This window comes from Nomascus leucogenys, chromosome 10 (genome assembly GCF_006542625.1).
Source record: "Nomascus leucogenys isolate Asia chromosome 10, Asia_NLE_v1, whole genome shotgun sequence".
In the NCBI taxonomy this organism is placed as follows: domain Eukaryota; kingdom Metazoa; phylum Chordata; class Mammalia; order Primates; family Hylobatidae; genus Nomascus; species Nomascus leucogenys.
This window is the reverse complement of record NC_044390.1, coordinates 3668697-3738488: the sequence shown is the minus strand read 5'-3', so window position 1 is coordinate 3738488 and position 69792 is coordinate 3668697. Positions and strand designations below refer to the sequence as shown.

General features: G+C 48.9%; 2 protein-coding genes across 10 annotated transcripts; one reads left to right on the top strand and one right to left on the bottom strand.

Moving 5' to 3' along the window:
* The first annotated feature begins 10184 nt into the window (after positions 1-10184).
* On the top strand, positions 10185-16132 carry NCR1 (natural cytotoxicity triggering receptor 1). Of its 5 annotated transcripts, none has more exons than XM_030821809.1 (7): positions 10185-10258; positions 10336-10371; positions 10560-10844; positions 12131-12409; positions 12904-12951; positions 15238-15285; positions 15743-16132. In XM_030821809.1, exons 1-7 carry the CDS (start codon positions 10225-10227, stop codon positions 16099-16101), a joined length of 1089 nt encoding a protein of 362 aa, XP_030677669.1. In that variant the 5' UTR covers positions 10185-10224; the 3' UTR covers positions 16102-16132. The 5 variants fall into 5 exon arrangements, with proteins under 5 accessions (XP_030677669.1, XP_003281673.3, XP_030677671.1 ...); XM_003281625.4 differs by having other exon boundaries at positions 15235-15285; XM_030821811.1 differs by lacking the exon at positions 10560-10844 and having other exon boundaries at positions 15235-15285.
* Positions 16133-25289: 9157 nt separating this feature from the next.
* On the bottom strand, positions 25290-69140 carry NLRP7 (NLR family pyrin domain containing 7). 5 transcript variants are annotated; one of them, XM_030819630.1, is made up of 13 exons: positions 68938-69140; positions 48555-48761; positions 48381-48417; positions 42474-42789; positions 40265-40339; positions 38228-39806; positions 37380-37577; positions 35829-35999; positions 34050-34220; positions 33102-33272; positions 30184-30351; positions 26706-26876; positions 25362-25725 (listed from the first exon to the last, which is right to left on the bottom strand). In XM_030819630.1, exons 2-13 carry the CDS (start codon positions 48560-48562, stop codon positions 25593-25595), a joined length of 3198 nt encoding a protein of 1065 aa, XP_030675490.1. In that variant the 5' UTR covers positions 48563-48761; positions 68938-69140; the 3' UTR covers positions 25362-25592. The 5 variants fall into 5 exon arrangements, with proteins under 5 accessions (XP_030675492.1, XP_030675490.1, XP_030675493.1 ...); XM_030819632.1 differs by lacking the exons at positions 48555-48761; positions 68938-69140 and having other exon boundaries at positions 25290-25725; positions 37380-37493; positions 48381-48410; XM_030819631.1 differs by lacking the exons at positions 48381-48417; positions 48555-48761; positions 68938-69140 and adding an exon at positions 48262-48284 and having other exon boundaries at positions 25506-25725.
* Positions 69141-69792: the final 652 nt, after the last annotated feature.

Sequence of the window (69792 nt, the reverse complement as noted above, 5' to 3'; positions counted from 1 at the left end):
TAGGAGTGTGACTAGACAGAAGATAGTAGCGATGACAAGTTTTTTGGGGCACAGTCTAAGTTGGTCTGGTGTCTGGAATGAGACTGGGGCCTAATAAAAGGAGCGTCTATACAGGAGCTTAAATGGGCTGTACCCTGTAGCATACTGAGGACAGGTCTGACTTCTGAGAAGGGAAAGTGGTAAAAGTATTGTCCAGTCTTTTTTAAGTTGGTGGCTGAGCTTGGTGAGGTGTGTTTTTAAAAGACCATTAGTCCGTTCTACCTTTCCTGAAGACTGAGGACTGTAAGGGATATAAAGGTTTCACTGAATACCAAGAGCCTGAAAAAATGCTTGGCTGACTTGACTAATAAAAAGGCTGGTCTGTTATCACACTGTATAGAGAGGTGGGAAGGCTAAACTGAGGAATTTTGTCTGACAGAAGGGAAGAAATGACCGCGGTGACCTTCTCAGACCCTGTGGGAAAGGCCTCTACCCATCCAGTGAAAGTGTCTACTCAGACTAAGAGGTATTTTAGTTTCCTGACTCGGGGCATGTTGAGTAAAGTCAATTTGCCAGTCCTGGGTGGGGGCAAATCCCCGAGCTTGATGTGTAGGGAAGGGAGGGGGCCTGAACAATCCCTGAGGGGTAGTAGAATAGCAGATGGAACACTGAGAAGTGATCTCCTTGAGGATAGATTTCCATGAAGGAAAGGAAATGAGAGGTTTTAAGAGACGGGCTAGCGGCTCGTAACCTACATGGAAGAGGTTATGAAATGACGACAGAATAGAATGGGCCTGTGAGGCTGGAAGGAGATATTTTCCTTGGTCTAAGAACCATTTGCCTTGTGTGGGAAGAGATTGATAGGTGGCAGTTTCAGCGGGGGAGTAGGTGGGAGTGACCGACGTGAAGGAGAAAAACTGGCCGTGAGGGACAGAAGTTGGAATGCTAGCTGCTTGTCTAGCCACCTTATCAGCTTAAGCGTTGCCCTGAGCGACGGGATCTGACGCCTTTTGATGCCCCTTGCAGTGAATGACTCCAGCTTCCTTTGGAAGTAAAGCAGCCTTGAGCAGAGTTTTTATTAAAGAGGCGTTAACGATGGAGGACCCTTGTGTAGTGAGGAAACCTCTTTCAGCCCATATGACCGCATGGTGGTGCAGAATATGAAAGGCATATTTAGAGTCAGTATAAATATTGACGCGTAGTCCTTTTGCAAGAGTGAGGGCCTGAGTTAAGGCAACTAGTTCAGCTTGCTGAGAGGTAGGGGAGGGGGGCAGAGCGGTAGCCTCAATGATAGATGTGGAAGATACTATAGCATAGCCTGCCTTTGCTGGTGAGTGGCGATTAGGCCTGGTGGAACTGCCATCAATAAACTAAATGTGATTAGGGTGAGAAACAGGGAAGAAGGAAATATGGGGAAATGGGGTGAATGTCAGGTGGATCAGAGAGATGCCGTCATGAGGGTCAGGTGTGGTATCTGGAATAATGTGGGAGGCCGGATTGAAGTCCGGGCCTGGAACAATGGTAATTGTGGAGACTCAACAAAGAGTGAGTACAGCTGAAGGAGCCCGGGAGCAGAAAGTACCTGCGTCAGGTATGAGGAAGAAAATAGATTTTGGAAGTTATGAGAACTGTAGAGAGTGAGTTGAGCATAGTTTGTGATTTTTAGGGCCTCTAAAAGTATTAAAGCAGTGGCAGCCACTGCACACAGACATGAGGGCGAGGCTAAAACAGTAAGGTCAAGTTGTTTGCACAGAAAGGCTACAGGGTGTGGTCCTGGCTCTAGAATTCTGACCGCGCTAACCATGCCTAGGAAGGAAAGGAGTTGTTGTTTTGTAGAAGGTGCTGGGGTTTGAGAGATCAGTCAGACACGATCGGCAGGGAGAGCATGTATGTTTTTGTGAGAATTATGCTGAGATAGGTAACAGATGAGGAAGAAATTTGGGCTTGACTGAAGTAATGGGGGCTGTCTGTGAAGCTTTGCGGCAGTACAGCCCAGGTAATTTGCTGAGCTTGATGGGTGTCAGGGTCAGTCCAAGTGAAAGCAAAGAGAGGCTCAGATTAAGCGTGCAAAGGAATAGTAAAGAAAGCATGTTTGAGATCCAGAACAGAATAATGGGTTGTGGAGGGAGGTATTGAGGATAGGAGAGTACATGGGTTGGGCACCATGGGGTGGATAGGCAAAACAATTTGGTGTTAAGGTGCAGATCCTGAACTAACCTGTAAGCCTTGTCTGGTTTTTAGGACAGGTAAAATGGGGGAATTGTAAGGGGAGTTGATAGGCTTTAAAAGGCCATGCTGTAGCAGGCGACTGATAACAGGCTTTAATCCTTTTAAAGCATGCCACGGGATGGGATATTGGCATTGAGCGGGGTAAGGGTGATCAGGGTTTAATGAGATGGTAAGGGGTGCATGATCGGTCACCAAGGAGGGAGTAGAGGTATCCTATACTTGTGGGTTAAGATGGGGGGATACAAGAGGAGGCCACAAAGGAGGCTTTGGATTGGGGAGAAGGGCGGCAATGAGATGTGGCTGTAGTCCAGGAACAGTCAGGGAAGCAGATAATTTAATTAAAGTGTCTCTGCCTAATAAGGGAACTGGGCAGGTGGGGATACTAAAAAGGAGTGCTTAAAAGAGTATTGTCTAAGTTGGCACCAGAGTTGGGGAGTTTTAAGAGGTTTAGAAGCCTGGCTGTCAATACCCACAACAGTTATGGAGGCAAGGGAAACAGGCCCTTGAAAAGAAGGTAATGCGGAGTGGGTGGCCTCCATATTGATTAAGAAGGGGACAGACTTACTTTCCACTGTGAGAGTTACCTAGAGTGTCTGTGATGGTCTTGTAGGCTTAAGGGGCGATCGGGCAGTGTCAGTCTTCAGCTGCTAAGCCGAGAAGATCTGGGAAGGAGTCAGTCAGAGAGCCTTGGGCCAGAGTTCTAGCTGCTCTGGGAGTGGCTGCCAGGTGAGTTGAACAGTCCGATTTTCAGTGGGGTCCCGCACAGATGGGACGTGGCTTAGGAGGAATCCTGGGCTGTGGGCATTCCTTGGCCCAGTGGCCAGATTTCCAGCACTTGTAGCAAGCTCCTGGGGGAAGAGGTTCTGGAGGAACCCCTGGCAGCTGCAGTTCAGCCATTTGGAGTTCTTGTGTGCTGGAGATGTGGCTGGGGTTTGTCTCACAGTGGAGGCGAGGAATTGCAACTCAGAAATATGTTGCTACTTGGCTGCCTCTATTCTATTATTGTACACCTTGAAGGCGAGGTTAATTAAGTCCTGTTGTGGGGTTTGAGGGCCAGAATTTAATTTTTGGAGCTTTATTTAATGTTAGGAGTGGATTGGGTAATGAAATGTACATTGAGAATAGACGGCCTTTTGACCTTTCAGGGTCTAGGGCTGTAAAGCATCTCAGGGTTGCTGCCAAATAAGCCATGAACTGGGCTGTGTTTTTATATTTGATGAAAAAGAGCCTAAACACTACCTGATTTGGGAGAGGTCAGATAAAGAAAAAGGAGCATTAACCTTGACTATGCCTTTAGCTCCAGCCACCTCTTTAAGAGGAAATTGCTGGGCAGGTGGGGGAGGGATAGTCATGGAACGAAACTATAAGCTAGACCGGTGTGAGGAGGGGAGGTGATAAAAGGATTATAGGGTGGAGGAGCAGAGGCTGAGGAAGAATTGGGACCTAGCTCGGCCTGGCAAGGAGGGGAGAGGTCAGATGGGTCTGTAGAAAAGGAAGATTAGAAAGACTCAGTGATGCTTGGGGTTGGGACAGAGGGGACAGGCAGGAGGGAAAGAAAGAAGATTTGGGATGAGTTGCACTGGGCACAGAGACTAGGGAGGGACTGATGTGTAAAAGAATGCCTGGACGTTGGGCACCTCAGACCATTTGCCTATTTTATGACAAGAATTATTTATATCTTGTAGGATGGAAAAATCGAAAGTGCCGTTTTCTGGCTATTTGGAACTACTGTCAAGTTTGTATTGGGGTTAAGCAGCATTGCAGCATAAAATAAGGCATTTAGGTTTTACGTCAGGTGTGAGTTGAAGAGGTTTTCAGTTCTTAAGAACACAGGCTAAGGGAGAAGAAGGAGGAATGGAAGCTGGAAGGTTGCCCATAGTGAAGGAGGAAAGCCCAGAGAAAAGAGAGAGTAGAGACACAGAGGGAAGGGGTTAAGGGGTTCTTACCCTCCAGAAAAGTGGGAAAGGGGTCAGGGCGCAGAAATAAGGGATTGGGGCGCAGAGATAAGAGGTTGGGGCATGGAAATAAGGGATCGGGGTGCAGAGATAAGAGGTCAGGGTGCAGAAATAAGGGATTAGGGTACAGAGGTAAGAGGTCAGAGCGTGGAAATAAGGGATCAGGGAGTTCTTGCCCCCTAGAAAAGTGGTACTTGCCACTGAGGGTGAAGGACCAAAGCAGGTGTCCCCGCGTGGTCAGACACCTCTGAAACGTGGGTGAGTAATCAGGCAGGCGTCCCTGCATGACTAAACACCAAGGGAAGACTGTCTTCCCGAGTCCATGACCAGCGCCGGAGTTTTGGGTCCACGGATAAAACGCGTCTCCTGTCTCTACCAGAAAAAGAAAGGAACTGAAATTAAGAGAAAGGAGAGATTGAAGGATGGCTCCAAGATTCAAAGGAGAAAGTGGTTGAGGGACAGTGAGAGAGGTTGGAGAAGAGAGTAAGAAGAGGCCACTTAGCCAATTTAAACTTGGTGAGATGTTCCTTGGGCTGGTGGGTCTGAGGACCCGAGGTCATAGGTGGATCTTTTTCACGGAGCAAAGAGCAGGAGGACAGGGGATTGATGTCCCAAGGGAGGTCCCCCGATCTGAGTCACGGCACCAAATTTCATGCGTGTCCATGTGAAGAGACCACCAAACAGGCTTTCTGTGAGCAACAAGGCTGTTTATTTCACCTGGGCGCAGGCGGGCTGAGTCCAAAAAGAGAGTCAGCAAAGGGAGATAGGTGTGGGGCCGTTTTATAGGATTTGGGTAGGTAAAGGAAAATTACAGTAAAAGGGGGGTTGTTCTCTGGCAGGCAGAGTGGGGGTCACAAGGTGCTCAGTAGGGAAGCTTTTGAGCCAGGATGAGCCAGGAGAAGGAATTTCACAAGACAACGTCATCAGTTAAGGCAGGAACAGGCCATTTTCACTTCTTTTGTGGTGGAATGTCATCAGTTAAGGCAGGAACTGGCCATCTGGATGTGTACGTGCAGGTCACAGGGGATATGATGGCTTAGATTGGGCTCAGAGGCCTGACAGTCTGGAACTCCCGACCTGGTGATCTGCCCACCTCGGCCTCCCAAAGTGCTGGGATTACAGGCATGACCCACTGCACCTGGCCTTAAAAAACTTTTTAAATATTAAAATTTATGTTATGTATATTTTGCCACAATTTTTGAAAAGTACCTTGTGGTCTTTAGAGACAGAAGATGAGTGGTTGCCTGGGGCTGGGAGAGTAAGGGGATCGTGGTGATGGGCAGCTGATCGGCATGGGGTTCTGAAGGGCAGTGATGACAACATTCTAAAATTAGACTGTGTTGACGGTTGCACCAACTCTGTGAATACCACAAAATTTAAGCCATTGAATTATGCACTTTTAGTGGGTAATTGTATGGCATGTAAATTAGATCTCAATAAAGTTATATTTTTAAATACCAAAAAAAGGCCGGGTGCAGTGGCTCACGCCTGTAATCCCAGCACTTTGGGAGGCCGAGACAGGCAGATCACGAGGTCAGGAGATGGAGACCATCCTGGCTAACATGGTGAAACCCCGTCTCTATCTTAAAAAAAAAAAAAAAAAAAAGATTACCCGGACGTGGTGGTGTGCACCTGTAGTCCCAGCTACTCGGGAGGCTGAGGCAGGAGAATGGCATGAATCTGGGAGGCAGAGCTTGCAGTGAGCTGAGATTGCGCCACTGCACTCCAGCATGGGTGACAGAGCGAGACTGCTTCTCAGAAAAAAAGGATTAGTAATATCCTCTGTGTCACTTACCAAAGTGGTTGAATCATGACTTGAAATTCATCATATCAAACATGGCTTAGAGTCTGTAGAGGGGACAGTCCCAGGAATGCCGGTGTGGGCTTAAGGCTGAATTAAATAGATCCAGATAGCTCACACCTGTAATCCCAATACCTTGGGAGGCCGAGGCAGGTGGATCACTTGAGCTCCTGGAGTGAAGAAAGGATGCTAGTGGAAGAACTGGTGAAATCAGAATAAAGTCTACAGTTTTATTTTTTAAAAGAGGCTGGGTGTGGTGGCTTATGCCTGTAATCTCAGCAATTTGGGAGGCTGAGGCGGGCGGATCAGTTGAGGTCAGGAGTTCAAAACCAGCCTGGCCAACTTGACAAAATCCCATCTCTACTAGAAATACAAAAATTAGCTGGGCGTTGTTGTGGGTGCCTCTAATCCCAGCTACTCAGGAAGCTGAGGCAGGAGAATCGCTTAAACCCAGGAGGCGGAGGCTGTAGTGAGCTGAGATCACACCATTGCACTCCAACCCGGGCGGCAGAGCAAGACTCCATCTCCAAAAAAGAGAGACATGACAATTAAATAAATTGTGTAATCTTGGATTAAATCCTAAACCAAATATATGTCACTGGTAAAACAAGTGGTGAAATTTGAATAAAGTGGATAGATCAGACAATAGTGTCATATCAGTGCTATTTCTTGACCTTGAACATCAATAACATAACAGAATGTCCTTGGTTTTGGGAAGTATAACCTGAAGTGATTAGAGGTTTAGGGCATCATATGCAAATTAGACATACTTTTTTGGGGGAGGGAGAGAGGCTGAATGATGAAGCAAATCTGGCAACATGCTAACTTTGGGGAAATCTGGATGAAGAAATTACAGAATTTTTTTTTTTTTTAGAGACAGGGTAATACTCTGTCACCCAGGCTAGAGTGCAGTGGCACGATCATGGCTCACTGCAGCTTCTACCTCCCTGGGCTCAGATGACCCTCTCACCTCAGCCTCCCAAGTAGCTGGGACTACAGGCACACAGCACCACACCTAGCTAATTTTTGTATATTTTTCTTCCCCAGGCTGGTCTCAAGCAATCCACCCACCTTGGCCTCCCAAAGTGCTAGGATTACAAGTGTGAGCCACTGCGCCTGGCCAGAAATTCTTTAAACTATTTTTGCCAGTTTTTTTGTAAGTCTGGAATTATGTCAAAATTAAAAGCTCAAAATAATAAAAGATAATATATTTATTTGGTGAAGGTAATTATGTTACGGCTGAGAGGGGGGCTGAGGTGTGAGGACCCAGCCTACATAAGTCTCTTCCATAGAAGGGCATCCAAGCGTTCCATAGGGGGAAGGATAAAGAAAACACCCAGTTATGACAGTTGTGTAAGGGGAAACGCCAGCACCCAGTGTTGAATCTTCAGTAAATAAGAAGGAGGTCGGCTGGGTGCGGTGGCTCAAGCCTGTAATCCCAGCACTTTGGGAGGCTAAGATGGGCCAATCACTTGAGGTGAGGAGTTCGAGACTAGCCTGGCCAACATGGTGAAACCCTGTCTCTACTAAAAAACAAAAATTAGTCAAGTGTGGTGGCACTCGGGAGGCTAGAACAGGAGAATTGCTTGAACCCAAGAGGTGGAGGTTGCAGTGAGCTGAGATTGCACCACTGTACCCCAGCTTGAGGGACAGAGCGAGATTCCATCTTAAAGAGGAAAAAAAAGGAATTAGCACATTTGTTTGCCTCAAGAAGATACAACTAGTCTTGACAGTAGTCATATGTATCCACCAGGATACATTCCAAGGCCCCAGTAGATGCTGAAAACTATGCATACTACCATACCCTCTATATATATATATAATGCATGATTTTTTTTCTTCTTCACAGTGTCACAGATAGAACATTTGTTCTTACCGTAGATCTTAACAACTTCTGCATAGAATTTTTTTTATTAAGTGGAGAGTTAGTTACTTAAGAAATGTTTCTTGGCTGGGCGTGGTGGCTCACACCTGTAATCCCAGCACTTTGGGAGGGTCAGGCAGGAAGAGTCACTTGAGGTGAGGAGTTCAAGACCAGCCTGGCCAACGTGGTAAAACCCGGTCTCTACTAAAAGTACGAAAATGAGCTGGGCATGGTGTTGGGTGTCTGTAGTGCCAGCTACTCAGGTGGCTGAGGCAGGAGAATTGCTTGAACCCACGAGGCAGAGGTTGCAGTGAGCCGAGATCACACCACTGCACCACAGCCTGGGCAACAGAGCAAGACTCTGTCTCAAAAAAAAAGAAATGTTTCTTTTCGTATTAAGTTCTTTAAATGAAAGATTTTCTTTTCACTTTTATTTTATTGAAACATTATAACACCGTATTTGAAGAAGATAGTGTTATCATTCCATTCTGATGAAACCAGTTGACTTATCCAAGCATATGCATGCTGTACACAGAGGAGCCAACGTTAAAACCCCTATTTTTATCTTTTTAGATTCAGCAGATACATGCGCAGGTTTTTTATATGAGTATATTGCATGATGCTGAGGCTTGCATTAATGATCCAGCCACCAAATAGGTAGATTTTCAAGCCTTGCTCCCCTCCTTACCCAATGGTTAGCGCTCTCACTTATAAGTGAGAACATGTGGTATTTGGTTTTCTTTTTTCTTTTTTTTTTTTTTTTGAGACCGAGTTTCACTCTTGTTGCCCAGGCTGGAGTATAATGGCGCCATCTCGGCTCACTGCAACCTCCACCTCCCAGGTTCAAGCAATTCTCCTGCCTCAGCCTCCCAAGTAGTTGGGACTACAGGCATGCACCACCACGCCCGGGTAATTTTGTATTTTTAGTAGAGACAGGGTTTCGGCATGTTGGTCAGGCTGGTCTCGAACTCCCGACCTCAGGTGATCCGCCTGCCTCAGCCTCCCAAAGTGCTGGGATGACAGGCATGAGCCACCGCGTCTGGCCAGTATTTGGTTTTCTGTTTCTGTGTTAACTCGCTTAGGATAATGGCCTCTAGCTGCATCCATGTTGCTGCAAAGGACATGATCTTGTGATTTTTCAAGGCTGTATAGCATTCCATGGTGTATACATACCACACTGTCCTTATCCAATCCACCTCTGATGGGACCTGGGTGGATTCCATGTCTTTGCTATCGTGGATCCTGCCGCAATGAACATACAAGTGCGTGTGTCTTTTTGGTAGAATGACTTACTTTCCTTTGGATATATACCCAGTAATGGGATTGCTGGACTGAATGGTAACTCTGTTTGTAGTTCTCTGAAATATCTCCAAACAGCTTTCTACAGTGGCTGAACTAATTTACACTCCCACCAACAGTGTATAAGTGTCCCCTTTGCTCCACAATCTCGCCAGCATCTGTTAATTTCTGACTTTTCAGTAATAGCCATTCTGACTGGTGTGAGATGGTATTGTTGCGGGATAGTTTAGGAATCAGAGAGACCGAGGGGTTGAGGAGGATTTATTATTATTATTATTTAGGTGCACCGGCCCAGTCAGATTAACATCCAAAAAGACTGAGGCCCGAACAAAGAGTCCAGTTACCTTTTAAGCATTTTGTCGGGCGGAGGGAGATCTGTGCAAGTGGAAGCATATTACAGAAGCGAGAAACAAAGATAGTTATTCAGTTGACACATGCATTACATTATTTCTTACTTTTCAAGGAAAAACATGTTTTACGACTTGAGGTTATCCTGTCTAGTGATCTTGCAGCTGCACAGCAAGAGAAACAGGGTCTTCGCAATGCCTGGGAAAGGGAGAGATAAGGCTCACTAGCCACAGACAGACAAACAGGCAGTTCATTTTTAAAGGACTCCACCTCTTTCTCTTCCTCAGGGGGAATTGGGTTTTCTTACATACAACTGAGTTTTTGTTCACACATTCTTTAATTTCTTTTAATTCCTGTTCCAGTATCTCACTGTGAAACTCCCTATGTTTTTATACGATTCTCAGGGGGTTTCCTCTGGGCATGATTGGGCACGACTTCCCACAGTCAGCTCCAGGCACGACCTCCACATTGCAGAATTGAGAAGTTGACCCAGAAATGCATTTCGGGCTGAGCAGACAATTGTCAGAGGAGCTGGCTAGGCCACAGCTGTGTCAGAGGGCCTGTGGCCTTTCTGTAAGCTCATGGTCAGAGGCGGAGGGGAGTTGTGAACGTTCTGATGAAAAAAGTCAACATGAAAGCGCTTTGGTGATGGGCGCTGGTGTTCATCCAACCACTTCCTGTGCATCTCCCCGTCCGTCCAGCTGGGCTCAGTCCCCACTGCTCAGCACTAGGCCGGCAGAATCTGAGCAATGTCTTCCGCACTCCCTGCCCTGCTCTGCGTCGGTGAGTTCTTGCATGGAAGGGGAATGGGATCAGGGTGTGCCTGGGAGGCAACAGGTCTCATTATTCCCGTCTTCCAGGGCTGTGTCTGAGCCAGAGAATCAGCGCCCAGCAGCGTGAGTCCTTCCTTCAAAGCCCAGGGTCACTCTTCCGGGTTCAGGCCAAGCTCCCTCCACCCAAGCACGGCTGGGGAGAGGGGGCAGGGTGCTGGCTTCCCAGGAGGGCTTGGGGCCAGCAGCTGGGTGGAGCCTAGGATTCCGGGGAGGGGGCTCAGCTGGAACTCCAGCCTCTGATTCCCTTCCAGAGACTCTCCCAAAACCGTTCATCTGGGCCGAGCCCCATTTCATGGTTCCAAAGGAAAAGCAAGTGACTATCTGCTGCCAGGGAAATTATGGGGCTGTTGAATACCAGCTGCATTTTGAAGGAAGCCTTTTTGCCGTGGAGAGACCAAAACCCCCTGAACGGATTAACAAAGTCAAATTCTACATCCTGGCCATGAACTCCCGCACGGCAGGGCAATACAGCTGCATCTATCGGGTTGGGGAGCTCTGGTCAGAGCCCAGCAACTGGCTGGATCTGGTGGTAACAGGTAACTGTCCGGTTCTCTAACTGGAGAGTGATCTCCGTCTGCATCCGGGATGGAGCATCATCTATGAACTCTTCCAAGCCCCATTCAGACCCTGCTTGTCTCGGTAGGAGGCTGGGAGGAGGGGTGATCCCCATCACAATCCTTGCCTACAAGGGGTTGTCTGCAGACAGTGCCTCTACGTCCTAGGAGCAGATGTGTCCTCGGTCAGTTTCTCCAAGACATAGATTCTGAGATAGATATTTGGGTGCAGGGGTATAACTGAGGAATGTCCTCAAAAACAACACCTGTGGGCCAGGCGCAGTGGCTTACACTTTGCTTCCCTCACCCATCACAGGTGGTGGGGTTTTTTTTATCTGTTTTGAGATGGAGTTTCGTTCTTGTCACCCAGGCTGGAGTGCAGTGGTGCAATCTCCAGTCACTCAACCTCCACCTCCTGGGTTCAAGCGATTCTCCAGCCTCAGCTTCCCAAGTAGCTGGGATTACAGGCACCCACCACCATGCCAGTTTTTGTATTTTTAGTAGAGATGGGGTTTCACCATGTTGGCCAGGGTGGTCTCGAACTCCTGACCTCAGATGATCCGCCCGCCTCACCCTCCCAAAGTGCTGGGATTACAGGTGTGAGCCATCGCGCCCAGCCAGGTGGTGTTTTTCTAAAAAAAAAAATTTAGCTTTTTTTTTTTTTTTTTTTTTGAGACAGTCTCACTGCAGTGCAGTGGTGCAATCTCACCTCACTGCAACCTCTGCCTCCCGGGTTCAAGCAATTCTCCTGCCTCAGCCTCCCAAGTAGTTGGGATTACAGGCATGCACCACCACACCTGGCTAATTTTTGCATTTTTAGTAGAGACAGGGTTTCACCATGTTGGCCAGGCTGGTCTCAGACTCCTGACCCAGGAGGTCGAGGCTTCAGTGAGCCAAGATGGTGCCACAGTGCTCCAGCCTGGGGAACGCAGCAAGACCCTGTATCATTTTTAAAAAATGGTTTAGATGGTAAATCTTCTATTGTGTGTATTTGACCAAATAATAATTAAAAAAAAAAAAAAAAAAGAAAGCTGGCTGCCAGACATGGTGGTAGGCCCCTGTAGTCCCAGCTACTTGGGAGGCTGAGGCAGGAGAAACGCTTGAACCCAGGAGGCGGAGGTTTCAGTGAGCCGAGATTGCGTCACTGCACTCCAGCCTGGGCGACAGAGCGAGACTCCATCTCTAAAAAAAGAAAGAAAAGAAAAAAAGCAAATAGCTGGCTGCCCATCACTGAGTTTCTGGTGTGGTGGTCCCACCTTCTCTCATAGAAATGTATGACACACCCACCCTCTCGGTTCATCCTGGACCCGAAGTGATCTCGGGAGAGAAGGTGACCTTCTACTGCCGTCTAGACACTGCAACAAGCATGTTCTTACTGCTCAAGGAGGAAAGATCCACCCACGTACAGCGCGGATACGGGAAGGTCCAGGCGGAGTTCCCCCTGGGCCCTGTGACCACAGCCCACAGAGGGACATACCGATGTTTTGGCTCCTATAACAAGCATGCCTGGTCTTTCCCCAGTGAGCCAGTGAAGCTCCTGGTCACAGGTGAGGAAATGCTCAATTCCCCACACCCCCCACCGCCATGTCCTACCTGGAGCCCTAAGGGATCCCCAGAGAGTGATGGGGAGGGTGTCCAAGGGACGTCCACTTCCTGGGGATCCAGTTGGTCATGTGAGGAAGAACACCAGAAGCAGGAAGGAGGAGGGAGAAGAGAAAGGAATGGTAAGGCAGGTGGATCATGAGGTCAGGAGTTCGAGACCAGCCTGGCCAAGACAGTGAAACCCCATCTCTACTAAAAATACAAAAATTAGCCAGACGCAGTGGTGGACACCTATAGTCCCAGCTACTCAGGAGGCTGAGGCAGGAGAATCGCTTGAACCTGGCAGGTGGAGGTTGCAGTAAGCCGAGATCGTGCCACTGCACTCCAGCCTGGGTGACAGAGAAAGACTCCATCTCAAAAAAAAAAAAAAAAAAAAAAAGAATGGCAAGACTAGAGGAAACCCAAAACCCTTACTTTTTTTCTTTATCTCCTTTTCCAGGTGACATTGAGAACACCAGCCTTGCACCTGAAGACCCCACCTTTCCTGGTGAGTAACTGCTCCTTCTAAGCTCAGAGGAGAGATCAGAGCCTCCCAATGATACTAAAAACGTGGCATTCATTCAAAATATTCGTCGAGGCTGGGCGCGGTGGCTCAGGCTTGTAATCCCAGCACTTTGGGAGGCTGAGATGGTGGATCACTTGAGGTCAGGAGTTGAAGACCAGCCTGGCCAACATAGTGAAATCCCATCTCTACTAAAAATACAAAATTTAGGCTGGGCAGCTGGGCACAGTGGCTCACGCTTGTAATCCCAGCACTTTGGGAGGCCGAGGCGGGCGGATCACGAGGTCAGGAGATCGAGACCACGGTGAAACCCCGTCTTTACTAAAAATACAAAAAATTAGCCGGGCGTGGTGGCGGGTGCCTGTAGTCCCAGCTACTCGGAGGCTGAGGCAGGAGAATGGCGTGAACCCGGGAGGCGGAGCTTGCAGTGAGCCGAGATTGCACCACTGCACTCCAGCCTGGGCGACAGAGCGAGACTCTGTCTCGAAAAAAAAAAAAAAAAATTAGGCTGGGCATCATGGCTCACGCCTGTAATCCCAACACTTTGGGAGGCCAAGGTGGTCGGATCACAAGGTCAGCAACTGGAGACCAGCCTGACCAACATGGTGAAACCCCATCTCTACTAAAAATACAAAAATTAGCCGGGCCTGGTGGTGCTCGCCTGTAATCCCAGCTACTCAGGAGGCTGAGGCAGGAGAATTGTTAAACCAGGGAAGCAGAGGTTGCAGTGAGCCGAGATCGCACCATTGCACTCCAGCCTGGGTGACAGAGCGAGACTCCATCTCAAAAAAAAACAAAAAAAAACAAAAAAAAAAAACAAGATTAGCCGGGCGTGGTGGTGTGCACCTGTAATCCCAGCTACTCAGGAGGCTGAGGCAGGAGAATCACTTGAACCTGGGATGCAGAGGTTGCAGTGAGCTGAGATCGCACCACTGCACTCCAGCCTGGGTGACACAGCGAGACTCCATCTCCCAGAAAAACAAAAACAAAACCATATATATATGTTCATCAAGTGCATAGTATACACAATGAACTACACTATAACAGTCAGCCAGGCAAATATCTTGACTGTACGGCACTTAAGATTCTAGCAGGAGGAGACAGACCATGGGTCAATGTCAGGATAGCACATAGGAGGGAATGATGCTATGGAAGGAAAAGACAAAGTAGGACAGACTTACAGTGATTGAAATGGCAGGTAGCAATATTAAATAGGTTTGTCCAGATGGGCCTCACAGAAGAGAAGAAGGCATCTGAGCAAATGCATTCAGACTTGAGTTAGTCACGTGGCTGTCAGAAGAAAGGAGGCTCTGGAGAGATGAAATGGCCTCTGCCCGTGCCCTGGGGCAGGAAGATAACTAGGGTAATAAAATAATAACTATGAGGCCAGGAGGGTTGAAAATGATGTTTGGAAGATGACGGTGGGGATGGGATGGGGCGGGGGCTGCACGGTTAGGACATTGAAAAAAAAATAGTGAGACTTTGAATTTGACTATGTGTGAGGAGAAGGACCTAATGATGACTGAATGAGGAAAATGAGGCTTAAATAGAAGACGGGCTGGGCCGGGTGGCTCCCACATGTAATCCCAGCACTTCGGAAGGCAGGGGCAGGTGGATCACTTGAGATCAGGAGTTCGAGACCAGCCTGGCCAACACAGTGAAACCCCGTCTCTACTAAAAATACAAACATTAGCTGGGCATGGTGGTGCACGCCCATAATTACAGCTACTCGGGGCTGAAGCAAGAGGATTGCTTGAACTCGGGAGGCGGAGGTTGCAGTGAGCTGAGATCACACCACTGCACTCCAACCTCGGAGGCCTGTAATCCCAGCCCTTTGGGAGGCCGAAGCGGGCAGGTCATCTGAGGTCAAGAGTTCAAGATCAGCCTGGCCAACATGGCAAAACCCCGTCTCTATTAAAAATATGAAAAAAATTAGCTGGGTGTGTGGTGTGTGCCTGTAGTCCCAGCTACTCCGGAGGCTGAAACACAGCGAGACTCTATCTCAAAAAAAAAAAAAAAAAAAAAAAAAAAATAGAAGACATGACTGGTGCAAAGACACAAGCTCATGAGTGCTAGACTGGAATTCATCCTCAGCTTTGTCCATCTGTGGACCCTTCCACTTTACCTGCTGGATGAAGCTCCTGGGACCTGCAGGATGGGGTGGGACCTTGCAAAGCTGCAGAATGTCATGGGGTAGACCCAAGAGAAGGAGTGCTGGGGTGGAGGAGGTCAAAACCGTCCTCTTTTCTTCACTTCCCTTATTATCAGCAGACCCCTGGGACACCTACCTTGTAACCACAGAGACGGGACTCCAGGAAGGTAAGTAGACAGCTGAGACCGTAGGCCCTGAAGGAAGGAGCTGGGCATAGAGTAGACCTAGGAAGGAGATTGAGATGGAGGGAACAAGAGGGTGTCCTTGGCCAGGCACAGTGGCTCACACCTGTAATCTCAGCCCTCCAGGAGGCCGAGGCGGGCAGATCATCTGAGGTCGGGAGTTCGAGACCGGCCTGGCCAACATGGCGAAACCCCATCTCTACTAAAAATACAAAAAAATTAGCCGGGCATGGTGGCGTGTGCCTGTATGCTGAGGCAGGAGAATAGCTTGAACCCAGAAGCGGAGGTTGCAGTGAGCCGAGATTGTGCCATTGCACTCCAGCCTGGGCGACAAGACTGAGGCTCTGTCTCAAAAAAAAAAAAAAAAAAAAAAAAAAAAAAAAAAAAAAAAGAGGGTGTCCTTACATCCCTGTCAGCGATCACCCTGTTCTCCTGCCCACAGACCATGCCCTCTGGGATCACACTGCCCAGAATCTCCTTCGGATGGGCCTGGCCTTCCTGGTCCTGGTGGCTCTAGTGTGGTTCCTGGTTGAAGACTGGCTCGGCAGGAAGAGGACTAGAGAGCGAGCCAGCAGAGCTTCCACTTGGGAAGGCAGGAGAAGGCCAAATACAAAGACTCTGAAGAATGACCATGAGACACAGTGGCCATGGGTGGAACTGAAAGCTGGTGTTGAGCCTGGGCGGCGTGAGCGCTGTGTTGGACCCATGGAGGAGGGAGTCACTGCAGGGAACAAGGGACACTGGCATGCCATTTGTCAGAGCTTCCCAGACAATGCAGAGGGTGGGAGAACTACATGCTAAATTTCTTGTTTTTTTTTTTTTTTTTTTTGAGACAGAGTTTTGCTCTTGTTGCCCAGGCTGGAGTGCAATGGCGCGATCTTGGCTCACTGCAACCTCTACCTCTCCATCCCTGGGGTTCAAGCGATTCTCCTGACTCAGCCCCCCGAGTAGCTGGGATAACAGGCATGCGCCACCACCTCGGCTAATTTTGTATTTTTAGCAGAGACGGGGTTTCTCCCTGTTGGCTGTTCTCGAACTCCTGACCTCAAGTGATCTCCCCGCCTCGGCCTCCCAAAGGGCTGGGATTACAGGCATGAGCTGCCACGTGCAGCCACTGAATTTCTTCTGTAGACACATCCTACAGTCTCTTCTAGGCTCTAACTATTTTTGTGCCACTTACGGCAAACCATACTTTTAAGCACTCTGTTCTTTTCTGAAAAGCTCTCTCCTTCTTTAACAGGATGGCCACAGAAATATTTTTTTCCTACTTTGGTCTTTTTTTCTTTCCTTTCTCTGCAGGGAAGCCATTCAAAATAGTTAATAACCAATATAGAATAGGTCTATACCAAATGGTTCAGGAGGAATTGTGGCAACAACCAGTCATAGAGAAGCACCGTGAATCCTGCCGGGCACGGTGGCTCACACCTGTAATCCCAACACTTTGGGAGGCTAAGGCAGGCAGATCACCTGAGGTCAGGAGTTCGAGACCAGCCTTGCCAACACAATGAAACCCCATCTCTACTAAAAATACAATAATTCAGCCAGGCACGGTGGCTCATGCCTGTAATCCCAGAACTTTGGGAGGCCAAGGCGGGAGGATCACCTGAGGTCAGGAGTTCAAGACCAGCCTGGCCAACACAATGAAACCCCATCTCTACTAAAAATACAAAAATTAGCCAGGTATGGTGGCGTGTGCTTGTGTCCCAGCTACTAGGAGGCTGAGGCAGGAGAATAGCTTGAACCCAGGAGGCAGAGCTGCAGGGAGCCAAGATCGCACCACTGCACTCCAACCTGGGTGACAGAGCAAGACTCTGTCTCAAAAAAAAGAAAATAAAAAAAAAGTGAGTCCTGGCTGCATCCCAACCATACCCCAATTCTTCCTAACCACAGAATTCCATCTTCTCTTCCTTTTTTTTTTTTCTGTTTGTTTTGTTGGGACAGAATTTCACTTTTTTTTTTTTAACATAAGTTTTAGGGTACATGTGCACAACGTACAGGTTAGTTACATAAGTATATATGTGCCATGTTGGTGTGCTGCACCCACTAACTCCTCATTTAACATTAGGTGTATCTTCTAATGCTATCCCTCCCCCCGAGTTTCACTTTTGTCACTCAGGGTGGAATGCAGTGGTGCAGTCTTGGCTCACTGCCACCTCCACCTCCAGGGTTCTAGTGATTCTCCTGCCTCAGCCTCCTGAATAGCTGGGATTACAGGCATGCACCACCACGCCCGGCTAATTTTTGTATTTTTAGTAGAAATGGGGTTTCACAATGTTGGCCAGACTGGTCTTGAACTCCTGACCTCAGGTGATCCACCAGCCTCGGCCTCCCAAAGTGCTGGGATTACAGGTGTGAGTCACCGTGCCCGGCCACCATCTTCTCCTCTTTATCCGCACCTTGCCTTGTTCTTCAGGGCTCTGCAGAGGTATCATTTCCTCCAAGAGAGCTTCCACAGCTCCGACTTCACGAAGACAGCACGTTTTTTTTTTCTGAGACAGAGTCTCACTCTGTAGCCCAAGCTGGAGTGCAGTGGCGCAATCTCAGCTCACTGCAACCTTCGCCTCTGGGGCTCCAGCGACTCTCCTTCCTCAGCCTCCCAAGTAGCTGGGACTAGAGGCACGCGCCACCACACCCGGTTAATTTTTTTTGCATTTTTAGTAGAGATGGGGTTTCATCATGTTGCCCTGGGTGGTCTCAAACTCCTGAGCTCAGGTGATCCCCCCGCCTTGGCCTCCTAACGTGCTGGGATTACAGGCATGAGCCACCAGGCCTGGCCAAGACAACACTTTTCTCATCCCAGAGCACCTGTTAATTCCCTGTAACAGCACTTGAACCCTGATTCGGCACATCCATTTTCCTGCCTCTACTGTGAACTCGTGTGAATTGATCTATGTCAGATCTAGTGGCTGCGTTCACAGCTCCCGCAACTATAACAGGGTTCTCGGGAAATACATATCAAATGAGTGAATGTATATACGGGGCTGTGGCACAGCCTGCAACTTATGGGTCTTGAAATGCTGTCTGGACACCACCATCGCTTTCCTCCCTGAGAACTTCTACTTATCAACCCATTTATGTACTCATCGCATGGGTCCTCACGCCCTCCCATTATTCTGGTGCCTCATGCCAGTCAAATTTATTCTCTAACTGATTTTTCTGTTAAATATCAGCCTGGCCAACACAGTAAAACCCCATCTCTACTAAAAAATACAAAATATTAGCCAGGCGCAGTGGCTCGCACCCGTAATCTCAGCTACTTGGGAGGCTGAGGCAGGAGAATCACTTGAACCCGGGAGGCAGGGGGGGTGGTGAGCCGAGATTGCGCCACTGCACTCCAGCCTGGTAACAGAGCGAGACTCCGTCTCAAAATAAATAAACTGCTGACTTGCGTATTTTTTCTTTACCCTAACTCATTCCTTACATGTAGGCACCTGTAATCCCAGCTACTCAGAAGGCTGACGCAGGAGAATCGCTTGAAGCTGGGAGGCGGAGGTTGCGGTGAGCCGAGATCGTGCCACTGCACTCCAGCCTGGGCGACAGAGCGAGACCCCATCTCGAAAACAAAACAAAAAAAAAACCACATAGGCTCAATCTTTTCAGTATCTGCTTTACTGGTTCAGCAAAAGCCAGGAAACATGACTTTGTGGTAATCCGAATGCTATTCAACTGTATTTTATTTACTTTATTGTAAATACTGGTGAACAGTGAATAAATGGTTGTATATTCCTAATAAGAAAAAAAGACCCAAAGTACAGCGAGCTGATGCTGATCTTACTTCGCAGAGGTCCCCCTGCTCTCCCCTCTCTGAGAGCGTAATCCTCTGCTTAATAAACTTTTGCCACTTTGCTATATGTGTGTATCGCGCCCAATTCTTTATTCGAAACACCAAGGGCCTGGAACTTCACAGCTTCAGCTGGTAACAGGGGGACCAGGGGTGAGGACATTTAAAACCTGCTTGTGTTAACCATAATTGCCATCCCGTGTATCAGATCCCCAGAACTAACTCATCTTATAACTGAATACTTGTGCTTTTTTTTTTTTTTTTTTTTTTTTTGAGACCAAGTCTCGCTCTATCACCCAGGCTGGAGTGCAGTGGTGCGATCTTGACTCACTGCAACCTCTGCCTCCCAGGTTCAAGCAATTCTCCTGCCTCAGCCTCCCGAGTAGCTGGGACTACAAGTGCGTGCCACCACTCCCGACTAATTTTTGTATTTTTAGTAGAGACGGGGTTTCTCCATGTTGGTCTCAAACTCCCAATCTCAGGTGATCCACCCGCCTTGGCCTCCCAAAGTGCTGGGATTACAGACGCGAGCCACCACACCTAGCTACTTGTGCCTTTTGACCAACATCTTCCTCTCCCACCACCCCCAGCCCCTGGTAACCTCCACCTACTCTCACTTCTAGGAGAGCAACTGTTTTTTGTTGTTTTTTTTTTTTAATTTCGCTCTGCACACCCAGGCTGGAGTGCAGTGCTGCAATCTCAGATCACTACAACCTCCGCTTCCCGGGTTCAAGTGATTCTCCTGCCTCAGCCTCCAGAGTAGCTGGGATTACTGAGCCACCACGCCCAGCCAGAAGACCCACGCTCCCTAAGACATAACCCACACTGGCGGCCTTTCTTCTGACTTCTCACCTGTGCTCCCCGCCCGCTGGAAACTGGCTTCTCTCCCCACGCTTCCTCTGAAGCTGTCTGTGTGACCAACGCTAATGAGCTTCCTGGAACACAGTGACCCTGCTCAGCCCTTCTCATTATTGCTCCTCCACAGTTGTATTTGACACATTGACCACTTCCTCCTCGAAGGACTCACTTCACTGGCTTTCTCGGACACTTCTTGCTACTCGTTTTCTGATGGTTACAGTACCACCAGGTTTGCAGGTGCCTCCACCACCAGAGCCAATCCCAGCTACTCGGGAGGCTGAGGCAGGAGAATCGCTCAAACCCAGGTGGCGGAGGTTGCAGTGAGCCAAGATCGCGCCACTGCACTCCAGCCTGAGTGACAGAGACTCCTTCTCAAAAAAAAAAAAAAAAAATTAGTCTTGCTCTGTCGCCCAGGACGGAATGCAGTGGCGCCATCTTGGCTCACTGCAACCTCCGCCACCTGGGTTCTAGCGATTCTCCTGCCTCAGTCTCCCAAGGAGCTGGGACTACAGGCATGTGCCACCACGCCTGGCTAATTTTTGTATTTTTAGTGCAGACGGGGGGGTTTTACCATGTTGGCCAGGTTGGTCTTGAACTCCTGACCTCACGTGATCCGCCTGCCTTGGCCTCCCAAAGTGCTGGGATTACAGGCCCCCGCATCGAGCCTAGGCTCCCGCACTTCTCTAGCCTAGCGGTTCTCTGCTGGGCGATTTTGCTCTCCACTCCAGAGGGCATTTGGCAATGTCCACGGTAATTTTTAACTGTCATGACTTGGGAAGGGGCTCTACCGGCATCTAGTAGGTAGGGTCCAGGAATGCTGCTCAGCTTCCTACAATGCCCAGGGCAGCCCCAGATGGCAGCAGCCCCAAGGCTGAGAAACACTGGCTCATCCAGAAAGCAACCACCTTACACACTTCAGTGTAGGGACAAAGGCAGGGTTATGAGTCCACGGAAACTCTCCAGTCTCAGCCTACGTAAGACGTGGCTATTTTTCTTTTTTATTGTATTTATTCATTTATTTTTTTTGAGACAGAGTCTCGCTTGTTGCCCAGGCTGGACTGCGGTGGCGTGATCTCGGCTCACTGCAAGCTCCGCCTCCCGGATTCACGCCATTCTCCTGCCTCAGCCTCCCCAGTAGCTGGGACTATAGGCGCCCGCCACCACGCCCGGCTAATTTTTTGTAGTTTTAGTAGAGACGGGGTTTCACCGTATTAGCCAGGATGGTCTCAATCTCCTGACCTCGTGATCCTCCTGCCTCGGCCTCCCAAAGTGCTGGGATTACAGGCATGAGCCACCGCGCCCGGCCTTATTCATTTATTTTTTGAGACAGAGTCTGAGCCATTTATTTTATTTATTTAGAGACCAAGTCTCGCTCTGTTACCCAGGCTGGAGTGCAGTGTCGTGGCCTCAGCTCACTGTAACAACCTCCGCCTCCCCGGTTCAAGCGATTCTCCTGCCTTGGCCTCCCAAAGTGCTGGGATTACAGACACCCACTACCATGCCCAGCTAATTTTTTGTGTTTTTAGTAAGTAAAGACAGGGTTTCCCCATCTTGGTCAGGCTGGTCTCAAACTCCTGGCCTCAAGTGAGCCACCCGCCTCGGTCTCCCAAAGTGATGGGATTACAGGCATGCGCGACCACACTGGCCTAATGTGTAGTTTTTTATCTGTGGCCTCCCTTCCGCCCTCCCCCTTCTGAGCCTTTGAAGCCCATTACATCACTCTGCCTTTGTGTACCAACAGCTTAGCTCCCACTGAGAACATACAGAGCCAGGCACGGTGGCGGTGGCTCACGCCTGTAATCCCAGCACTTTGGGGGTGCTGAGGCAGGTGCATCACCTGAGGCCAGGAGTTCAAGACCAGTCTGGCCAACATGGTGAAACCCCATCTCTAATGAAAATAGAAAAATACATAGCTGGGCGTGGTGGCAGGAGGCTGAGGTTGGTGAATCGCTTGAACCCAGGAGGCAGAGGTTGCGGTGAGCCAAGATCACACCACTGCACTCCAGCCTGGGCAACAAGAGCGAAACTGTCTTAAAAAAAAAAAAAAGTGAGAACATATGGATTCTACTCCTGTTAGAATAATGGCCTCCAGCTGCATCCAAGTTGCTGGAAATGACATTATTTCATTCCTTCTAATGGCTGAATAGGATTCCATGGTATATAGACACCACGTTTTCCTTATCCACTCATTAGTCAATGGGCACTTCGGTTGGTTCCACATCTTTGCAATTGTGAATGACTGAGCCAGCCATTCTTAACTGGGGGTGATTTTGTCCCCATGGGGGCATCTGGCCGCATCCCGAGAGGTTTTTTTGGTTGTCAGGAGTTGCAGTGGGGGCAGGCTCAGGCTCATCCAAGTCCAGGGGTGCTGCTATACATCATGTGATACAAGGACAGTCCTTGCTACGGACTGAATTGGTCCCACCAAACTTCACGTACAAGCCCTAGCCCCAGATGTCACTATATTTGGCCACAGCGCTTTTCAGAGGTAATTAAGGCTGGCCAGGCGCGGTAATCACAGCACTTTAGGAGTTCTGTGTTTATTATCGTAAGTGGGTAAGAGCCCAGTGTGGCAGCTCACGCGTGTAATCCCAGCACTTTGGGAGGCTAAGGCAAGGGGATAACTGGAGACCAGCAGTTCAAGACCAGCCGGGTCAATACAGCGAGACTCCATCTCTATAAAATATTTTGGAATGAGCCAAGCATGTTTGGCATGCACCTGTAATCCCAGCTCAGGGGGCTCAGCTGGGAGGCCTCCTTGAGTTTAAGGCTGCAGGGAGCTAAGATCGCACCATCGCACTCCAACCCGGCTGTGAGCAACAGAGCACCACCACCATCTTGGCTGGGCGTAGTGGCTCAACCAAGGCGGGTGGGTCACCTGAGGTCAGAAGTTTGAGACTAGCCTGGCCAACATGGTGAAATCACGCCACTGCACTCCAGCCTAGGCAACCGAGTGAGACTCTGTCCACCCCACCAAAAAAAAAAAAAAAAAACTACCTTCTTAAACAAAATCAAAATTTTTAAGTAGATAAAATATTTAGGGGAAAAAAACTTCAATTAAATATGCAGCAGAGTCCGACCTAGACGTTTTCACTCCCAGCCTCTACCTACTATCTTTGTGTCTTTATTTTTAGCAAATTCTACACAGGAACTTCATGCCCATGCAGAACCCTACATGTTGACTCAGCCCCACCTCTCATCACCTGACCACTTCCTTTATTCACGCTGTCTCCACCACCCTTCCCATTGATGTGAGCTGTATCCCACTCAACACTGTTACCCACAGCCTGCGTTACCACCAGCTGACTGTAGCCCTAAACAGCACGGCGACCTCGAGCATTGGAGAAGACTTATCTTGACAAGGGCTCACGAAAGACAGCAACGCTCAACAGCAAGATAAATGAGGGCCTTCATGGGATCATTCAGTGCCAAAGCCACTCAACCTTCAGGTTTGCGTTAGTAAGAAGAACTTTGTCAGGCCAGGCGCAGTGGCTCATGCCTGTCATCCCAGCACTTTGGGAGGCCAAGGCGGGCAGATCACCTGAGGTCAGGAGTTCAAGACCAGCCTGGCTAACATGGTGAAACCTCGTCTCTACTAAAAATACAAAAACTAGCCAGGCATGGTGACACACACCTCTAGTCCCAGCTACTCGAGAGGCTGGGACAGAAGACTCACTTGAAGCCAGGAGGTGGAGGTTGCAGTGAGCCAAGATCGCACCACTGCACTCCAGACTGGGCGACAGAGGCAAGACTCAATCTCAAAAAAAAAAAAAAAAAAAAAAAGGAAAACTTTGTCATACAAGCTTTCAACCTACAGCATTAGCCATATGCCCATGTTTTTGTGCCTGGGACCATGACAACTTTCCCCATATCAATGCTCGTATTTTTTTTTTGAGACAGAGTTTTGCTCTTATTGCCCAGGCGGGAGTGCAGTGACGCGATCTCGGCTCACCGCAACCTCCGCCTCCCAGGTTCAAGCGATTCTCCTGCCTCAGCCTCCCAAGTAGCTGGAACTACGGGCATGCACCACCACGCCCGGCTAATTTTGGCTAATTTTGTATTTTTAGTAGAGATGGGGTTTCCCCATGTTGAAGCTGGTCTCGACCTCCCGACCTCAGGTGATCCGCCCGCCTCAGCCTCCCAAAGTGCCGGGATTACAGGCGTGAGCCACCGCGCCCGGCCACTCTTATTCTTAAAATAGTTTCATCACCTACTGCAAGTTTGGAGAGCAAAGTGAGGAGGGGTCAGTCCCTTTTGGCAGCACCTGGAAGCCAGTGTTAACATCATGGTGACTTTTCATTCTTAAGGAAAATTGCGGAGTGACTTCTATGCGTTTTCTATGAATGACCAAATACAGGGTGTGGAAAAGCTGTGTTTGCCATGGCAATGGGAAGCAGAGAGAACCGGGGAGGGGAGAGACAGACATACACAGAGACTCCCAGAGACAGCCACAGACTCACACAGAAACAGAGATAGACAGGCTGGGCGCGGTGGCTCACGCCTGTAATCCCACCACTTTGGGAGGCCAAGGCGGGTGGATCACCTGAGGTCAGGAGTTCAAGACCAGCCTGGCCAACGTTGTGAAACCCTGTCTCTAGTAAGAATACAAAAAAATTAGCCAGGCATGGTGGCATACGACTGTAATTCCGGCTACTCGGAAGGCTGAGGCAGGAGAATCTCTTGAACCTGGTAGGCGGAGGTTGCAGTGAGCCAAGATCATGCTATTGCACTCCAGCATGGGCGACATGGGCGACAAGAGTGAAACTCCATCTCAAAAAAAAAAAAAAAAAAAAAAAGAACAGAGAGAGACAGAGATACGGAGAAAACACCCAGAGACAGAGAGACACACAGAGAAACAGACACAGCGATAGAGACACAGAGAAACAAAGAGAGACAGAGACAGAGAGACACACACACACAGGGAGAGTAGCAGCCAGCCCGTGGGAGCCAGGCAGAGCCGGCGTGAGGCAGGGCCATCTTCTGAATTAAAGGCAATAGTGACTGTAAGCGTGTGCTTTGCAAGTAACAGGATAGATTAGAACAGGGCTGGCTGCCCATGGCCCACGAGCTGTTTCTGGGAAGCCTCCGCAGGCCCCAGCCAGACCCTGTGCTGCTTCCATGTCCAAAGGCACAGCTGAGAGCTGATGAGAGACCACGGGGCCCACAGTGCCACGCATATTAACTATCTGGCCCGTTTGTCAATGCATGGCTTAGGATATGAGCAAATAAGTCACAAAGACATACTGATCACATAGATACACCAGGCAGCTAGTAAACTAGACCAAGTGGTGCCCGAGTTAGGGAAGAAAATACAAGAATCAACGGAATCATCCCTGAACTTCTTAGCAATACTTCCTCCTAGACTAAGCACAGAGTACCATATTTATTGCAGGTTTCTCTTGAGCATGTCAATAAACGCAGCTGCAACGAGTGCTCTAACTTTATTATCCCTGTGAAAAAGTACATAGCGTGATGTGAAGGGGGTGCGTGACTGGTGCAGAATCTCCCAAAAACAGTGAGAAAACCAGTGTCAAATCCTATATCTTGACACAGACTCTAGTGTTAACATGTGACCCTCTGACCTGCATTCATAAGACACCTTAGAGACCCGATTCCCGCTTCCTGTGTAATTCACAGAGCGATCCCAGGCTGCTCAGCAAAAAAAGTCACAGCACGGAGGTGCCGTTGGCCCAGAAGCATTGCAATCAATAGTCAGCTTCGGATTCTTTTCTTTCACTTCCTCCAACAGCTTCTTGATTTCCAGATTAGTTTCATAGGTCTTCAACCTGGAGGGATCAGAGAACACAAATGTTCCCAGAGCGCCTATAGTTTCATTGTCCCAAGAAATTCATTCTCAACTAACCAGGATGCCTGAATATCTGTTTTCAAACACTCAAAGCAGGAAACGTTTTTGGGATTTTCTGGGGGGACAGGGTCTTGCTCTGTTGCCCAGGCTGGGGTACAGTGGTGCCATTTTGGCTCTCTGCAACCTCCAGCTCCTGAGTTCAAGCAATTCTCATGCCTCAGGCTCCTGAGTAACTGTGATTACAGGTGTGCACCACCACGCTCGGCTAAGTTTTGTATTTACAGTACAGATGGGGTTTCAACACGTTAGCCAGGCTGGTCTCGAACTTCTGGCCTCAAGTGATCCGTCCACCTCGGCCTCCCAAAGCCATGGGATTACAGACGTGAGCCACAGCACCCGGCCAGAAACGTTTTCTAAAAAGAAATTTAGATCCACACAAGGGGGATCCTTATAAGTCTAAGAAAAAAAAGATTATGGCCAGGCCCGGTGTCTCACACCTGTAGTCCCAGAACTTTGGGAGGCCAAGTCAGGCAGATTGCTTGAGCTCAGCAGTTCAACATGTCCAGCTAAAAATACAAAAATTAGCCGGGCGTGGTGGCAGGCATCTGTAATCCCAGCTACTTGGGAGGCCAAGGTGGGAGAATCGCTTGAACCCAGGAGGTGGAGGTTGCATTGAGCCAAGATCGCACCACTGCACTCCAGACTGGGCTGCAAGAACAAAACTCCCCATCTCAAAAAAAAAAAAAGAAAAAGAAAAAAATACAAAAATTAGCTGGACATGTTGGCATGCCTCTAGGCCCAGCTACTCAGGAGGCTGAGGCAGGAGAATTGCTTGAACCTGGGAGGCGGAGGTTGCAGTGAGCCAAGATCTCGCCATTGCACTCCAGCCTGGGTGACAGAGCCAAGACTCCATTTCAAAACAAAAAACAAAAACAAAAAACAAACAAAAAAACACCATACCTGAGTGTCTTCAAGGATCCAGTTCTTTGTCTTAGAACCCCAAAGAGCTTAATTATGCCACTCTTCCACAAATGATTCTGGCCCAGGTCCAGAGTTTCAAGCTTCTGATTGCTGATGAGAGCAGATCCAAGATGCTGACAATAGAAAGGCATGAGGGAGCAGCTCCACAGGCTGTTGAGGAAGAACATGGAAACCCACACATTCACTGAGCAGGTAGTGGCTCACGCCTGTCATCCCAACACTTTGGGAGGCCAAGGCGGGTGGATCACTTGAGGCCAGGGGTTCGAGACCAGCCTTGCCAACATGGTCAAACCCCATCTCTAATAAAAATACAAAGATTAGGCAGGGCGTGGGGACAGGCACCTGTAGCCCCAGCACCTTGGGAGGCAGAGGAGGGTGGATCACCTGAGGTCAGGAGTTCGAGACCAGCCAGGCCAACATGGCGAAACCCCATCTCTACAAAAAATTAGCCATGCATGGTGGTGTGTGCCTTTAATGCCAGCTACTTGGGAGGCTGAGGCACAAGAATCGCTTGAGCCTGGGAGGCGGAGGTTACGGTGAGCCAAGATCACGCCACTGCACTCCAGCCTAGGCAATAGAATGAGACTCCATCTCACAAATATATAAAATAAATGAAAATACAAAAATTAGCCAGGTATAGTGGCGCCACCTGTAATTCCAACTACTCAAGAGGCAGGAGAATCGCTTGAACCCAGGAGGCAGAGGTTGTAGTGAGCCAACGTATCATCACTGCATTCCAGCTTGGGTGAAAGAGTGAGACTTGGTCTCAACAAAAAAAAAAAAAAACAAGCAGCATATTTACTGGGGCTTCAGCAGTGAGGAAATGCAGAGGGGAGTGAGCAGAGCAAATCCTTGTCCTTAGAGTTTTTAGTGACAGCAGACACCTCGATATGTTCTATTGAAGACAATGGATGATGGTATTAAAATAAACAGGGTAGAGGTAAGTCAACCAGAGAGGCATTGGCTAGACTTATGCTGGTCATTTAAGTCCTCTTTTGGAAAGTGATATGAGGAAACAAACTGAAGGATGGTAGATCATGAACCAGCATGCAAATAGGGGAAAGGAATCTTGTCAATAAAATACTGAGCTAGTGAAAAAGTAGAATGATTTTGGCTCATAACTTATAAGAGGATCCCATAAGGATCTGTAGACCACTGTAAAAGCCTTCGATTTTTTTTTTTTTTAAGACAGAGGTTAGCTCTTGTTGCCAAGGCTGGAGTGCAATGGCACCATCTCGGCTCACTGCAACCTCTGCCTCCCAGGTTCAAGTGATTCTCCTGCCCCAGCCTCCTGAGAATCTAGGATTACAGGCATAGCTGGGATGATTACAGGCACAAGACACCAGGTAATCCACCCCTTTATTTGCACTGAGCTTTTGAGTGTTTGGAAATAAAGGTGTCACAGTCTGGCTTGAAGCTTGAAATGTTCGTCAGGGTGATGGGTTAAGAAACTTCAGGAGGCCAGGAACGGTGGCTCATGCCTACACGATTACAATCCCAGCATTTTGGGAGGCTGAGGCAGGTGGATCGCTTGAGGTCAGGAGTTTGAGACCAGTCTGGCCAACATGGTGAAACCTGGTCTCTACTAAAAATACAAAAATTAGCTGGGTATGGTGGTGCATGCCTGTAATGCCAACTGCTTGGCTGAATCAGGAGAATCGCTTGAACCTTGGAGGCTGAGGTTGCAGTGAGCCAAGCAAGATGGCATCACTGCACTCCAGCCTGGGTAACAGAGCGAGACTCTGTCTGAAAAAACAAAAAAAGTACCCTGTGTTCTAGTGGTTTTTTTCTTGTCTCTACAGCAAAGCTAAGTAGTAATGATATTATGCAGATTCTCTTCACATTAGGATTGCAGATTCTAGTTGGAAAATAGGTTGCATCCAAGAGATGCAATTGACAAAGTTGGGGGAGAGAAGTGATGAAGAGCTCGCCATTCCATTTGTGGAGACTTTGCATTTCCTGGGGGTGGTATCCCACCTGTGGTTCCCTGGGTTTATGAGCTGGGGCAGGCTCACTGCTTCCTGATTCCTGGATCCCAGCAGAAGCAGCATGTTGCTGAAGCCCAGGTCCCTGGGGGCCATTCTCATCTATATTTCACTTCTCCAGGCCCTCTACCTTACTTTGGAAGTGCCCACCCACCTATATTCAGTTTCTGGAGGGGTTTGCTCTTGAAACTGCATTCAGCTGGGCGTGGTGGCTCATGCCTATAATCCCAGCACTTTGGGAGGCTGAAGCAGGCGGATCACCTGAAGTCAGGAGTTCGAGACCAGCCTGACCAACATGGGGAAACCCCGTCTCTACTAAAAATACAGAATTAGCCGGGCATGGTGGCACATGCCTGTAATCCCAGCTACTAGGGAGGCTGAGGCAGGAGAATCGCTTGAACCTGGGAGGTGGAGGTTGCGGTGAGCCGAGATCGTGCCATTGCACTCCAGCCTGGGCAACAAAAGTGAAACTCCTTCTCAAAAAAAAAAAAAAAAACTGCATTCAAAGTGATACAGTTTGAGATATTGAAAACATAGAAATTGGCCGGGCATGGCGGCCCATGCCTGTAATCCCAGCACTTGTGGGAGGCAGAGGGGGGCGGATCACGAGGTCAGGAGATCGAGACCACGGTGAAACCCCGTCTCTTTTAAAAATACAAAAAAATTAGCCGGGCGTGGTGGCGGGCGCCTGTAGTCCCAGCTACTCGGAGAGGCTGAGGTAGGAGAATGGCGTGAACCCGGGAGGCGGAGCTACTGCACTCCAGCCTGGGTGACAGAGCGAGACTCCATCTCAAAAAAAAAGATATTGAAAACATAGAAATTGGCCAGGCGTGGTGGCTCACGCCTGTAATCCCAGCACTTTGGGAGGCCGAGGCCGGCGGATCACCTGAGGTCAGGAGTTCGAGACCAGCCTGACCAACATGGTGAAACCCTGTCTCTACCTAAAACACAAAAAATTAGCCAGGCATGGTGGCGGGTGCCTGTAATCCCAGCTACTCAGGAGGCTGAGGCAGGAGAACCATTTGCAACTGGGAGATGGAGGTTGCAGTGAGGCAAGATCACACCACTGCACTCCAGCCTGGGCAACTAGAGCGAGGCTCAAAAAAAAACAAGAAAACATAGAAATTAAGGATTTCCAGATTTCCAAACACTTTAAAAATGAGGCCAGGCATGATGGCTCATGCCTGTAATCCTAGCACGTTGGGAGGCCGAGGTGGGAGGATTCTTTGAGCACCAGAGTTCAAAACCAGCCCGGGAAAGATGACAAGACCCCATCTCTACAGAAAACAGTTAGCTGGCCATGGTAACACATGCCTGTAGACCCAGCTGCTCAGGAGGCTGAGGTGGGAGGGCCGAACAAGCCCGGAAGACTGAAGCCACAGTGAGCCGTGATCACCCCACTGCACTCCAGCTTGGGGGACAGAGCAAGACCCTGTCTCAAAGAAAGAAAGGAAGAAAAGAAAATCGTCTACCGTAGGTGTTTTAGGTTACAGTTTGGATTCTCTAACGCCTGACAGAGAATCCACAATCCACGAGCTATCTGGTTGAGACTCAAGTCCAGGTGTGTGAGGCCGCAGGCTTCTTGGAGTGCCTCTGAGAGATATCTACAGCCAAGCTTGGTTATGCTGCATTGCTGTAACCTGCGGGATAATCAAAGGAAGAGAAGCCTGTTATCCCTCTGGCTAACGCCCTGTGAAGCAGTTATTTCCAACACTATATACCTTCCACCTATATACCGGAATGCAGTGCTGCAATCTTGGCTCACTGCAACCTCTGCCTCCCAGGTTCAAGCGATTCTTCTGCCTCAGCCTCCCAAGTAGCTGGGATTATAGGTGACTGCCACCTATATAACCAGGCTTGGTGGCGCGCACCTGTAGTACCAGCTACTCAGAAGGCTGAGGCAGGACAATCGCTTGAATCCAGGAGGCAGAGGCTGCAGTAAGCTGAGATCACGCCACTGCACTCCAGCCGGGGCGACAGAGTGAGACTCCGTCTCAAGAAAAAAACAACAACAAAAAAAAGTATTTATAAAAAACATAGGTGGCAGGCAGCAATTGACCCATGAACTGGAGCTATATACTTCCAGGTGGACCTGTACATAAAAGCATGCAAATGGGCCGGGCACAGTGGCTCACGCCTATAATCACAGCAGTGGGAGGCCAAGACGGGCAGATCACTTGAGGTCAGGAGTTCGAGACCAGCCTGGCCAACATGGTGAAACCCCATCTCTACTAAAAAATACAAAAATCGGGCCGGGCGCACTGGCTCAAGCCTGTAATCTCAGCACTTACGCAGACCAAGGTGGGTGAATCACGAGATCAGGAGTTCAAGACCAGCCTGGCCAAAGTGGTGAGACCCCATCTTTACTAAATACAAAAATTAGCTGGGCACAATGGCTCACACCTGTAATCTCAGCACTTTGGGAGGCTGAGGCAGATGGATCACCTGAGGTCGGGAGTTCGAGACCAGCCTAAGCAACATGGAGAAACCCCGTCTCTACTAAAAATACAAAATTAGCCGGGTGTGGTGGCCCATGCCTGTAATCCTAGCTACTCAGGAGGCTGAGGTAGGAGAATTAATTACTTGAACCCAGGAAGCAGAGGCTGCAGTGAGCCAAGATCACACCACTGCACTCCAGCCTGGTGACAGAGAGACTCAGTTAGAAAAAAAAAAAAAAATCATCCAAATGGCCTTCTGATTACATCCATTTCCAGCTCTGCCTGGGACAATATCTTAGGCTCTGGGTTTAGACCGACCCAGGACAGGATCTGAGACCTGGATCAGTTATTTTCTGCACGGTTAGATTATGGAAATTTCACTTCCCTTGTCATTTTATTTCACGTTTAGGTTTTGTCTTTAATTGACACATTCTACGTATATAGGGGTATAGTGTGATGTTTTGGTGCAGGTACACATCATATAACAATCAGGCAGGTGACTGTTTAACAATAGTTATTCTAAGCCAGGCACAGTGGCTCATGCCTGGAACCCCAGCACTTTGGGAGGCCGAGGCAGACAGAACACCTGAGGCCAGGAGTTCAAGACCAGCCTGGCCAACATGGTGAAACCCCATCTCTACTAAAAGTACAAAAATTAGCCAGGCATGGTGGAGGGCACCTGTAATCCCAGCTACTTGGGAGGCTGAGGCAGGAGAATCGCTTGAACCTGGGAGGCAGAGGTTGCGGTGAGCCGAGATTACACCACTGCACTCCAGTCTGGGCGACAGAGTGAGACTTCATCCAAAAAAAGAAAAAAGAATCTCATAAATGAACACTAGCTAGAATTTCTGAACAGGAATAGGTCTTCAACCCTATGCAATCTCTTGAATATTGTTCTAACCATAATTTTAATGTGAACAGGCAACTCATGCTGGGCTTCTTTCCTTATAACAAGATTCAGCCAACCACAGTCCATGGGTCAATTCCAACCTGCCACCTATGTTTTTTATAAATAAGGATTTTTGTTGAGTTTTTTTTTTTTTTTCTTGAGACAGAGTCTCACTCTGTCACCCAGGCTGGAGTGCAGTGGCGCCATCTCAGCTCACTGCAGCCTCTGCCTCCCGGATTCAAGCGATTCTCCTACCTCAGCCTTCTGAGTAGCTGGTACTATAGGCACGCACCACCAAGCCTGGTTAATTTTTGTATTTTTTAGTAGCAACGGGTTTTCACCATGTTGGCCAGGCTGGTCTCGAACCTTAGGTGATCTGCCCACCATTCACTACCTGTTCCCCAATAACCTATGGAAATAAAATTTTTCAAAAGGTGTCACTGGCCCAACCATATAACTCAACCTACCTCGAATAGCAGGCGGTACCATGTCATAGGAATTTGAAAGAACACACACAAAGCATCAGATCCAAGAACCAACTGCTTATCTCAAATCTTCCTTCATGGCAGGAAGAAGCTCTGCTGACATGCAAATATTAACATGTTTCTACCTGTATCTGCCTGGTTTTTTTTGTTTGTTTTTTTGAGAAGAAGTCTTGCTCTGTTGCCCAGGCTGGAGTGCAGTGGTGCGATCTCGGCTCACTGCAACTTCCGCCTTCCAGGTTCACGCCATTCTCCTGTCTCAGCCTCCCAAGTAGCTGGGACTACAGGCATCCGCCACCACACCTGGCTAATTTTTGGTATTTTTAGTACAGACAGGGTTTCACCATGTTAACCAGGATGGTCTCCATCTCCTGACCTCATGATCCACCTGCCTCAGCCTCCCAAAGTGCTGGGATTACAGGCATAAGCCACTGCGCCTGGCCTCTGCCTGTTCTTTAATTCTTACCAGGTTTTTAAAAGTTACATTTGAAATGAATTAACAAGTACTTTCATCTCTCTCCTGCTTGAATTCACGTGCACACACATACACACACACACACACACCCCCAACAGGGACTTACACCAAAGTCTGCAGTTTACAGTCAGGGTAACTCAAGCCCTCACACAGAAACTTCACCCCTGTATCCCCAATGGGGTTCTTGGCCAAGCACAGGTGTGTCAGCTTCTGGCTGACAACCAAGACAGCAGCAAGGTCCTTACAACTGGCTTCTGTAAGACGACAGTTTTCCAACCTGCAAAAATATGAAACAAATGGTAAAAGTATGAGAACATTTCCACAACTCCAACCTGCTTGGCGATGTCCACGTGCTAGGGTCCTCAGCTTCAACCCTTCCTGTTCATCCCCTGCCCTCTGTCCTGTGCGAGTCATCACGGCCACAAAAGAGCAGGAAGGCGAGAAGGCCAAGATGCAGCAGTCCACCTGGAGCCATCACAGGACACAGGTGTTCTTTCGTTTGTTTTTTTTTTTTTTTTTTTTTTTTTGAGACGGAGTCTTGCTCTGTCGCCCAGGCTGGAGTGCAGTGGTGCAATCTCGGCTCACTGCAAGCTCCGCCGCCCAGGTTCACGCCATTCTCCTGCCTCAGCCTCCTGAGTAGCTGGGACTACAGGCGCCCACCACGCCTGGATAATTTTTCGTATTTTTTAGTAGAGACGGGGTTTCACCATGTTAGCCAGGATGGTCTCAATCTCTTGACCTCGTGATCTGCCCGCCTTGGCCTCCCAACGTGCTGGGATTACAGGCGTGAGCCACCGCGCCCAGCCTGTTTTTGGTATTTTTAATAGAGACAGGGTTTCACCATGTTGGCCAGGTTGGTCTCGAACTCCTGAACTCAGATGATCTGCCCACCTCTCTGCTGAGATTACAGGCAGGAGCCACCGCGCCCAGCCTGAAGCAGATGTTTATTTCAGCGAGAGGCGCCACGAGGGTGACGCAGTAAGTCAGGTGTTACCCTTTCTCTTCTATGGCCCCAGAACTAAACCAGAACTGCCCGTGGGAAGAGGAAACTTACGACAACATCTGCAGGAAGTGTTCTGGGTGTGTCATGGTCTTGTACAGCAACTGGGCACCCTCGTCCAGGAGCACATTGGCTGAGAGATGCAGGTGCTTCAGGGACTCATTGGCTTTGAGGACATAGAAGAATTCAGCCCACTGCTCTGGGGTGGCACAGTGACCTCCCAACCTGTGAAAAGAGTGGGAAAAGTCATTCTTCTGGGAGGACAGAGTACACCCTATCAGCTTTTTTTTTTTTTTTTTTTTTTTTGAGACAGAGTTTCACTCTGTTGCCCAGTCTGGAGTGCAAAGGTGTGATCTCACCTCACTGCAGCCTCCGCCTCCCGGGTTCAAGCCATTCTTCTGCCTCAGCCTCCCAAGTAGCTGGGATGACAGGCATACGCCAATTTTTGTATTTTTAGCAGAGACAGGATTTCACCATGTTGGCCACACTGGTCTTGAACTCCTGACCTCAGATGATCCACCCACCTCGGCCTCCCAAAGTGCTGGGATTACAGGCGTGAGCCACCATGCCTGGCCCAGATCAGCTTCTTCTGCTTCACTTCCCAAGACATTATGTCTTTGGTTTATCTCATTCTACTCATGTCTCCAACCCTGGCCTGAATTATTGGAAAGATCTAATGTTGCCTCTGCTTCTTCAAGTATCCCCATAGCCATTAGAGTAACATCCAGCCCCATCTCCAAGAGATTGTAATACAATTCTGTGCAATGTTTCACCAAAACGGCCTGTGTGGATGATTTTGTAGGGGGAAATAAATTTTTTTTTTGAGACAGGATCTCGCTCTGTTGCCCAGGCTGGAGTGCAGTGGCATGATCACAGGTCACCACAACCTGTCTCCTGGGCTCAGATGATCCTCCCACCTCAGCCTCCAGTGTAGCTGGAACTAGAAAGGGCAAATTGATGCTTAATACTCAAAATAAAAATTTTATCCTGGCCAGGTACAGTGGTTCATGCCTGTAATCCTAGCACTTTGGGAGGCCGAGGCAGGTGGTTCACTTGAGATCAGGAGTTCGAGACCAGCCTGGCCAACATGGTGAAACCCCGTCTCTATTAAAAATACAAACATTTGGCAGGCGTGGTGGTGCGTGCCTGTAACCCGAGCTACTTGGGAGGCTGAGGCAGGAGAACTGCTTGAACCCAGGAGGCAGAGGTTGCAGTGAATGAGATCGCACCACTGCACTCCAGCCTGGACAAGAGGAAAACTGTCTCAAAGAAAAAAAAAAAAAAATATTCTCATGAGTGCAGAGAAGGTTGCATGCTCCTTCTGAGTACCGAACTCCTGATGATCTGAGATTGATGATCCATTCACCTCAGGCTCCCAAAGTGCTGGGATCATAGCACTGCATAGGATCAAGCACCAACGATTAGCTCCTGTGCCTGATCTGAGATTGAACAGTTTCATCCCAAAACTACCCGCAAACCCCTGTCTGTGGAAAAACTGTCTTGCACAAAACCGGGCCCCGGTGCAGAAAAGGCTGGGGGCCACTGCTCTCAATCCCAACAGTTAGGCAAGGTGCAGTCAGGAATAGCACGTCCCTAAAGCTGGAACCCAGCACAGAATTCGGGGTGTTTCTTTGCATTGATAGCTGGTTATGCAACACAGAAGTCAAGCTGGCGGGGGAAAGAGGAGAGGCTGACTCCAGACACAGGCCTGTTTGAGGAATACACTCCCTGTCTGGGATGGTATCTGGAGTGTTTATCCTTTTTCCTAGATCCCCCTGCAACACGGTGCAGTGGACTCCGGGTACTAGGGAGAGCCGTGACCGTGAGACCCACCTCAGGTACTGCAGTTTGCATTTATGATTTCTGAGCAGATCACACAGCATCAGCATCATCGTGCGTTCCCACTCGATGTGCCCTTCCAGAGTCAGGTGCGTGAGGGTCTTCTTCCCAATGAAAGCAAGACAGAAGTCCCGGTACGCAGTGTCAGGGGTGACGTTTTTAATCCTAGGGAAAAGCAGAAGAGACTCACATTGTGTAGCGGCATGTATAAACAAAAAGCTGTTTCACATTTAGAAATTATTAGAAGTTCTTGGCCGGGTGCAGCGGCTCATGGCTGTAACCCCAGCACTTTGGGAGGCTGAGGCAGGAGGATAACCTGAGGTCAGGAGTCTGAGACCAACCTGGGCAACATTGTGAAACCCCATCTCTACAAAAAATACAAAAATTAGCTGGGGCCGAGGCAGGTGGATCGCCTGAGGTCAGGAGCTCGAGACCAGCCTGGCCAACATGGCGAAGCCCTGTCTCTACTAAAAATACAAAAATTAGCTGCACATGGAGGTGCACGCTTGCAGTCCCAGGTATTCGGGAGCCTGAGGTAGGAGAATCACTTGAATCCAGGAGGCAGAGTTTGCAGTGGAGATCAAGACCATCCTGGCTAACACGGTGAAACCCCATCTCTACTAAAAATACAGAAAAAATTAGCCGGGTGTGGTGGCAGGGGCCCGGCTCCATCTCAAAAAAAAAAAAAAAAAAAAAAAAAAGATAAAAAAATTCAAGAAGCAGAGGATCAGGAAAAACAACTAATGGGTACTAGGCCTAATACTTGGGTGACAAAATAATCTGTACAACAAACTCCTATGCCACACATTTACCTGTGTAACTAACCTATACTTGTATCTACTTTTTGGTTTGTTTTGGTAACAAAACAAACCAAAAAAAAAAAAAAAAAAAAGATAGCTGGGGCCAGGCATGGTGGCTCATGCCTGTAATCCCAACACTTTTGAAGACCGAGGCAGGCGCATCACCTTAGGTCAGGAGTTCAAGACCAGCCTGGCCAAGATGGAGAAAATTCTGCCTCTACTAAAAATACAAGATTAAGCCATTGCACTCCAGCGCCTAGGTGACAGAGTGAAACTCTGTCTCAAAAAAAAAAAAAAAAAGGGCCAGATGCGGTGGCTCACGCCTATAATCCCAGCACTTTGGGAGGCCGAGGCAGGCGAATCACCTGAGGTCAGGAGCTCGAGATCACCCTGGGTAACACGGTGAAAACCCATCTCTACTAAAAATACAAAATTAGACGGGCGTGGTGGCACATGCCTGTAATCCCGGCTACTCGGGAGGCTGAGGCAGGAGAATTGCTTGAACCTGGGAGGCAGAGGATGCAGTGAGCTGAGATCGCGCCATTGCGCTCCAGCCTGGGCAACAAGAGTAAATCTCCATCTCACCCCCGCAAAAAAAAAAAAAAAAAAAAAAAAAAAAAAAAGACAGCTGGAAAATCCCCAAATACATGGAGATGAAACAGCACATTTCCAAATTTAAAAAACAAAAGTACAGGAAGCTTAGTCACGGTTCAGGGTCTTCCTTGAAAGATGGGCTTCTGCTTACTCCACTTTCTGCAGATGACAGGTGCTACGGGTTACGTGGTCACAAAGAATCCGCACAGAAGAGTCGCTCAGGAAGCTTTGTTTCACTTCCAGAAACTTCAGGTTGCTATTTGAGCTGAAGAGAGAGCAGAAATCCGTCCAGAGGCGAAGAGAGCGAAGATCCTGCCGCGCCCAGTTCGGAATGGTCAGGTAAGTGCACCTGCAAGAGAACACATGTTCATCTCTTATGACTAGTACCTGCATGGCGAGATGGGTGTCTGCAAACCACACTTCAATGGCAAAAACCACAATTACTTTTGCACCAACCTAAAACAGTGTCTATAGTAAACAATATTGCATCACATACTTTGCTACGAGTATAGATCTTAAGTTTTACAAAAAAATAAAATAATAGATAAGGCTGAGTGAGGTGGCTCATGCCTGTAATCCCAACACTTTGCTAGGCCAAAGTGGGAAGATCACTTGAGCCCAGGAGTTTAAGACCAGCCTGGGAAAGAAACTGAGACCCCCCATCTCCACAGAAAATAAAATAATTAACCGGGCAACATGGTGCACGCCTGTAGTCCCAGCTACTCGGGAGGCTGAGGCAGGAGAATCGCTTGAACCCGGGAGGCGGAGCTTGCAGTGAGCCAAGATCGCGCCACTGCACTCCAGCCTGGGCGACAGAGCGAGACTCCGTCTCAAAAAAAAAAAAAAAAGCCCCAATTCCTAATTGCCAAGTCGTGTCTCCGCGTTGAACGTGAAGCTGGAAGGAAGTCCAGCCAGAGGGAAATTCTGACCGTTAGCGACAGGGCACAGGAGACGCTGGCCTCTTCCTAGTGGAGCGTGGAATGGGAAAGCAGTTCTTACCTCTCAAATTCAATATCCGGTTCAAAACCCACGTAATTCTCCAGGAACACCCCCTTTGCTACCTGCAGTGAGAGTTTCTGCAAGTCTTGACAATGCTTCAGGCTGAAGGAACACTGCATCATTTCAGAAATATTTGTCAAGTGAACAGAAATTTCCTTGAACGGGGCCACTACGACCTTCGCCAGCTCCTCCTCCTGAGACTCATACAGGCAGCACAAGACCTCCTTCAGGTCGGTCATGGATATGGACTTATTTGCATGAAGATGTGCTTTGCATCGCAGCAACTCCTGTTTGATGTCTGGTGACATCTGGCAGCCAAAAGTGGCCTCCAGCTCCTTGGCTCTCTTCTCATTAGCGAGGCCGAATAAGAAGTATCCTACTTGAATCAGGTCGGGGTTCTTGAGTCTTTCTTCTCCGGAAAGCAGCTTCTGCACGTCCCCAATGTCCCAGGCGTGGCCGTCCCTGTCCTCTTCCTCCTCCTTCTCCAGGGCGTAGAACAGCGCAGCGAAAAACTGCTGGAAGCTGAGGTGGATGAAGGAGTAGCAGCCTTTGGAGTCTCTGTCCTGGCGGAGGATGTGTCCGTCCAGGAACGGGCGGAGGTCGGACTCCTGCACCCCGAGCCTTTCCAGGTCCTCTCGGTGGAGCACAGACATCTGCGCCCACAGCCCCTGCGCGGCCAGGAGGCTCAGCTTCCGCAGCGCGCCCCGCAGCTGTCCGCCCTGCGGGAACTGGCTGCAGAGGAAGCGCAGGAACAGCCCCGTGCGGGTGAGGCAAGTGGGGGCCGGGTCCTCCCCCTTCTCCATCTGCAGCTTCAGAGTCGTGCACACGATCCAGCACACCGCCGGGGCCGAGCCCAGCTGGAACAGGGCCGCGTTGCTCCTCATCAGCTCAAAGGCACGCATGGCTTGGTCCTCGTCTCCAAAGTGTCTCAGGAAATAGGCCCTCCTGTCCTCCTCCAGGAAGCCCTCCACCCTTATGTAGATTGGCTGCTGCGCCAGGAGCTGTAGATCCCTCAGTACCCTGGGCCGCGTGGTGACCAGCAGGGCGGCCTTGGGTAACATCTTCCTCTTCAGCAAACTCCCCAGGAGGACCGGCACCGGCTTCTTCTTCTCCCAGTCCCCGCAGATGTCCTGGATCAGCGCCCCAGGTGGAACTTTCAGCTCATCAAGGCCATCGACCACGAACAGGATTCTCTGTGCTTGGGCTAGGATGCTTGGAATGTCATCCTGCAATTCAGGCCAGTCTTTGGAGATCAGCTCTGCAAAACTGCAGGGGCCCATGCGGCTGAGCTCCTTGCAGCTGAGGTAGAACGCGTATCTGACCGTCGGGCTGAGGTTGCAGTCTGTCCAGTCCAGCATACACTTTTTGGCCAGCGTGGTTTTCCCCACGCCCGCAGGGCCATGCAGCACCACTGTGTAAGGTGTTACCTTCCTGGGTGTTCCGGGATTCAAGAATGGAATGAACCGTTGGTTTCTCAGAGTGACTTCGTCATGGAAATTGTCAATGTCTCCTCGCCAAAAGGTGTTCTTCCAAACCAAAGATTGTTTCTCCATTGAATTTCTCCGTCCTTCCTTTTCACCTGCAGGTTGACAGCCCATAGGACAGTTGAGGCTGATGATGATGCTCTTCTGAAAATTACCTTGTCAAGTACCAGAAATGAGGGCCAGGCACGGTGGCTCATGCTTGTAATCCCAGCACTTTGGGAGGCCGAGGTGGGTGGATCACTTAAGGTCAGAAGTTCAAGACCAGCCTGGCCAAGATAGTGAAATCCCATCTCTACTAAAAATACAAACATTAGCTGGGGGTAGCGGCGGGCGCCTGTAATCCCAGCTACTCAGGAGGCTGAGTCACAGAATTGCTTGAACCCAGGAGGCGGAGGTTGCAATGAGCAGAGACGGAGCCACTGCACTCCAGCCTGGGCTACAGAGCAAGATCCCGTCTCAAAAAAAAAAAAGTACCAGAAATGAAGAAAACCAGGAAGAAGTGATGCACCTTCTCAAACACCCAACTCATGACCACAGGACCGTATTTACCCACCTGGCTTTGCTAACTCCGAGTCTTCTTCTGCATCTCCCAGCTGAGGATTATCTATTTCTTGCACCTGTCCGTCCTCTGTAAAATACTTAGACGTAAGCCTGACACAGTAATTTACACTTCGTAAATCAGACATTATTGTACATAAAGCGTCAGCCAGGCATGGTGGCTCACGCCTGTAATCACAGCACTTTGGAAGGCTGAGGTGGGTGGATCACAAGGTCAGGAGATCAAGACCAGCCTGGCCAACATGGCAAAACCCCATCTCTACTAAAAATACAAAAAAAAAAATTAGCCAGGTGTGGTGGCACACACCTGTAATCCAGCTACTCGGGAGGCTGAGATAGGAAAGTCGCTTGAACCCAGAGGCGGAGGTTGCAGTGAGCCCAGATCTCACCACTGCACTCCAGCCTGGGCGACAGAGCGAGACTCCATCTCAAAAGAAAAAAAAAAAGTGTCAAATATATACATATATATTTACAGATGCGGTCTCGATATGTTCCCCAGACTGGATTCGAACTCCTGGATTCAAGCAATCCTCCCACCTCAAGACTCCTGACTGGCTGGGACTACTAATATTTGAGCCAAGTACTGCCTTTTTTTTTTTGGTCCTCTTGGCCCCACACTTGTAACCTCATTTAGTCTTTACTCCTGAAGCCCTGTCTCTAAATACGTAGTCATATGGCGGGCGGGGAGGCGGTTAGAGCTTCAGTATAAGTTCTCTGGACACAATTCAGTACCTGGTTTAGGGACTGTCTGCTTTTTTTCTCTCTCATAACTAGCATGTTATTTCCTGACAAATGGAAACTCGAATCTTTCCCGCATTTAAAAATAGAACAGCTTGGTTCTTCAAAAACACAGAATTACTATATGACCTAGCAATGTTTCTCCCACAAAACAGAGTCAATAGGTATTCTTCCAGACCAAAGATCATTTCTCTATCATATTTCCGGAGGAGGCAGAGGTTGCAGTGAGATTGCGCCACTGCACTCCAGCCTGGGCGACAAAGCGAAACGCCATCTCAAAAAACATAAAATAGGCCAGGCGTGGCTCACGCCTGTAATCCCAGCACTTTGGGAGGCCGAGGAAGGCGGATCATGAGGTCAGGAGATCGAGATCATCCTGGCTAACGCAGTGAAACCCTGTCTCTACTAAAGATACAAAAAATTAGCCGGGCGTGGTGGCAGGCGCCTATAGTCCCAGCTACTCGGGAGGCTGAGGCAGGAGAATGGTGTGAACCCGGGAGGCAGAGCTTGCAGTGAGCCGAGATCACGCCAGTGTACTCCAGCCTGGGCCATAGAGTGAGACTCCATCTCAAAAAAAAAAAAAAAAAAAAACCCATAAAATAATAAAATAAAATTATTCCAAAACAAAGTTTTTAAAAGAATGCTGCCAGACATGGTGGCTCACAGTCTCTTGGGAGACTGAGGCAAGAGGATTGCTTGAGCCCAGGAGTTCGAAACCAGACTGGTCAACATAGCAAGACCCCATCTCTACAAAAGAGAACAAAAAAATGAACTTGGAAGGCTGAGGTGGGAGGATAGCATGAGCCCAGGTGTTGGAGGCTACAGTGAACCACGATCGCACCACTGCACTCCAGCCTGGGCAACAGACTGAAATCCTGTCTCAAAGGGAAAAAAAAAAAAAAAAGCCGAGCCAAGCACAGGACATGTACCTGTATCTCCAGCTACTCAACAGGCGGAGGCAGGAGGATTGCTTAAGGTGAGGCGTTTGAGGCTGTGGTGTATTGTGATTATGCCAGTGAAGAGCCTGGGCAATGTAGCAAGACCACATCTCTTAAAATATGCTGAAAATGCAAAACAGGTAATAGGAAAATTAAGATCACGAGTATATGTACGAATCTATCATTTTTTAATTTTTTTGAGATGGAGTCTCACTCCCATCGCCCAGGCTGGAGTGCAATGGCACGATCTCGGCTCACTGCAACCTCCGCCTCCCAAGTTCAAGGGATTCTCCTGCCTCCACCTCCCGAATCACAGGGATTACACACACCCACCACCCCACCACGCCCAGCTAATTTTTGTATTTTTAGTAGAGACGGAGTTTTACCATGTTGGTCAGGCCGGTCTCAAACTCCTAACCTCAGGTGATCCATCCACCCAGATTGCTAGGATTACAGGCGTGAGCCACCGCACCCAGCCAGGGCTCATTCTTTGTTACAAATGACCAGGACACCCCAGGTTCTACTTACCCAGCATCTCAGCCTTTGCCATCTTACACAATTCCGTGAGATTCATCTCTTCCAAGATGTTCACAGTTGCATTCCTTATCCAATTTTCTGAGGAGGTGTTGACCAGAATTTCTGCCAGTTTCTTGCCATCAGCTTCTTCCACCTCAGACCATGGGGTCTTCTGTAGCACGTCTTCCAGGGGGAGAGCCCATAAAAGGGATTTGAAACTCTTTAATTCATCCTCATTCAGCTGCTCCAGAAGGGTCTCCAGAGTCCACTGTAGCTGGGTTGCCATCATAGTGCTCCAAGTATGAGACCTCAGGTTAAGGCTGAAGAACTGCGGGGGAAAAAAGAAAACACAGTTCACCAGTTACCATCATTAAATGAAACCACAGTTGCCTATGTGCCAAGAACAAGACTGTCCCTGCAGCACCACGAGTGGTAAAATATTATGTAGACTGAATTAAGAGACGGAAAATCTGACCCAGCACAGTGGCTCATGCCTGTAATCTCAGCACTTTGGGAGGCTGAGGCAGGCGGATCACAAGGTCAGGAGATGGAGACCGTCCTGGCTAACACAGTGAAACCCCCGCCTCTACTAAAAAAAATACAAAAAATTAGCCAGGCGTAGTGGCAGGCACCTGTAGTCCCAGCTACTCAGGTGGCTGAGGCAGGAGAATGGTGTGAACACGGGAGGCGGAGCTTGCAGTGAGCAGAGATCGCGCCATTGCACTCCAGCCTGGGCAACAGAGCCAGACTCCATCTCAAAAAAAAAAAAAAAAAAAAAAAAAGAATGAACAAAGAAAAAAAAAGAATACAAAGAATGAAGGGTCAGTGGTATGCTAGGGCCAGCCCGTGCTGGCTAATGGGGGCTTCCTACATGTACCTATACCAACATCCATGGGCTGTGATTTCACACTGATAGTACAAAATCACAATCATACCACAGAAATCAGCAAACACGGCAGGGCGTGGTGGCTCACGCCTGTAATCCCAGCACTTTGGGAGGCCGAGGCGGGTGGATCACCTGAGGTCCGGAGCTCGAGACCAGCCTGACCAACACAGCGAAACCCTGTCTCTACTAAAAATACAAAAATTAACCAGGCGTGGTGGCAGGTGCCTATAATCCCAGCTACTCAGGAGGCCAAGACAGGAGAATCACACTTGAACCTGGGAGGTGGAGGTTGCATGATCTGAGATCACGCCATTGCACTCGAGCCTGGGCAACAAGAACAAAACTCTGTCTCAAACACACAAAAAAAGAAATCAGCAAACACTACAAACCAAGACTTCCTCGCCACCAACCCCAAGAGCCACTTGTTTAACATTTCAGCCCACCACTGAATGACACATCGAAAACAAATAGCAGGAGGACAGATATAAATATAACTGTACTGGCCGGGTACGGTGGCTCAGGCCTGGAATCTCAGCACTTTGGGAGGCCAAGGCAGGCAGATCACCTGACGTCAGGAGTTTGAGACCAGCCTGGCCCACATGGTGAAACCCCATCTCTACTAAAAATACAGAAGCTAGCCAGACGTATTGGCAGGAACCTGTAATCCCAGGGACTTGGGAGGCTGAGGCAGGAGAATCACTTGAACCTGGGAGGCGGAGGTTGCAGTGAGCCGAGATGGTGCCATTGTACTACAGCCTGGGCAACAAGAGCGAAACTCCTTCTCAAAAAAAAATAATAATAATAATAATAATCTTAGCCAGGCCTGGTGGAGCATACCTGTAGTCCCAGATACTTGGGAGGCTGACACAGGAGGATTGTTTGAGCTTGCGATTTGGAGATTGCAGTGAGCCAGCCACTGCACTCCAGCCTGGGTGACAGAGTGAGGCACTGTCTCAAAAGTAAGTAACTAATGGCTGGGCGCAGTGGCTCACACCTGTAATCCCAACACTTTGGGAGGCTGAGGCAGCAGGATCGCTTGAGTCTGGGGAGTTGGAGACCAGCCTGAGTAGCAAGGCGAAAACCTATCTCTACTCTAGCTACCTGGGGGGCTGAGGCAGGAGGATTTCTTGAGCCCGGAAAGTTGAGGCTGCGGTGAGGCAAGATTGCGCTACTGCATTCTAGCCTGGGTGACAAAGTGAGACACTGCCTTAAAAAAAAAAAAAAAAGAGGGCCGGGCATGATGGCTCAGGCCTGTAATCCCAGCACTTTAGGAGGCCAAGGCAGGCGGATCACGAGGTCTCTACTAAAAATACAAAAAATTAACCAGGCATGGTGGCAGGCGCCTGTAGTCCCAGCTACTCAGAGAGGCTGAGGCAGGAGAATGGCGGGAACCCGGGAGGCGGAGCCTGCAGTGAGCCGAGATGGAGTCACTGCACTCCAGCCTGGGCGACAGAGCGAGACTCCGTCTCAAAAAAAAAAAAAAAAAAGAGAGGCAGCCTGGAGAATAAATAACATTGTGACTTGCCAAGCCTGGGTGGTGACAGAGGTGGACAGCTTTACCCTTGGAGGGAACAGCAAATCTTTTTTCCCCAGCTGGGAGGTGTGGGGCAAAGGAGAGATCAGACTGTTACTGTGTCTATGTAGAAAGAAGTAGACATAAGAGACTCCATTTTGTTCTGTACTAAGAAAAATTCTTCTGCCTTGAGATGCTGTTAACCTGTAACCCTACCCCCAACCCTGTGCACGCAGAAACATGTGCTGTGTCGTTTAATGGATTTAGGGCTATGCGGGATGTGCTTTGTTAAACAAATGCTTGAAGGCAGTATGCTTGTTAAAAGTCATCACCACTCTCTAATCTCAAGCACCCAGGGACACAAAACACGCAGAAGGCCGCAGGGACCTCTGCCTAGGAAAGCCAGGTATTGTCCAAGGTTTCTCCCCATGTGATAGTCTGAAACATGGCCTCGTGGGAAGGGAAAGACCTGACCGTCCCCTAGCTGTGGAGGATTAGTGAAAGAGGAAGACTTCTTTGCAGTTGAGATAAGAGGAAGGCATCTGTCTCCTGCTCATCTGTGGGCAATAGAATGTCTCGTGTAAAACTCGATTGTATGTTCCATCTACTGAGATAGAAGAAAACCGCCTTAGGGCTGGAGGTCAGACATGCTGGTGGCAATACTGCTCTTTAATACACCAGCTATGTTTATGTATGTGCACATCAAAGCACACCATATTTTCTAAGCTTGTTTATGACAGAGACATTTGTTTCACATGTTTTGCTGCTGACCTTCTCCCCACTATTACCTATTACCCTATTGTCCTGCCACATTCCCCTCTCCGAGATGATAGAGATAATGATCAATAAATACTGAAGGAACTCAGAGACCAGGCCGGTGCAGGTCCTCCTATGCTGAGCACTGGTCTCCTGGGCCCACTTTTCTTTCTCTGTACTTTGTCGCTGTGTCTCTTTCTTTTCTCAGTCTCTCGTCCCACCCGACAAGAAACACGCACAGGTGTGGAGGGGCCAACCCTTCAGTGAGGTATAATTACATATATACAATTTGAGGATTGAGCAGGAAGAGCATGTGAGCCCAGGAGTCCCAGACCAGCCTGGGCAACACAAGGAGACCTTGTCTGTATTTTTTAAGCATTTTTAAAGTAATATATACAATGTTTACGTGTCAAAGTGTACAGCATGGAGCGATGTTATATATACAATGAAATGATTACCACAATCGAGCTAATTAACATATCCACTGCCTCTTATAGTTGCCTTTCCATTTTGCAGTGAGAACGCTTGAGAAAAAATTCAGGGTTTTTTTCTTTTTCGGAAAGAGTCTTGCTCTGTCGCCCAGGCCAGAGTGCAATGGTGTGAGGCTTACCACAACCTCCTCCTCCCCGGGTTCAAGCGATTCTCCTGCCTCAGCCTCCCAAGTATCTGGGATTACAGGCATGCGCCACCACACCTAATGTTTTTTGTATTTTTAGTACAGACGGGGTTTCACCATGTTGGCCAGGTTGGTCTTGAACTCCTGACCTCAGGTGATCTGCCTGCCTCAGCCTCCCAAAGTGCTGGGATTACAGGTATGAGCCACCAGGCCCAGCCAAGTATTTTTTTTTCCCAAGTACATTTTTTTCTTTTCTTTTTTTTTTTTTTTTTTTGAGATAGAGTCTCCCTCTGTTGCCCAGGCTGGAGCACAATGGCACAATCTCGACTCACTGCAACATCCACCTCCCAGGTTCAAGTGATTCCAGTGCCTCAGCCTCTCAACAAGCTGGGATTACAGGCACACTGCATCATGCCTGGCTAGTTTTTGTATTTTTAGTAGAGACAAGGGTTGTTTTTTTTTGTCTTTTTTGTTTTTTTTTTTTTGAGACAGAGTCTTGCTCTGTCGCCCAGGCTGGAGTGCAGTGGTGCGATCTCGGCTCACTGCAAGCTCCGCCTCCCGGGTTCACACCACTCTCCTGCCTCAGCCTCCCGAGTAGCTGGGACTACAGGCACCTGCCACTATGCCTGGCTAATTTTTTTTGTATTTTTAGTAGAGAGAGGGTTTCACCGTGTTAGCCAGGATGGTCTCGATCTCCTGACCTCGTGATCCGCCCGCCTCAGCCTCCCAAAGTGCTGGGATCACAGGCGTGAGCAACCGCATCTGGCCATCTACATTTTTTTTTTTGGATGCGGCATTTCACTCTGGTTGCCCAGGCTGGAGTACAATGGCGCAATCTCAGTTTACCGCAACCTCTGCCTCCCAGGTTCAGATGATTCTCCTGCCTCAGCCTCCCGAGTAGCTGGGATTACAGGCATGTGCCACCACGCCCAGCTAATTTTGTATTCTTAGTAGAGATGGGGTTTCTCCATGTTGGTCAGGCTGGTCTCAAACTCCTGACCTCAGGTGATCTGAAAAGTGCTGCGATTACAGATGTGAGCCACCGCGCCCAGCCTTTTTTTTTTTTTTTTTAAACAGGGTCTCCATCTCATCCAGGCTGGAGTGCAGTGGCTCAATCACACCTCATTGCAGCCCCCACCTCCCAGCTCTGGTGATCCTCCCATCTCACCCCACAAGTAGCTTGGACACAGCACAAGGACTGGCCTTCTTTGTTTTTTGAGACGGAGTTGTACTCTGTCTCCCAGGCTGGAGTGCAGTGGCATGATCTCAGCTCATTGCAACCTCCCCGTCCCAGGTTTAAGCTATTCTCCTGCCTCAACTTTCCAAGTAACTGGGATTACAGGCATGCACCACCATACCTGGCTAATTTTTGTGTTTTTAGTAGAGACGGGGTTTCACCATTTTGGGCAGGCTGGTCTCGAACTCCTGGCCTCAAGTGATCCACCCGCCTCGGCCTCCCAAAGTGGTGGGATAACAGGCATGAGCCACTGTGCCTGGCCTTCTATTTTTTTTGTAGAGACAGAGTTTTACCATGTTGCCCAGGCTAGTCTCAAACTCCTGAGCTCCTCTAAACTATATTTGAATAGAAGTCCTTAAGACAACATTAGGCCAGGCGCGGTGGCTCACGCCTGGAATCCCAGCACTTTGGGAGGCCGAGGCAGACGGATTATTTAAGTCAGGAGTTCAAGACCAGCCTGGCCAACATGGTGAAACCCCGCCTCTACTAAAAATACAAAAATTAGCCGGGTGTGGTGGCACATGCCTATAATCCCAGCTACTCTGGAGGCTGAGGCAGGAGAATGGCGGGTGAACCCTGGAGGCGGAGCTTGCAGTGAGCCAAGATCGCGCCACTGCACTCCAGCCTGGGCGACAGAGGGAGACTCTGTCTCAAAAAAAAAAATCAAAGATCCTTCCAGTAACCTCACACCAACCATTAAGGCTTGGGAAGGGCTATGGTGGAAACTCCACCAATAATTTATTCTCCCTTAAAGGAGGAGACAAAGAAATCGATGCAAGAACCAGCACTCACCTCCCTTAGGTCAGGTCTTGCTTCCAGCCTGTTTTCTGCAAAGGAATTGGATAAAACTCAACCACTAATTACTTATCCCTTGAAGAGACAAATAAATAGATGCAAGAACCAGCACTCACCTCCCTTAGGTCAGGACTTGCTTCCAGCCTGTGTTTTCTGCAAAGGAAATGGATAAAAAGGGGAGGTCTCTGGCCCTTGGTACGCTGGGTGGAGAGAGCGCTTTCCCGCCCAGGGTGGATCCGCCCCACTGAGATTAACATTGGGTGGCTCCCAACCACTGACCTCAGGCTCACCTTGACATCACCTGGGCCACATCCTCAGGGATTCGGCTGTAATTGGGCTGCAGTGGGCTTTGGAGAACCACGGCTTGCTAAATCTCCCCAGGTGAGATTAAGGTGCAATTCCCTTCCTAGACCACCCGGGCCAGGTGTGATAGGCAACGGAACAGGAAATACACATTCTGAGTTTTGCAGGGTACCTGGCTCCCAGCTTTAAAAACTCTTGTAGAGAAAAAAAATTAAACAAAAATAAATTAAAATTTAAAAAAAAAGAGGATAAAAACTTCTGTGACTTCCTAAGTTACAAATACAATAAGTCTACTTTGTGGACAAATGTGGTGGCTCCTGCCTGTAAATCCCAGCAGGCTGAGAGGCCTAGGCCAGTGGATCCCTAGGGGCCAGGAATTTGAGACCAGCCTAGGCAACATAGCAAGATGCCATCTCTACAAAAATATTTAATAATTAGCCATGCATAGGCTGGGCGTGGTGGCTCATGCCTGTAATCCCAGCACTTTGGGAGGCCGAGGCGGGTGGATCACCTGAGGTCAGGAGTTGGAGACCAGACTGGTCAACATGGTGAAACTCTGTCTCTACTAAACACACAGAAAATTAGCCAGGTGTGGTGCCTGTAATCCCAGCTACTTGGGAGGCTGAGACAGGACAATCACTTGAACTCGGGAGGTGGAGGGTGCAGTGAGGCAAGATCACGCCATTGCACTCCAGCCTGGGTGACAGGAGCAAGACTCTGTCTCGAAAACAAAAACAAAAAAATTAGCCATACATGATGGGCTGCACCTGTAATCCCAGCTACTCAGGAGGCTGAGGTGGGAGGATCACCTGAGCCCAGGAGTTTGAGGCTGCAGTGAGCTGTGACTGGCCACCTCACTCCAGCCTAGGCCACAGAGTGAGACCCTGTCTCAAAAAAATAAATAAATAACTGATATTTAATTTTTTTTTTTTTTTTTTTGGATGGAGTCTCGCTCTGTGGCCCAGGCTGGAGTGCAGTGGTGCAATCTCGGTTCATGCAACCTCTGCCTCCCAGGTTCAAGCAATTCTCGTGCCTCAGCCTCCCGAGTAGCTGGGACTGCAGGCACATGCCACCATGCCCGACTAATTTTTTCTATTTTTAGTAGAGACAGGGTTTCACCATATTGGTCAGGCTGGTCTCAAACTCCTGATGTCAGGTGATTACAGGCATGAGCCACCGCACCTGGCCTAAAATTGTTTTTAAATAAAACAGTGTATCTTGTGGAAAGCATTCAGCACAGAATTTTGGTAATTTAAACTGTTAATTTAATGGAAGTAAATGGTCCCACAAATGAAGATGTATATATCAGTTGCAGCATGCCATCTATAGAGATAGGCACTGTGGAGGCCAGGCATGGTGGCTCATGCCTGTAATCCCTGCACTTTGGAAGGCTGAGGCGGGTGGATCATCTGAGGTCAGGAGTTCGAGACCAACCTGGGCAACATGGCAAAAACCCCCTGGCTACTAAAAACAAAAAATTAGCCAGGCATGGTGGTGTGCACCTGTAATCCCAGCTACTCAGGAGGCTGAGGCATGAGAATTGATTGAACCTGGGAGGTGGAGGTTGCAGTGATCCGAGATTGCACCATTGCGCTCCAGGCTGGGCGACAGAGACTCCATCTTTTTTTTTTTTTTTTTTTTTTTGAGACAGAGTCTCGCTCTGTCGCCCTGGCTGGAGTGCAGTAGCGCGATCTTGGCTCACTGCAAGCTCCGCCTCCCGGGTTCACGCCATTCTCCTGCCTCAGCCTCCGGAGCAGCTGGGACTACAGGCACCCGCCACCGCGCCCGGCTAATTTTTTGTATTTTTAGTAGAGACGGGGTTTCACCGTGTTAGCCGGGATGGTTTCGATCTCCTGACCTCGTGATCCACCCGCCTCGGCCTCCCAAAGTGCCGGGATTACAGGCGTGAGCCACCGCACCTGGCCGAGACTCCATCTTTTAAAAAAAAAAAAAAAAGATGGCCAGGTGCAGTGGTTCATGAATGTAATGCCAGCACTTTGGGAGGCTGAGGCGGGAGGACTGCCGGAGTCCAGGAGTTCACGACCAGCCTGGGCAATATGGCGAGACTCCCTCTCTGAAAAAAAAGAAAATAAAAACAATAAAAATAAATTATATTCTAGCTGACAGAGAGAGAGTATGTTTTGTTAAAACATTTGGCCTTTAGTCCTAGAGCAGCTATGGAGAGATAAAGATGAAAGAGGTATCTCTCGTTATGCATACTCAGGCCCTACAACCACACCTGAGCTTATGTTAATGAGGTGACTTTTGGAAGGCCCCTAGATAACCCCACGAGGGTGGGGAACTGGCTGCCAAAGAAACTGTCAGTGATTAGACATTGGGAACTTTCAGCCCCAGGCTCCAAGTGGCCTCCAGGGAGAGGAGAGGAGCTGAAGGTTGAATTGATTATGAACTGCCAGCTACGTGATCAGCGTTGCCCACCTAAGGAATCCTACATAAACCCCTAAAGAAAAGGGTTTGGGCCAGGCGTCATGTGGCTCATGCCTGTAATCCCAACACTTTGGGAGGCCTAGATGGGAGGATTGCTTGAGCCCAAGGATTCTAGGCCAGTCTGGACAAAATAGTAAGACCCTGCCTCTAAAAAAATAAAAAATTAGCCAGGCGTGGTGGAGTGCACCTGTAGACCCAGCTACTCAGGAGGCTGAGGCATGAGAATCACTTGAACGCAGTAGGCAGAGGCTGCAGTGAGCTGAGATAGCGCCACTGCACTCCAGCCTGGGTGATGGAGTGAGACAGTCTCAAAAAAAAAAAAACAGGAAAGTTCAGAAGGACTTCCTGGTTGGTGAGCCGGGGTGCATCCGTTTGCCAGGACTATGGTGCACCCCAGGTCCACAGGGACAGAAGCTCCTGCACTTGGGACTCCTCTAAACCTCCCCCTATGCATCTCCTCCTTGGTTGTTCATTTGTATCCTTTAAAATATGAAGGGGTGGGTTGCCCCTCCACATCTGTGGGCGTTTCTCGTTAGGTGGAAGGAGAGACTAGGAAAAGAAAGAGACACAGAGACAAAGTATAGAGAAAGAAAAAAGGGGGCCCGGGGGACCGGCGTTCAGCACACGGAGGATCCCCCGTCCTTGATCATTATTGGGTATTTCTCAGAGAGGGGGATGTGACAGGGTCATAGGATAATAGTGGAGAGAAGGTCAGCAGGTAAACCCGTGCACAAAGCTCTCTGCATCATAGACAAGGTAAAGAATTAAGTGCTGTGCTCTAGATATGCATACACAGAAACATCTCAATGCCTTACAGAGCAGCATTGCTGCCCGCATGTCCCACCTCCAACCCTAAGGCGGTTTTCCCCTATCTCAGCAGATGGAACATAAAATCGGGGTTTACACCCAGACATTCCATTGCCCAGGGACGGGCAGGAGACAGATGCCTTCCTCTTGTCTCAACTGCAAAGAGGCGTTCCTTCCTTTTTTACGAATCCTCCTCAGCACAGACCCTTTACGGGTGTCGGGCTGGGGGATGGTCAGCCACGAGGCCATATTTGACTATCACATGGGGAGAAACCTTGGACAATACCTGGCTTTCCTAGGCAGAGGTCCCTGCTGCCTTCCGCAGTGTTTTGTGTCCCGGGGTACCTGAGATTAGGGAGTAGTGATGACTCTTAACAAGCATGCTGCCTTCAAGCATTTGTTTAACAAAGCACATTTTACACAGCCTTTAATCCATTTAACCCTGAGTTGACACAACACATGTTTCAGGGAGCACAGGGTTGGGGGTAGGGTTACAGATTAACAGCATCTCAAGGCAGAAGAATTTTTCTTAGTACAGAACAAAATGGAGTCTCCTATGTCTACTTCTTTCTACACAGACACAGTAACAATCTGATCTCTCTTTCTTTTCCCCACAAAAATAAGCTTTGTAGGCCAGGCACAGTGGCTCAGGCCTGTAATCCCAGCACTTTGGGAGGCTGAGGCAGATGGATCACTCAAGGTCAGGAGTTTGAGATCAGCCCAGCCAACATGGTGAAACTGCGTCTCTACAAAAATACAAAAATTAGCCAGGCATGGTAGCTCAACGCCTGTAATCCCAGCCACTCGAGAGGCTGAGGCAGGAGAATTGTTTGAACCCGGGAGACAGAGGCAGAGGTTGCAGTGAGCAGAGATCGCGCGACTGCACTCCAGCCTGGGTGCGACAGAGTAAGACTCTATCTCAAAAAAAAAAAAAAAAAAAAAAAATGAAAACCCGCTTTTAGTAAAAAAAATAAAAATGAAAAAATGTGAATCAGGCTGCACTCCGGCCCATGTCCTGGCTGCTGAGCGTCATGTGGCTCTAGACGCTGCACTTTTGCCTCCTTATTGTTCCCGTAGATAGGATTTCTGACAGGAGGGTCATTAGACGGATTTGTATCTGCATGGTTCCTATATATAAACTCTGGGACATTAGAATTATAAGGCTTTTGTTTAAGGATGGTTTCAGATGTTTTTCAGACCCTGAATTCCAGCCAAATAGCTGACACTAACCAGTTTGAAGACCCCAGCGAGGAATAGGATCAGCATGAGAACACTGCGTGTTCATGTCCCCGTCTCCGCCAGCAGTCAGCATGGCCACACTTTGGCACACACCAAAACACTTAAAAACCCTAGCCCTGGCCGGGCGCAGAGGCTCACACCTGTAACTCCAGCACTTTGGGAGGCCAAGGCAGGTGAATCACCTGAGGTCAAGAGTTCAAGACCAGCCTGGCCAACATAGTGGAACCCCATCTCTACTAAAAACACAAAAAATTAGTCGGGCGTGGTAGCGGGTGCCTGTAACCCCAGCTACTCAGGAGGCTGAGGCAAGAGAATTACTTGAACCTGGGAGGCGGAGGTTGCAGTGAGCAAAGATCCTGCCACTGCACTCCAGCCTGGGTGACAAGGCAAAACTCCATCTCAAAAAAAAAAAAAAAAAAAAAAAACCCTAGACCCAGACTTCTGGGAAAGATGGATTGGAGGTTTCCTCCCATCTCCTCATTCCTGAGCCCTATGATTAAACTTCCGTCTCTTCTGCAACCCAGTGACCCGGCAAATTGACTCACAGCTTGCACTGGGCAACGGACCTACCGTCAGAGGCTCGTGAACCGGAGCAACTCCATCTTGAACAGGAGCTGAGTAAAATAAGGCTGAGACCTACCGGGCTGCACTCCCAGACAGTTAAGGCATTCTTCAAAAAAAAAAAAAAAAAAAATGCCAGGCACGGTGGCCCAGCACTTTGGGAGGCCGAGGCAGGTGGATCACCTGAGGTAGAGTTCGAGACCAGCCTGGCCAACACCGTGAAACCCCGTCTCTACTGAAAATACAAAAATTAGTCAGGCGTGGTGGCAGGCGCCTGTAATCCCAGCTACTTTGGAGGCTGAGGCAGGAGAATCACTTGAGCCGGGGAGGCAGAGGTTGCAGTAAAAAGAAAAAAAAAAGCATTCTAAGTCACAGGATGAGATAAGTCAGCACAAGATACAGGTCATAAGGACCTTGCTGATAAGACAGGTTGCAATGTAGCAGGACCAGCCACAGACAAAACTCCTCAGACACTGAGTTAAAGAAGAAAGGGGTGGCCGGGCATGGTGGCTCACGCCTGTAATCCTAGCACTTTGGGAGGCCGAGGCGGGTGGATCACGAGGTCAGGAGATTGAAACCATCCCGGCTAACACGGTGAAACCCCGTCTCTACTAAAAATACAAAAAATTAGCCAGCGTGGTGGCGGGCGCCTGTAGTCCCAGCTGCTCGGGAGGCTGAGGCAGGAGAATGGCGTGAACCCGGGAGGCAGAGCTTGCAGTGAACCGAGATCGCGCCACTGCACTCCAGCCTGGTTGACAGAGTGAGACTCTGTCTCAAAAAAAAAAAAAAAAGAAGAAGAAAGGGGTTTATTCGGCCAGGGGCATTGGCAAGACTCCTGTCTCAAGAGCTGAGATCCCCGAGTGAGCAATTCCTGTCCCTTTTAAGGGCTCACAACTCCAAGGGGGTGCGCGTGAGAGGGTAGTGATCGATTGAGCAAGCAGGGGGTACGTGACTGGGGGCTGCATGCACCGGTAATCAGATCCAAACAAAACAGGATAGGCCGGGCGCTGTGGCTCATGCCTGTAATCCCAGCACTTTGGGAGGCCGAGACGGGCGGATCACGAGGTCAGGAGATCGAGACCATCCTGGCTAACACGGTGAAACCCCGTCTCTACTAAAAATACAAAAAATTAGCCGGGCGCGGCGGCAGGCGCCAGTAGTCCCAGCTACTCGGGAGGCTGAGGCAGGAGAATGGCGTGAACCCGGGAGGCGGAGCTTGCAGTGAGCTGAGATTGCGCCACTGCACTCCAGCCTGGGGGAAAGAGCGAGACTCCGTCTCAAAAAAAAAAAAAAAAAAAAAAAAAAACAGGATAGGGATTTTCACAGTGCTTTTCTATACGATGTCTGTAATCTATAGATAACCGATTAGGTCAGGGGTCGATTGTTAACTACCAGGCCCAGGGTGTGGCGCCGGGCTGTCTGCTTGTGGATTTCATTCCTGCCTTTTAGTTTTTACTTTTTCTTTCTTTGGAGGTGGAAATTGGGCATAAGACAATATGAGGGGTGGTCTCCTCCCTTAGCAATAAAGAATCCAGCCAAACTCCACCAAAACCAAGATGGTGACCAGAGTGTCCTCTGGTTGTCCTCACTGCTCCACTCCCACCAGCCCCATGACAGTTTACAAATGCCATGGCAATGTCAGGAAGTTACCCTATGTGGTCTAAAAAGGGGAGGCATGAATAATCCACCCCTTGTTTAGTATATCCATAGAAATAACCATAAAAATGGGCAACCAAGGCTGGGAGTGGTGGTTTATGCCTGTAATCCCAACACGTTGGGAGGCCGAGGCAGGCAGATCACCTGAGGTCAGGAGGTCGAGATCAGCCTGGCCAACATGGTGAAACCCCATCTCTTACTAAAAATATAAAAATTAGCCAGAAGTGATGGCAGGTGCCTGTAATCCCAGCTACTCAGGAGGCTGAGGCAGGAGAATCACTTGAACCCAGGAAGCAGAGGTTGCAGTGAGCCAAGATCACACCATTGCACTCGGCCTGGGCGACAAGAGCAAAACTCCATCTCAAAAAAAATAAGGGCAACCAGCAGCCCTACGGGCAGCTGTCTATGGAGTAGCTATTCTTTTATTCCTTCACTTTCCTAATAAGCTTGCTTTCACTTTACTCCATGGTCTTGCCCTGAATTCTTTCTGGCATGAGCTTCAAGAACCCACCATGCCCAGCTCGTCCTTACTTGCTTTAAAAAAGTATCATTGGTGGCCCGGTGCGGTGGCTCACGCCTGTAATCCCAGCACTTCGGGAGGCCAAGGCTGGCGGATCACCTGAGGTCAGAAGTTCGAGACCAGCCTGACCAACATGGAGAAACCCCGTCTCTACTAAAATACAAAACTCTACTAAAATATTTAAAAAATTAGCTGGGTGTGGTGGCACATGCCTGTAATCCCAGCTACTTGGGAGGCTGAGGCAGGAGAATCACTTGGACCCAAGTAGCAGAGGTTGCAGTGAGTTGTGACCCTCAACCTCCTGGGTTCAAGGGATTGTTGAGCCTCAGCCTCCCGAGTAGCTGGGATTATACACGTTCGCTCCCATGCCTGGCTAATTTTTGTATTGCAAAAATGTACTCCAGCCTAGATGACAGGACTGCACTCTAGCCTGGATGACAGAGCAAGACTGTGTCTCAAAAATAAATAAATAAATAAATAAATAAATAAATAAATAAATAGCCAACTGTGATGGTGCATGCCTGTAGTCCCAGCTACTCAGGAGGCCAAGGCAGGAGGATCACTTGAGACTAGGAGGTCACGGCTGCAGTGAGCCGTGATCTTGCAACTGCACTCCAGCCTGGGCAACAAAGGGAAAGGAAGGAAGGAAGGAAGGAAGGAAGGAAGGAAGGAAGGAAGGAAGGAAGGAAGGAGGGAAGGAGGGAAGGAGGGAAGGAGGGGGAAGGAGGGAAGGAGGGAAGGAGGGAAGGAGGAAGGGAAATGAAGTCAGTCTTGTGGGACAAGGAAGGAAGGAAGGAAGGAAGGGAGGGAGGGAGGGAGGGAGGGAGTCAGTCAGTCTTGTGGGACTCAGCCCTGAACCTGTGGGATCTGATGCTGTCCCCAGGTAGGGAGTGTCAGAACTAAACCAAAGGAGAGGACACCCAGCTGGTCTCTGCTGGAGAACTGGTTGTTGGTGGGGAGAAACATACATTTTTGGTGAAGTATTGTGTTGAGTGTGAAAGTAGGAAAAACAGGACGGGGTGTGGTAGCTCATACCTGTCATCCCAGGATTTTGGGAGGCCAAGGCAGGTGGATCACTTGAGGTCAGGACTTTGAGAACACCCTGGTGAACATGGCAAAACCCCATCTCTACTAAAAAAAATACAAAAATTAGCTAGGCTCAGTGGCAGGCGCCTGTAATACCGGCCACTCAGGAGGCTGAGGCAGGAGAATCACTTGAACCCGGGAGGCGGAAGTTGCAGTGAGCCGAGATTGTGCCTTTGCACTCCAGCCTGGGAGACAGAGCAAGACTCCGTCTCAAAAAAAAAAAAAAAAAGGCCGGGCGCAGTGGCTCACGCCTATAATATCAGCACTTTGGGAGGCCGAGGCAGGTGGATCACAAGGTCAAGAGATCCAGACCATCCTAGTCACCATGGTGAAACCCCGTCTCTACTAAAAATACAAAACTTAGCTGGGTGTGGTGGTGGGCGCCTGTAGTCCCAACTACTAAGGAAGCTGAGGCAGAAGACTCGCTTGAATCTGGGAGGCAGAGGTTGCAGTGAGCCGAGATTGCGCCACTACACTCCAGCCTGGGCGACGGAGCGAGACTCCGTCTCAAAAAAATAGAAAAATACAAAAATTAGCCAGGCGTGGTTGCAGGCACCCGTAATCCCAGCCACTGGGACAACTGAGTCAGAAGAATCGCTTCAACCCAGGAGGCAGAAGTTGCAGTGAGCTGAGATTGTGCCACTCTAATCCAGCCTGGGTGACACAGCAAGACTCCATCTTGAAAAAAAAAAAAAAAGGTATTAAAATGCAGGGACTGGGGCCGGGCGTGGAGGCTCACGCCTGTAATCCCAGCACTTTGGGAGGCCGAGGCGGGCGGATCACAGGGTCAGGAGATCGAGACCATCCTGGCTAACACGGTGAAACCCCGTCTCTACTAAAAATACAAAAAATTAGCCGGGCGTGGTGGTGGGCGCCTGTAGTCCCAGCTCCTCGGGAGGCTGAGGCAGGAGAATGGCGTGAACCCGGGAGGCGGAGCTTGCAGTGAGCCGACATTGCGCCACTGCACTCCAGCCTGGGCGACAGAGCGAGACTCCATCTCAAATAAATAAATAAATAATAAAATAAAAATAAATAATATAAATAATCAAATAAATAATGAATTCATACATACAGATATTAGCCAGGTGTGGTGATGCATGCCTGTCATCCCAGCTAATACTTGGGAGGCTGAGGCAGGAGGATCACTTGAGCCTGGGAGGCAGAGGCTGCAGTGAAACAAGATCATGCCATTGTATTCCAGCCTAAGCAACAGAGCCAGCCCCTGTCTCTAAACCAATTAATTAATTAATGAGCCAGGTGTGCTATTGCACACCTGCAGCCTCAGCTACTGGAGAGGCTGAATCCAGCCTGGACAACACAGCAAGACCCCCCCAACCCCTCCCCCACCAAAAAAAGTGTATTAATTTGACTTAGTGTGTTGCCCATTTGAAAGCCTATTTTCTCTGGAAGGAAATGGAGGAATTCAAGAGTTTCTAGGATCTATGACAGGAAAGTAGCCTATGTCTAGATAAGAGAGATGAAAAAAATTCAACAAATCATTTGTGGTTTGTTATTGGTGGAGGGCAGTTGTTTGAGGCTTTGCTGAGGTTCTTTTTTTGGTGCTGGGGCTCAAGACACACCACCCCAAAACATTTATCTTTGCCATATTGATCATTTTGAAAATGATAGACAAAGGACTACCTCTAAAAACCTGCCCTGTTGTAAAGGAAATCTACATCTATAAAGAAATTTTTCTCCTTTGCTTTTTGTTTTGTTTTGAGATGGGGTCTCACTATGTTGCCCAACCTGGACTTGAACTCCTTGGCTCAAGCAATCCTCTTGATTCCTGGGTATATGAGACTACAGGCAAGCACCATGCCCTGGCTTCAATAAGAGAAATCTTCATTAGTAAAGATATTTATACCAGGACAGGGTGTGGTGGCTCACGCCTGTAATCCCAGCATTTTGGGAGGCCAAGATGGGCAGATCACTTTCCTGGACTCAAGTTCGAGACCAGCCTGGGCAACATGGTGAAACCCTATCTCTACTAAAAATACAAAAAGTAGCCGGGCGTGGCATTGCACACCTGTAATCCCAGCTACTCAGTAGGCTGAGGCAGAATTGCTTGAACCCAGGAGGTAGAGGCTGCAGAGAGCTGAGATCACACCACGGTACTCTAGACTCCATCTCAAAAACAAAACAAAACAAAAAAAAAAGGGCCAGGCGAAGTAGCTCACGTTCGTAATCCCAGCACTTTGGGAGGCTGAGGCGGGCGGTTCAGGAGGTCAGGAGTTTGAGACCAGCCTGGCCAGCATGGTGAAACCCTGTCTCTACTAAAAATACAAAAGAAAAATTAGCCAGGTGTGGTGGCAGCCGCCTGTAGTCCCAGCTACTTGGGAGGCTGAGGCAGGAGAATTGTTTGAACCCAGCAGGCAGAGGTTGCAGTGAGCCGAGATTGTGCCACTGCACTCCAGCCTAGGCGACAGAGCGAGACTCCGTCTCAAAAAAAAAAAAAGGATATTTCTACCAGGAGAGTTGCTCAGAGACAACTTTTATTACCTGAGGAACTTTCACCTGCATTAATAAGTCAACCCCCAGCTCATCATACTTTTCCTCCTTTCTTTTTTTTTTTTTTTTTTGAGATGAAGTCTCACTCCCTTGCTCGGGCTGGAATGCAGTGGCGCAATCTCGGCTCACTGCAAACCCCGCCTCCCAGGTTCAAGCGGTTCTCCTGCCTCAGCCTCCCGAGTAGCTGAGATTACTGACACCCACCATCACGCCTTCTAATTTTTTGCATTTTTAGTAGAAACGGGGTTTCACCATGTTGGCCAGGCTTGTCTCAAACTCCTGTCCTCAGGTGATCCACCTGCCTCAGCCTCCCAAAGTATTGGAATTGCAGGCATAAACCACCGTGCCTGGCAACTTTTCCCCCTTTTATCATACCTTAATTTGCCTCCACCACCCCTAGAAGCTCCAAGTCTCTACTCCTTTTCATTTATGTATGAATGTATGTATGTATTTATTCATTTTATTTATTTATTTATTTTTATTTATTTATTTATTTATTTATTTATTTTTTTGAGACGGAGTCTCGCTCTGTCGCCCAGGCTGGAGTGCAGTGGCGCGATCTTGGCTCACTGCAAGCTCCGCCTCCCAGGTTCATGCCATTCTCCTGCCTCAGCCTCCCGAGGAGCTGGGACTACAGGCGCCCGCCACCCGCCCGGCTAATTTTTTTTGTATTTTTAGTAAAGACGGAGTTTCACTGTGTTAGCCAGGATGGTCTCGATCTCCTGACCTCGTGATCCGCCCACCTCGGCCTCCCAAAATGCTGGGATTATTGGCGTGAGCCACCGCGCCCGGCCCTATTCATTTCATTTTGAGACAGGGTCTCCCTCTATCTGCCAGGCTGGAGTGCAGTGGCGTGATCTTGGCCTACTGCAACCTCCGCCTCCCAGGTTCAAGTAATCCTCCCGTCTCAGCCTCCCAAGTAGCTGGGATTACAGGGCACACCACCACGCCCGGCTAATTTTTGTATTTTTGGTGGAGACCGGGCTTCACCCTGTTGTCCAGGCTAGTCTCAAACTCCTGACGTCAGGTGATCCACCCATTTCAGCTCCCAAAGTGTTGAGATTACAGACATGAGCCACGGGGGCTGACACGCCTACTCCTTTCTTCTTTTTTTTTTTTTTTGAGATGGCTTTGTAGCCCAGGCTGGAGTGCAATGGTGCGATCTCAGCTCACTGCAGTTTCCTCCTCCCGGGTTCAAGTGATTCTCCTGCCTCAGCCTCCGGAGTAGCTGGGATTACAGGCATGCACCACCACGCTGACTAATTTTTGTATTTTTAGCAGAGATGGGGTTTCACCATGTTGGCCAGGCTGGTCTCGAACTCCTGACCTCAGGTGATCCACACACCTTGGCCTCCCAAAGTGCTGGGATTACAGGTGTGAGCCACCTCACCCTACACTCTTACTCCTTTCTGTAGCTCAGGCTGCTAGATGAGCTTCAGTCATCTGGCCCTTCCTCCAGTCTCACATTTTTGTGGGACTCCTGTGCATACATAATTGAATCTGGTTTTTCTTCTGTCAAACTGTTTTGTGTCAATGTAATTCATAGCCCATCCAAAGAACCCAGGAGGGTGGAGGGAATCCATTTTCTCTCCTCCACACTGGAGGGCCATGGAGCCCAGGAGTTCAAGACTGGCCTGGTGTACAAAGTGAGACCCAGTCTCTATTTTAAAAAGAGGGGGAGGGGGCCGGGCACGGTGTCTCACACCTATAATTCCAGCACTTTGGGAGGCCCAGGTGGATGGATCACCTGAGGTCAGGAGTCTGAGACTAGCCTGGCCAAGGTGGTGAAACCCTGTCTTTACTAAAAATACAAAATTAGCCTGGTATGGTGGCGGGAGCCTGTAATCCCAGCTACTTGGAACGCTAGGGCAGGGGAATCGCTTGGTTTGGGATTTTCTCTCTGAGACACTTGCTATCTCCAGGATTATGGGTCTCAGGTGAAAGAAAGACACAGAAGGAGAGAGAGACAGAGAGAGGGACAGGGAAAGAGAATTTTAGACTTAACTAACATTGACACTTAGGAGAAGTAGGGAGAAAGAGGTGGGAAAATAAAGTGCCAAAATAAAAATGAACATGTCAGTAACAATAACAGCATTAATAATAACTAGTATTGCCGGGCGCGGTGGCTCACGCCTCTAATCCCAGCACTTTGGGACGCCAAGGCAGGCGAATCACGAGGTCAGGAGTTTGAGACCAGCCTGGCCAACATGGTGAAACCCCGTATCTACTAAAAATACAAAAAGTTAGTTAGCTGGGCATAGTGGTGCATGCCTGTAATCCCAGCTACTCGGGAGGCTGAGGCAGGAGAATCGCTTGAACCCTGGAGGCAAAGGTTGCAGTGAGTCAAGATCAGGTCACTGCACTCCAGCCCAAGGGACAGAGTGAGACTCTGTCTCAAAAAAAAAAAAAAAAAGGAAGGAAGAAGAAGAAAGAAGAAAGAGAAGAAGAAGAAGAAGAAGAAAAGAAGAAGAAGAAGAAGAAGAAGAAGAAGAAGAAGAGAAGAAGAAGAAGAAGAAGAAGAAGAAGAAGAAAAAAGAAGAAAAAGAAGAAGAAGAAGAAGAAAAAAAAAAAGAAGAAAAGAAAAGAAGAGAAGAAGAAGAAGAAGAAGAAGAAGAAGAGAAGAAGAAGAAGAGAAGAAGAAGAAGAAGAAGAAGAAGAAGAAGAAGAAGAAGAAGAAGAAGAAGAAGAAGAAGAAGAAAGAAGAAGAAGAAGAAGAAGAAGAAGAAGAGAAGAAGAAGAAGAAGAAGAAGAAGAAGAAGAAGAAGAAGAAGAAGAAGAAGAAGAAGAAGAAGAAGAAGAAGAAGAAGAAAAGAAGAAGAAGAAGAAGAAAGAAGAAGAAGAAGAAGAAGAAGAAGAAGAAAGAAGAAGAAGAAGAAGAAGAAGAAGAAAAGAAGAAGAAGAAAGAAGAAGAAGAGAAGAAGAAGAAGAAGAAGAAAGAAGAAGAAGAAGAAGAAAAGAAGAAGAAGAAAGAAGAAGAAGAAGAAGAAGAAGAAGAAAGAAGAAGAAGAAGAAGAAGAAGAAGAAGAAGAAGAAGAAGAAGAAGAAAAGAAGAAGAAGAAGAAGAAGAAGAAAGAAGAAGAAGAAGAAGAAGAAGAAGAAGAAGAAGAAGAAGAAGAAGAAGAAGAAGAAGAAGAAGAAGAAGAAGAAGAAGAAGAAGAAGAAGAAGAAAGAAGAAGAAGAAGAAGAAAAAAAAGAAGAAGAAAAAAAAAAAAAAAAAAAAAAAAAAAAAAAAAAAGAAGAAGGAAGAAGTAGTGGCTAGGCGCAGTGGCTCACACCTGTAATCCCAGTGTAGCAGGACGAGCCACAGACAAAACCTCAGACACCAAGTTGTAGAAGGAAGAGCTTTATTCAGCTGGGAGCATTGGCAAGCTACTGCCTTAAAATCCAAGCTCCCTGAGTGAGCAATTCCTGTCCCTTTTAAGGGCTCACGACACTAAAGACTGCACATGAAAGGGTCGTGATTGATTGAGCAATCTAGGGGATACATAGCAGGGGTTTCATGCACTGGTGGTCAGAGAGAAACAGAACAGAGCAGGGAGTTTCACAGTGTTCTTCTATACAATGTCTGGAATCTATGGATAACATCGGGTTCTAAGTCATGAGTTGATTTTTATCTACTAGGTTTACGCCAGGCAGGCCCAGGCCTGGTTTTGGGTCTGGTTTTGGGTCTTGTGCCTGGCGCCGGGCTGCCTGCCTTTGGTTTCACTTCCTTGCTTTTTTCTTAAAACAGGTACTGAGTATAAAACAGTATAAAACAATATGAGAGGGTTTCTCTCTTTCCTCACCAGCACTTCGGGAGGCTGAGGAGGGTGGATCACAAGGTCAGATCAGCACTTTGGGAGGTTGAGGTAGGAGGATCCCTTGAGCCCAGGAGCTCAAGTCCAGCCTGGGCAACATAGCAAGACCCCCATTTCCGATTTTAGTGTACGTGCTGCCAAAGCAAGTACTGTGAGACCCTGTTTCTACAAAAAATAAAAAAATAAAAATTAGTGCCTGGAAAAAAAAAAAATTAGTGCTTGACCAGGAGGCAGGCACACCTCCTCATCCTCTCATGGATGTCTGTCTGTAGAAACTAAATGGAGACAGCTTCATTTTACCCAACTGCTGTGTTTAGGTACACTCTTTTTTTTTTTTTTTTTTTTTTTTTTGAGATGGAGTCTCGCTCTTTCACCCAGGCTGGAGTGCAGTGGCGCAATCTCGTCTCACTGCAGGCTCCGCCTCCCAGGTTCACGCCATTCTCCTGCCTCAGCCTCTCCAAGTAGCTGGGACTACAGGCGCCCACCACCACACCCGGCTAATTTTTTGTATTTTTAGTAGAGACGGGGTTTCACCGTGTTAGCCAGGATAGTCTTGATCTCCTGACCTCGTGATCCGCCCGCCTCGGCCTCCCAAAGTGCTGGGATTACAGGCGTGAGCCACCGCGCCCGGCCCTAGGTCCACTCTTGAGCTTCTGTTGTTCCCAGTCATGCAACCCTGGGAACCGACTCCTGGCTGCAGAGCCTTGTCAGAAGCAGGCAATGTACACAGAGACCCAAGGCCTGGTTTAGACAGGCCTTCACAGACCTGGGCATTTTGTTGAATTGTTTTTGAATTGTGGTTTCTTATCAGTTCATCCAATACTCTGTTCTGGCCACGTAGTTCCTCTTTTGGATCTCCAAACGCCTTTGCAGGCTCCATGTACCCGAACCAAACTCACTAATTCCAACAGAAGTCTGGTTTTTCTTGTTTTTGTTTGTTTGTTTGTTTTGTTTTGTTTTTTGAGATGTTGTCTCCCTCTATCGCCCAGGCTGGAGTGCAGTGGCAAGATCTCGACTCACTGCAACCTCTGCTTCCCAGGTGCAAGTAATTCTCCTCCCTCAGCCTCCTGAGTAGGTGGGATTACAGGCGCCCACTGCCATGCCCAGCTAACTTTTGTATTTTTAGTAGAGATGGGATTTCACCATGTGGGCCAGGCTGGTCTCGAGCTCCTGACCTCAAGTGATCCACCCACTTCGGCCTCCCAAAGTGCTGGGATTACAGCTGTAAGCCACCATGCTCAGCCAGAAGTCTGTTTAAATCCGTCCTTCTCCCTAGCCACCCATGAGTTATGTGACCTTGCGGTTGCTACTTAACATTTCAGTCTCAATTTCCTCAATAGAACAAAAGCAAGAATAACAAAAGATAATTTCTTAATCCCATGCATTTGAGTCCTAAAAAAAATATTTTTTTAAATTTAAGACAGAGTATGGGCCGGGCGCGGTGGCTCACGCTTGTAATCCCAGCACTTTGGGAGGCCGAGGTGGGCGGATCACGAGGTCAGGAGATCGAGACCACAGTGAAACCCCGTCTCTACTAAAAATACAAAAAAAAAAAATTAGCCGGGCGTGGTGGCGGGCGCCTGTAGTCCCAGCTACTCAGAGAGGCTGAGGCAGGAGAATGGCATGAACCCGGGAGGCGGAGCTTGCAGTGAGCCGAGATCGCGCCACTGCACTCCAGCCTGGGCGACAGAACAAGACTCCGTCTCAAAACAATAAATAAATAAATAAAGACAGAGTCTGGCTCTGTTGCCCAGGCTGGAGTGCAATGGCACGATCTTGGCTCACTGCAAGATCTGCCTCCTGGGTTCAAGCGATTCTCCTGCCTCAGCCTCCCGAGTAGCTGGGATTACTGACACCCACCACCATGCCTGGCTAATTTTTTGTATTTTTAGTAGAGACGGGGTTTCACCGTGTTAGCCAGGATGGTCTGAATCTCCCAACCTCGTGATCCACCCGCCTCGGCCTCCCAAAGTGCTGGGATTACAGGCGTGAGCCACTGTGCCCAGCCACAAAATTCTATATAATTCCAAGGTCAAAGAAGAAATAACAAAGGGCATTTTTTTAAATGCTAGAACTGAGTGGTGGTGAAATTGCTGTTGAAATGTGTTGCACTGATGGAAATTTATTTTTTATTAATTTTTTTTTTTTGGAGACGGAGTCTCGCTCTGTCGACCAGGCTGGAGTGCAGTGGCACGATCTTGGCTCACTGCAAGCTCCGCCTCCCGGGTTCACACCATTCTCCTGCCTCAGCCTCCTGAGTAGCTGGGACTACAGGTGCGTGGCACCATGCCCTGCTAATTTTGTGTATTTTTAGTAGAGACGGGGTTTCACCGTGTTAGCCAGGATGGTCTCGATCTCCTGACCTCATGATCCGCCCGCCCGCCTCGGCCTCCCAAAGTGCTGGGATTACAGGCTTGAGCCACCATGCCCGGCCACTGATGGAAATTTATAAATGTAAATATTTATATTAAAATATAAAATAATGGGCCAGGCATACTGGCTCACACCTGTAATCTCAGTACTTTGGGAGGCCAAGGCGGGAGGGCCATGGAGCCCAGGAGTTCAAGACCGGCCCGGTGTACAAAGGGAGACCCAGTCTCTAGTTAAGAAAGACGGGTAGGGGACTGGGAGCAATGTCTCACACCTGTAATTCCTGCACTTTGGGAGGCCAAGGCAGGTGGATCACCTGAGGTCAGGAGTCCAAGACCAGCCTGGCCAAGGTGGTGAAACCCTGTCTCTACTGAAAATACAAAATTAGCCAGGTATGGTGGCGGGAGCCTGTAATCCCAGCTACTTGGAACGCTAGGGCAGGAGAATTGCTTGAACCTGGGAGGCAGAGGTTGCAGTGAGCCAAGATCATGCCACTGCACTCCAGCCTGGGCAACAACAGCAAGACTCCATCTCAAAATAAATAAATAAAAGAAAACACAAATTTTTTAAAAACGGTACTGTGGCTGGGCATGGTGGCTCACACCTGTAATCACAGCACTTTGGGAAGCCGAGGCAGGTGGATCTCAGATCAGGAGTTCAATAAGAGCCTCGCTAACATGGTGAAAACCCATCTGTACTAAAAATTAGCCTGGCATGATGGCAGGCGCCTGTAATCCCAGCTACTCAGGAGGCTGAGGCAAGAGAATTGCTTGAACCTGGGAGGCGGAGGTTGCAGTGAGCCAAGACTGCACCACTGTACTCCAGCCTGGGCAACAGAGGGAGACTCTGTCTCAAAAAGGAAAAAAAAAAGTACCTTCAAATTATGGTAGGGAGTCATATTAAGAACGTAGAAAAAGGTGGGGGGAAGTGGCTCATGCCTGTAATCCCAGCACTTTGGGAGGCTGAGGCGGGTGGATCACCTGAGGTCAGGAGTTCAAGAACAGCCTGGCCAACACAGTATGGTGAAACCCCGTCTCTACTAAAACTACAAAATTAGCTGGGCGTGGTGGTGCATGCCTGTAATCCCAGCTACACCGGAGTCTGAGGCAGGAGAATCGCAGGAACCCAGCAGGCAGAGGTTGCAGTGAGCCCAGATCGCGCCATTGCACTCCAGCCTGGGTGACAAGAGTGAAACTCCGTCTCAAAAAAAGAAAAAAGAAAAAAAGAAAAAGAATTTATTGAAATGTGCGGTCTGAAAACTGCTCTTGGCATGTTTTCATTCATCCTTCCTATTCCCTCCATCCGTCACTTTTTTTTTTTTTTTTTTTGAGACAGAGTTTCGCTCTTGTTGCCCAGGCTGGAGTATAATGGCGTGATCTCAGCTCACTGCAACCTCTGCCTCCCAGGTTCAAGCGATTTTCCTGCCTCAGCCTCCAGAATAGCTGGAATTACAGGCACCTGCCACTACGCCTAGCTAATTTTTTGTGTATTTTTAGTAGAGATGGTCATGGCTGGTCTCCAACTCCCGACCTCAGGTGATCCACCCGCCTCGGCCTCCCAAAGTGCTGGGATTACAGGTATGAACCACCACACCTGGCCCCTCACTTTCTTTTTTTCTTTCTTTCTTTCTTTTTTGTTTGTTTTTGAGACGGAGTCTCGTTCTGTCGCCCAGGCTGGAGGGCAGTGGTGCCATCTCGGCTCACTGCAAGCTGCACCTCCCGGGTTCATGCCATCCTCCTGCCTCAGCCTCCTGAGTAGCTGGGACTACAGGCGCCCGCCACCACGCCCGGCTAATTTTTTGTATTTTTAGTAGAGACGGGGTTTCACCGTGTCAGCCAGGATGGTCTCGATCTCCTGACCTCGTGATCCGCCCGCCTCGGCCTCCCAAAGTGCTGGGATTCCAGGCGTGAGCCACCGCGCCGGGCCCCTCACTTTCTTATTCTTTCTAGGATAGGCAACTGAGCACAGCAGTGAAGAGATGGGCTTCCGGAAGCTGACAGCTGTTTGTGATCTTCAAGACCTCAGGCAGGTTTTCTAAATATGCCTTGCCTTCATTTTCTCAAGGAAAGTGAAAAATGGGTAGGATCATGGCAATCGCTACTGTGTGGCAAAGTTTGGAGGACGTAATAAGTAAATACAGGGTCAAGCATGGTGGCTCACACTGGAAACCCCAGCACTTTGGGAGGGCCGTGGTGGGAAGGTTGCTTAAGCCCATGGGGTTGAGACCAGCCTGGGCAACATAGTGAGAGCCCCGTCTCTATAAAAAACACAAAAATCTAGTCAGGCGTGATGGCGTATGCCTGTAGCCTTCAGTGAGCTATGATTATGCCACTGCACACCAGCCTAGGCGACAGAGTGAGACCCTGTCTCAAAAAGAAAAAACGAAAAGAAATATACATGTACATATACATATATTGGTTCTAAAACATGAAAAAGGCCGGGCGTGGTAGCTCATGCCTGCAACCCAAGCACTTCGGGAGTCCGAGGCGGACGGATCACGAGGTCTGAAGTTTGAGACCACCCTGGCCAACATAGTGAAACTCCGTCTCTACTAAAAATACAAAAAAAAAAAAAAAAAAAAAAAAAAAGGCTAGGCGCAGTGGCTCACGCCTGTAATCCTAGCACTTTGGGAGGCCGAGGTGAGCGGATTACCTGAGGTTGGGAGTTCAAGACCAGCCTGGCCAACACGGTGAAACCCCATCTCTACTAAAAATACAAAAAATTAGCCGGGTACAGTGGCACGCACCTGTAATCCCAGCTCTTCAGGAGGCTGAGGCAGGAGAATCGCTTGAACTCTGGAGGCAGAGGTTGCAGTGAACTGAGATCGCGCCACTGCACTACAGCCCGGGCGACAGTGCAAGAATCAGTCTCAAAAAAAAAAAGCAAAACAAACAACATGAAAAAAAGCTATAAAACCCAACTTTTTAGTCTTATTTATATGTTTACAAAATTAATACTGCCAGCCAGGCACGGTGGCTCACGCCTGTAATCCCAGCACTTTAGGAGGCTGAGGCTGGCGGATCACCTGAGGTCAGGAGTTTGAGACCAGCCTGGCCAGCATGGCAAAACCCCGTCTCTACTAAAAAAAAAAAATGCAAAAATCAGCCAGGCGTTGTGGCGCATGCTTGTAATCCCAAATACTCAGGAGGCTGAGGCAGGAGAATCGCTTGAACCCGGCAGGCGGAGGCTGCGGGGAGCCGAGATCCTGCCATTGCATTCCAGCCTGGGCAACAGAGCAAGACTCCACTAAAAAAAAAAAAAAAAAAAAAAATACTGTGAGTGTAAAACTGATGAACTTGGTGCTTTTCATGTGTCTCATAGTTGACGTGTCATTGATACTTCACTTGAAGTACGGTTGGATTTTTATTAATAATATACCTGGGGTGATGGGAGAAGGTAACCAATCACAGCTGAGGTTTCTAAGCGGTGATTTTCAGCCTCGGCGGCAATCACAATTATCTGGGACTCTCTAAAGAACTCCAGGGTCTGGGCCGCCCCAGTCTGACCAATCAAGCAGAATCTCTGGGCGTTTGTGCTTTGAAATGAGGCTCCAGATAGGTAAGTTTAACAGGCAGCTAAGACTGAGAACCACAGGTGGAGATCGGGAAGGTCAGGTGAGGAATCGCCCCCCCACCACTCCCCGTCCCCAAACGACCCCCCGGTAATTCCGGTGGATACAGGAAGTGCTCAGCAGCGATTACGCCCCGTGGGCCAATCACAGGGCTGCGGCCGAACGAGAAGCCTTATTAGAGCTTTCTCAACCTACAGCCCTCACCGCCGCCGGAGAGTAGGGCCAGGTGCTGGGAGGTGAGTGGCTCTCCGGCAACTCTGCAACTTCCTTTCTTTATTTCTCCATTCCACAGTTGGTAAAATTTCTCCTTTTTTTTTTTTTTTGAGACGGAATCTCGCTCTGTCGCCCAGGCTGGGGTGCATTGGCGCCATCTTGGCTCACTGTGAGCTCCGCCTCCCGGGTTCACGCCATTCTCCTGCCTCAGCCTCCCGAGTAGCTGGGACTACAGGCGCCCGCCACCAGGCCTGGCTAATTTTTTTTTTTTTTTGTATTTTTAGTAGAGACGGGATTTCACGTGTTAGCCAGGATGGTCTCGATCTCCAGACCTCGTGATCCACCCGCCCCGGCCTCCCAAAGTGCTGGGATTCCAGGCGTGAGCCACCGCGCCCGGTCTTTTTTTTTTTTTTGAGACGGTCTCGCTGTGTCGGCCAGGCTGGAGTGCA

What these genes read in the sequence shown, in the direction of transcription:
- NLRP7 (XM_030819630.1), bottom strand. An exon ending in TGTCATCTGCAGAAAGTGGA is followed by an intron (nt 36,000 to 37,379) that starts GTAAGCAGAAGC and finishes GCTTTTCCCTAG; the next exon opens with GATTAAAAACGTCACCCCTG. An exon ending in GGATCCTTGAAGACACTCAG is followed by an intron (nt 25,726 to 26,705) that starts GTATGGTGTTTT and finishes TGATCCCTCCAG; the next exon opens with GTTGAAGACCTATGAAACTA.
- NCR1 (XM_003281625.4), top strand. Translation starts at nt 10,225, where the DNA reads ATGTCTTCCGCACTCCCTGCCCTGCTCTGCGTCG. An exon ending in CCCTGCCCTGCTCTGCGTCG is followed by an intron (nt 10,259 to 10,335) that starts GTGAGTTCTTGC and finishes CCCGTCTTCCAG; the next exon opens with GGCTGTGTCTGAGCCAGAGA. An exon ending in GAGAATCAGCGCCCAGCAGC is followed by an intron (nt 10,372 to 10,559) that starts GTGAGTCCTTCC and finishes ATTCCCTTCCAG; the next exon opens with AGACTCTCCCAAAACCGTTC.